General features: G+C 36.7%; 4 protein-coding genes and 1 pseudogene across 4 annotated transcripts; 1 reads left to right on the forward strand and 4 right to left on the reverse strand.

Annotated features, from left to right (window-relative positions):
* Positions 1-1,427: 1,427 nt before the first annotated feature.
* Positions 1,428-2,720, forward strand: LOC125205219 (WD repeat-containing protein RUP2-like). Its single transcript, XM_048104048.1, has one exon. The coding sequence runs from the start codon at positions 1,549-1,551 to the stop codon at positions 2,557-2,559; it is 1,011 nt and encodes a 336-aa protein (XP_047960005.1). The 5' UTR covers positions 1,428-1,548; the 3' UTR covers positions 2,560-2,720.
* Positions 2,721-21,595: 18,875 nt separating this feature from the next.
* On the reverse strand, positions 21,596-22,893 carry LOC125202392 (lignin-forming anionic peroxidase-like). Its single transcript, XM_048100782.1, has 3 exons — positions 22,644-22,893; positions 22,209-22,560; positions 21,596-22,145 (listed from the first exon to the last, which is right to left on the reverse strand). Exons 1-3 carry the CDS (start codon positions 22,857-22,859, stop codon positions 21,757-21,759), a joined length of 957 nt encoding a protein of 318 aa, XP_047956739.1. The 5' UTR covers positions 22,860-22,893; the 3' UTR covers positions 21,596-21,756.
* A 7,950-nt stretch (positions 22,894-30,843) lies between these two features.
* LOC125197987 lies at positions 30,844-31,542 on the reverse strand (annotated as a pseudogene).
* A 3,942-nt stretch (positions 31,543-35,484) lies between these two features.
* On the reverse strand, positions 35,485-36,818 carry LOC125202024 (lignin-forming anionic peroxidase-like). The gene is made up of 3 exons (XM_048100335.1): positions 36,575-36,818; positions 36,143-36,494; positions 35,485-36,081 (listed from the first exon to the last, which is right to left on the reverse strand). Exons 1-3 carry the CDS (start codon positions 36,785-36,787, stop codon positions 35,690-35,692), a joined length of 957 nt encoding a protein of 318 aa, XP_047956292.1. The 5' UTR covers positions 36,788-36,818; the 3' UTR covers positions 35,485-35,689.
* An 18,028-nt stretch (positions 36,819-54,846) lies between these two features.
* LOC125211466 (lignin-forming anionic peroxidase-like) lies at positions 54,847-57,039 on the reverse strand. The gene is made up of 3 exons (XM_048111276.1): positions 56,804-57,039; positions 55,867-56,218; positions 54,847-55,384 (listed from the first exon to the last, which is right to left on the reverse strand). Exons 1-3 carry the CDS (start codon positions 57,011-57,013, stop codon positions 54,993-54,995), a joined length of 954 nt encoding a protein of 317 aa, XP_047967233.1. The 5' UTR covers positions 57,014-57,039; the 3' UTR covers positions 54,847-54,992.
* Between the last annotated feature and the right edge of the window lie 11,476 nt (positions 57,040-68,515).

Here is a 68,515-nt window from a genome sequence, read left to right on the forward strand (position 1 = left end):
TATTTTTAGTCCGATAATTTGTAGATTGAATTAAAAAATACAACAAGAAAAATAAAGTGAAAGTTGTCCACCAAAAAGTGTCCACTATTGCTGCGGACACTTTTTTTTGGGGCTGTGGACAAATAAAATGGGGCTGGACAAAAAAAAAAAGTTGTCCACCAAAACTTGTCCACCTATAATGGATGCTCTTATGCGATGCACTAAATATCAATATTAATATCTCACAAACTAGCTAGCGCCACGTCTCACACAAGATCTCTGAACATATTTTTTAAAAATGGCATAATGTGTTCAATTCACAATCCATACTTTAATGACATTAATAACACCACTTTTATGAAAGTAAAAGAAAATTATTAAATAACGACATATTGTAGTGAAGATTAGGATTGACATAAGGTTTGTCTTGAGCCACGTCGGACTGGGGCTGTCCACAATACTGAATTGAGGTACAAAAGCAACCACACCCTTTCAGTTGCCCATCCGCCACTTATATAAACCCCAAATTAATAAATACCGATACATAACTACTTTCACCTGCAGGCCCAAAGATCTAATCTACCCTCTTGCTCCACTTGTGTTAATTAAAAGTAAGAGATTATGTTAAATCTCGGCCGTGACAGTGCAAGTTTCATCAAATTGTAGTGATTTTTTGTGCACATTAAGAATGAGATTGCTTCCTTGAGAAATTGACTCAGATTTATCGTGATTTATTCTTCGGCTATACCAGGCCGGGGATGATGAATTCGCCTCAACTCTTATTAATTAAATGTAAGAGATTTTGTGTACCAACAAATGAAATCATAATACAAAAAGATATTGATTGGTTGCAAAATCAAATAATTTGATTGCAAAACTAGAACAATTAATAGTTTGGTGATTATAAATGGATTTTAAAGTTAATATGCAAAACTAAAACTTGGTGAAAATCAAGGAATTTACAAGCAAATTAGAAGTAACTACACTTGTATTAGAAAAATAAGCCGGATAAATAACCTTTTAGGGAATATTATCCTCCATTTTTATTTCTAAAAAAAGAAATTGAAGCAAAATAGCTATTCAACAATGACTTTAGAGACGTTGGCAAGTTGTTATATATGTAAAAAAATCCAAATGCTCGAAATGGAATAAAGTGGCTCTCGCTATGTGTCTGTATGTGTTTCGTCGTGGCCATTTAATCGTCACTTTCTCTAATTTTCATTGTATTCCTGGGACCAGACGACTATATATAGTAGTACATATGATGATAAGCTGTATTTATGTTCAATTATTTTATATACAAATACACATACGTAGAGTTCATTTTAGATAAATTATTTCAACATTCAAGTCGAATGTCAATGTACTACTATTACTGAAAAAACTGTTGATATAAATGATGCCACATACAGACGACCTCATCAACCCATTTTTAAAAAGCATATAAATAGGTGAAGTAATCTAAGTACGATAAGCGTAGTTATAATTTTCAAAGCATGGATAACGCTTCTGATTGGCTGAAAACCCTCCACCTCCACCTCCACCGCCGCATAAAAATATGAATGGGAAATGAAAAACTCCTCCGCTGATACACCCCGCTGCGACTGGGATTTCAAACTCTCCGCCGTCATCTCCTCCTCCTCCCCCTCCTCCGACGCCATCGGCGTCCTCGAGTTCGACCCCACCAACTCCCTCCTCGCCACCGGCGGAATCGCCCGCAAAATCAGAATCTACACCGCCGCAAACCTAAAAGAGGGATGCGACTACTGCATTTACACACCGGCCAAACTCAGCAGCCTCAAGTGGAAGCCGGGCTCCGGATCCCGCCTCCTCGGATCCGGAGACTACGACGGCGTCGTCATGGAGTACGACCTCGAGAGGCGCCTCCCCGTCTTCGAGCGCGACGAGCACGGCGGGAGGCGCGTCTGGAGCATCGACTACTCCGCCGCGGACCCCGCCCTCGGCGCGTCCGCCTCAGACGACGGGACCATGCAAATGTGGGACACGCGCTGCGATGCGGGGACATCCGTGGCCACGGTCCGGCCCGACCGGGCGGGTTTCAGCCCGGTCTGCTGCGTGGAGTTCGACCCGCTCGGCGGTCCGACCGTGGCCCTGGGATGCGCGGACAGGAGAATATACGGGTACGATGCGCGGAGGGCGGCCGAGCCGGTTTTCGTATTGGAGGGGCACGAGAAGGCCGTGAGCTACGCGAGGTTTATGGATTCGGAGACGATAGTTTCTTCTTCCATCGACGGGAGCTTGATGACGTGGCATGTGGAGGATCGTCGGCTTATTCGGAGGTATAGAGGACACGTCAACAGCCGGAGGTTTGTGGGATTATCGGTGTGGAGAGGAGGCGGTGGGTTGCTGAGCTGTGGCTCGGAGAATAACCGTGTTTTTGTCTACGATAGCAGGTGGGGAGACCCGATCTGGGCATGCGGGTTTGACACGGCGCCGCAGCAGAATGAGGGTTTCGTCAGCAGCGTGTGCTGGCGGCAGACGGCTGGGGACTGCTGCACGCTGGTGGCGGGTGGATCCGATGGGGTGTTGAAGGTGTTTGAAGGTCGACCAAGGGATTGATTGATTGATTAACTGCAACTTTTATTTTTTGAGGGGATTGAGTTATGGCTTAATCTTGCCTTTTCTTAGCAAATTAAAGCGTATATTCAAATAGAGTTGATTTCAATCCATATGATATGAGTGACAATATATCAATGCAACCTTGCTCTGTTCATTCTTAATTGTTGATTTTGTTTTCCGATCATTCACAAATAAAAGTGTATTAACAAGCAATATAGATTACTAGTAGTGTCATTTTATGATTAAAATGACATATACCAAATTATAGTTAGTTATGTTCGCTGGCTGGAGCAGCTAACCACATGAACTTTCACATCCCCTCATAAGACCAAAAAACATGTGTATGTATAATAAATTCGTTTCATATGTTTTGAACCATCACATGTCTTCTTCCACATTTCATTCAGACATAAATAGTCGATTTGCTGAATCTATCCTACATGCAGTTTCTTTTCTTAACCATGTAAAGTAGCAGTATGGAATTAAAAATGTAAAGGCTTCATATTCCAAATTCAAAGATAAAGGGGTCAAGGGTCATATACATGCATATATAATTATCTAGTCAATAGTTGAATGTGTTTTGCGATCCGAAGAACTTAATAGTAAATCATTCGGTCGACTATATATGTAGTAAGAAGTTTTCAGGAGTATATATATCCATTGTAACGTAATTCCTTTAGGTGAAGAAAAGATTAATTGATGATGAGATCCAGGTCCTGCAGCAGCAGTTAAGACATGCAGAGGTGAAGCTTTCTGTGTCTCATACACTATGTATTGGACATGAATGCGTACAACGATCTTATTAATTATATTACCTTATCCTACTGCTCTCACTATCTTATCCATATACTATTATCTCCTTCTCTCACTCTCTCTAGATTCCAATTCTTTCTCAGAAAAAGTATCTTGGGTCAGTCATTTGGATAAGGTACAGACACTAAATCTTCACCAAAAACGAATATTACTCCTACTACATAGTAGTACTATTATTTTACAATTATAGACTACCTATTAAAACATTGATTATGGTTAGAGTAAATATGTGTGGAAAATGAGAGAGAAAGTGATGAGGTGCCTAGCTAAAGTCGAAGTGATGGCGGTACGGCACATAATACCCACCAATGGGTGGTGAAATGTCTACCTCTGTATATAGTAGTAGTACACTTTTTAAAACATACTGTATTCATTGATATAGATTCATAGAGATCCCACTTTATCATGTGGAGTATATATGTGGTGTATCGATTCTACGTGTATTGATTCAAGGCCTCACACACTCTAAGGTTGTTATTGCTTAAAATATATACTCCCTCCGTCCCACAAAGATTGTCCCAATTTGACCGAACACGGGTTTTAAGAAATGTAATGGAAAGTGAGGTGAAAAAGTTAATAAAATGTGGGTCCTATTTTTATATATTAGTTTTATAATAAAATGTGAGTAGGAATGAGTTAGTGGAATATGAGGTCAACTATAAAAAATGGTAAAAAGTGAAATGGGACAAACTTTGTAGGACAGATCGAAATGGAAAAATAGGACAATCTTTGTGGGATGGAGGGAGTAACTGACGATGAAGATCTTTACTCTTTACACACAACTGTCGTCTAATTTATAGCAAGCCCCACTTCTTCATCAACTTCTAAAAACAAATTAATACTCCTCCAAATAATAAAAATTCAACTCAATTGAAATTCATCATGAAACACGCGAGGGCTTCATTTCGGTCCTCCATTTTATACCCCAACTATACGTCAACTTCTCTCAATTTTTGCCTCAAACCCACCACTCCTACAACCTCATATTTTTCCTCATCATATCTCCATAAAAATTATACTCCGTATTAATGAAAATTCTTAAAAATTAAATTAGAATCGAACTATGATATTGTAAGTTGTTTGAATCGGGATGGTAATATGTAACGACCCGCCCTCCTAGGGTACAATAAATTCGGCGGTCGCTATCTAGACCACATAAATGCAACAAGAACAAGGTTAGAGTTTCATTTAAAGATATTTGACCTAGGCATTTAACGAGCTATTGAAGCAATAAGACATCAGTTTAATCAAGAAAATCACTGAAGAGTGGATAACATAAATGACGATCAAAGTCAAGGGTTCAACAAGAAAGTCAAAGGAGAAAAGATATCATAAACTACGATCCAAAAACAAGGGTTTGACATAAGCTCAACAAAATCCACGACATGTCTCAATCGTCTAAGCCAAAGGAGAAAATTAGTTCAAAATGACTAAGTGATAATAATGAGTTTCGAAATTTAGCGGAAGCATCCAAGAGAAAGTGAAGCCATGTATGAAGACACGACTACACTCGAGATTCAAAATATCCATCATATTAATTAAGTTTGCTCAACACCCGCCAACGCTCGTCGCCATTCAACCTGCACATAAGGAAAACACATGCAGGGCTGAGTATTTTGAAATACCCAGTGAACTCGTTGCCAAAACATTTTATTTAATAAGTTATGCCACCCTTACCATAGTGAACTCGAGTTTTAAGCAGTTATAAAAGAATATCACGAGTATCACAAAAATAATTTCTTAGACTGGCCAGTCAAACAACTCCCCCACTTTTCTCATCAATTATCACAATCACAATCACAATCTTTCCATGGTGCGACGAAAGTGTGGCCACACTTTTCGCCCACGAGACCGGCCGACTAGCAAGGACGGCTCCCGATCCCACCGTGTACACAGCCTGGTAGGGTTTGCGGCCCGTACTCAGACCCGAATTCATTTATACATATCCATAGCCACTGTAGCCTAATGGAGCGTACTCACAAACTAGGCATCAGGCACAAAATATCATCAAAACAATCACAGGCATGGCATAAGGTTTCAAACGACCCTTATAACACCAATCAATATTTTTGCAAGAAATAAGAGAGTTTAAGAATAAAGCCCACCTCGACTGCTTAGATTTCAAGTATGTTCTTTCTCTTTGTTATCCTGCTTTGCAACCGAGGTTTCACCTTTTTACCACACATGTACATACCATGTATTAGTCCTAACATAAATTCCTAAATCATGCATGCCTCACGTTTTTCCCTTTTCCCATCGGTTTATCTTAATATCACCAATCAAGATCAAGTCATGTTCATCATATAAATTTCATTTGCATCTTAAATTCTAGATCTATTATCAACACATGTCACACAAGAGTATTTTTCCAACATACACACAACACACACACGCAACGCACACACACATGCACACATACATTCCATATCCCCTTTATCCCACTTTCACTCGTTCAAGAATACCGATTAATCGGTTAGATGAAGAAGAATTAATATAAGAATACCTTTTTGAAGAAAAACGAACGGTAGAAACAAAGTAGAGATTTGGTTCTTCAAAGTCTTGAGGGTCAAACTCTAATTCTTCTCAAAGGATGAAGGATTATTGGAGAAAAGTAGAAGAAACTTGAGAGTGAGGGAAAAAGAGGGAGGGGGCGTGTATAATGGGTAGGGGGCGAAAATAATGAGGGTTAGGGTTAGGTTTTGCTCTTATTTATAGGGTTCAATAAAATCTTTAGGTAATTAAATAGAATATTTGGAAAGATTTTATTCTCCACAATTAAATAAAACAAATATTGTAGAGTAGGGAAGAAGAAATTAACAAAAATAAGCTCTAGGGCTCAAGCATGAAATTTTTGAAAAATGGTGGCTTTTAATTAGCCAAGATTTTGTTTTGTATATTTTACGGAGTAGAATAAAATATCACGGAGAAAAATAAAAATAAAAATCTCCCATTGGAGAAAGGAATTGAGCGTGTAATAGGCCTTTTAAATAAGGAATGGATTTTTACTATTAAGTAAAATAAGATATGGCAAGATCTCCTTGAGGTATGGTAAGATTTGCTAGAATATTTAATTTGAGGTATGGAAGGAAATCAATAAGGGATCAATTAAAAATAACATAAATCCTTTCCTTCCCAAATATAGGTGATTTTCGAAAATCACCTAGAACAAGTGGGGGCCGATTTTTCTCATTAAAAATAGGGAATAGTTGGGTTTTGGATTTAATTTGGATAAATATCCCAAGAATTAAATTAAATCCGGAAAAATAGGATTTTCTCCAATAACATGAGGGGTTTTCGAAAATTCAAGAAAATTAGGTTATGGAAAAATATCCTAATAATCTCACTCACCCATAAACAAATAATTCATCACATAATTCCTCAAATTCAAATATTCGCATGCCACGTCATATAATCAACAAGTTTGACTTTTCAAACTTCCAACGCAACCCTAAACTTGACTCGGTCAAAATTTCGTTCCTCAATTAATTCTCGTCTCCTAAGTCATAAATTAGGGAATTAAATTTTTGGCTCTAAAATTAGGGTTCGAAAAAGTGGGGTGTTACATTCTACCACTCTTAACAGAAATTTCGTCCCGAAATTTGGTACCTTCAAGGGATGAGTTCGGGGTATAGTTCCATCATCTTGTCCTTAAGCTTCCACGTGGCTTCCTCGTGTCCATGATTTCTCCAAAGTATTTTCACTAAGGCGACAGATTTGTTCCTTAGGGTTTGAATCTTTCGGTCCAGGATCATCTGGAGTCTCTCCTCGTAGCTCAAGTCCAGATTCAACGCAACTTCCTTGAAGTGAATCACGTGCTTCGGGTCGAACATGTACTTCCGCAGCTGTGACACATGGAAAACGTTGTGCACGTTCCCAAGGCTTGGGGGTAGCGCCAATCGATACGCAACGGGTCCTATTCTTTCTAAGATTTCGTAGGGTCCGATAAATCGCGGCTTCAACTTTCCTTTAACACCGAAACGTATTATCCCTTTCGACTGGGACACCTTGAGAAAAACTTTATCACCCGTTTCAAACTGTAAGTCGGACCGTCGGACGTCAGCGTAAGACTTTTGCCTGTCTTGGGCTTCCTTCATTCTCGCGCGGATTTGTCGAACGGTTCGACCATCTCTTCAACGGCATCGGGTCCGAGTACCCTCCGTTCTCCAACCTCATCCCAGTATAGCAGTGATCTATACTTTCTGCCATATAGTGCTTCGTACGGCGCCATGTTGATCGTTGCTTGGAAGCTGTTGTTGTAAACGAATTCGATCAGGGGTAGTGCGGTTTCCCAACTTCCGCCTCGGTCGAGTACCACGGCCCTTAGCATGTCTTCGAGAGTCTAAATCGTCCTTTTGGATTGTCCGTCGGACTGCGGGTGGAATGCCGTACTAAAGTTTAATCGGGTTCCAAGCTCGTGTTGTAGGCTAATCCAAAATTTCGAGGTGAACTTCGGGTCACGATCAGATGTAATTATCACTGGGACTCCATGTAGTCGCACGATTTCTTGTATGTAAATCCTAGCTAACTTGTCTGATCCATGGGTTATAGGAATCGGTATGACTTGGTAAGTCGATCTATGATCACCCAGATCGCGGTGTTTCCTTTTTGAGTCCTTGGCAATGCCGTCACGAAATCCATGGCGATGTGCTCCCATTTCCACTCGGGTATCTCTAGTGGCTGTAACTTCCCATGCGGTCGTTGATGTAAGGCCTTCACCTGTTGGCAGGCTAAACAGCGCTCCACGAATGTTGCGATGTCCCTCTTCATGCTGTTCCACCAAAAGGACTCTTTCAAGTCTCGGTACATCTTCGTGCCTCCGGGGTGTGCAGTGTATGGGGTCTTATGAGCTTCACTCATGATCTCGTTCTTGAGCTCCTCGTTGTCGGGCACACATAGCCTTCCTTCAAAGGTGAGGGCGTTGTCAGACTCCTCACTAAAACTTCCGGATTCGCCGGTTCTTACTTCAACTCGGATTTCTTCTAGCTTCGCATCCAACCATTGTGCTGCAACAATTCTCGTTTTTAGATCGGGTTCTATCACTAGGGCGGCGATTCGACTTCCCACCGTTTCGGGCGACACTACCACTTCCAATCACAACTTACTAAACTCTCGCACCAAGCTTTCCTCTTATGTCAGGAAAGTAGCCAGTTGCGAATGGTCTCTTCGGCTCAAGGCATCTGCCACGACATTTGCTTTGCCAGGGTGGTAGTTGATTCCACAGTCGTAGTCCTTCACTAGCTCCAACCATCTTCTTTGTCGCATGTTCAAGTCCTTCTGCTCGAAGAAGTATTTCAAGCTCTTGTGGTCCGTAAAGATTTCGCATCGGACTCCGTAGAGGTGATGCCTCCAAATCTTTAGGGCATGTACCACGGCTGCTAACTCTAAATCGTGGGTTGGGTAGTTCAGCTCGTGTGGTCTTAATTGTCGTGACGCGTAGGCGATCACTTTTTTGTTCTGCATCAACACGCATCCTAATCCAACCTTCGAAGCGTCGGTGTATACTACGTAGTTCACTCCAGGCTCCGGCACGGCTAACACTGGTGCGGTGGTCAACTTCTCCTTCAAGAGTTGGAAGTTCGCTTCACACTCCGGCGTCCAGTTCACTTTGACTCCTTTCTTGAGCTGTTGGGTCATCGGTCTCGCGATCTTGGAGAATCCTTCTATGAACCTTCGGTAGTATCCTGCCAAGCCCAGGAAACTCCGAATCTCGTTCGGTGTCGATGGCGACTTCCATTGTTGCACCGCTTCCACCTTGGCGGGGTCCACTCTGCTTCCTTCTGCTGACACAATGTGTCCTAAAAAGTTCACTTCCTTCAGGCAGAATTCACACTTGCTGAGTTTGGCATACAACTTCTCCGTCCTCAGCGTCTCCAGCGCGATTCGTAGATGTTCTGCGTGCTCCCTTTCGTCCTTCGAGTAGACTAGAATGTCATCTATGAACACTAGGACAAACTTATCTAATTATGGGTGAAATACTCGGTTCATCAGATCCATAAATACTGTTGGGGCATTGGTTAGACCGAACGGCATCAGGACGAACTCATAGTGACCATATCTCGTGCGTAAAGCAGTCTTTGGTACATCCACCTTGCGAACCTTCAGCTGGTGGTATCCGGATTTTAAGTCCATCTTTGAAAACACGCCGGCTCCTCGGAGTTGATCGAACAGGTCATCTATCCATGGCAGTGGGTACTTGTTCTTGAGGGTCAATTTGTTCAACTCTCTATATTCGATACACATTCTCATTGACCCGTCCTTCTTCTTGACAAAGAGCACCGGTGCGCCCCATGGCGAAACACTGGGCCTAACGAATCCTAAATCCATGAGCTCTTGCAGCTGTATCTTGAGTTCTTCCAATTCCTTAGGCGCCATTCGGTACGGTGCCTTGGATACAGGTGCGGCTCCAGGTTCAAGGTCGATCGTGAATTCTAACTGTCGATTTGGCGGCGATCCCGGTAACGCTTCGGGGAAAACGTCTGGAAATTTTCTCGCGCCAGCGACGTCCTCTACATTATTTTCCTCCTTCTCTTCTCCATTAAGATAGACGAGGTAGGCAGGTCGTCCTTTCCTTATCATCGTGGCGGCTTGTAGTGCCGAGACTATGGCGGTTCACCGGTTCATCGAGATTCTATGATACACGATGGGTTCTTTTCCCGGGAAATCTGTCTCTCCTTACAATGAATTGTCGCAAAGTTCGCAGTCAACCAGTCCATTCCTAGGATTATATCGACGTCTCCCATTGCCATAACTTGCGGTCGTGAGCAACTAACTTAAGTTCTCCTAAGGGAAACTCTAAGTTCGAGCAAGTTCGGGAAATCTCTACTATTCCTCCTACTGGTGAGAACACCATCATCCTATGTTCAGATTTGCTAGCAGGCAAGTTTAAGGTATGCACACATAGTTCAGATATAAAAGAATGCGATGCGCCCATGTCAAACAATATAACGATGGGGGTATCGAGGATCTCACCTATACCTGCCAAGTTTTCGTTCTCGTGCTTCCCTTGCTCATTTCTGGGCTGCGTCCGATTCACGGAGTATGCTCTAGCTTGGGCAGGAGGCCTTGGGCGGAAAGGTTGTTGCTGCCGCTGAGGTTGATCCCGGTTCGCTCCCGGTCCCATTGGTGGCGCTCTCGGCGGCTGACGGAATCCTTGATGGTTTTGCCTTCCCCCGTTCCCCACGTTCCTACTCGGACACTCCCTAGAGGCGCCGTTTCCCCCACAGCTAAAATACCTAATCGGGTTCGGCACCCTACATTCCCCAAAATGATACTTAGCGCAAACGTTGCATTGGGGCGGTCTGGCCCGGGGGTCACTCCTCTGGTTGAATGAAGTCTGCCCTCCTCCGTTCGGCAGTCGGCTCGGGGTGGGACGGTATCGCTTGTTGTCGTATTGGGTTCTGCCCTCATCCCATCTCCTTTTATCCCGGGAGTACTGTGGCGGAGGTAGTGCTGGGGCGATGTTCCCCGTGTTCCTCTCCTTAGGCATTGCCGCTTCAACGTCCAGTGCAAGGGCCAGCGCCTCGGCGTATGTAAGTCTCCCACGGACGGCCAATGTCATCTTGATCTCGTGTCTTAGGCCCTCACGAAACTTATCGGTCAGCTTCTCGTCAGTATCGGCCTGTTCAGGTGCATAGCGGGTCATGTCACAGAGCGCGCGGTCGTACTCGGTCACGGTCAGACACCCTTGGGTTAGGTTGTAGAATTCGGCTGCCTTCGCCTTGCGGTAGCTTTTAGGGATGTACTTGTCGTACACCACGGCCTTAAAATCTTCCCACGTCATTCCATCCACTTGATCTCGTGGCATGGTCTTCAGCTTGGTGTCCCACCAAAAGTTGGCGGACCCAGTCAGTTGGTGCGCCACGCAAAGCATCTTCTCCGCATCGTTACACACTAATGTCTTGAAGATGCGCTCCAAAGCGCGTATCCAGGTTTCAGCCTTTGCTGGTTCTCCCATTCCGTCGAAAAGAGGGGGCTTTTGATCCAAAAACAACTTCACAACCTCCATATCCACCCGTGGTGGTGGGGGGGGGCGGTATCGGTTGGGTCACACTGTCTTCTTCCGAAGCTGTGGAAGTGGATTCCGGATTCCCCCGCCTTACGTTGCGTCTAGGTGGCATTCTGATTCATTTTCACTGGAGTCGTTAGCGTACTTATTCAAATAAATAAAAAGATAGTGATGTGATTTACTTGCAAAAGTAGGGTTCAAGGAATTATCATGTAGTAACATTGTAAGAAGGTAGTTGTGCAAGAAAAGACATAAACAATTGCACAACAAGATGGAAGACACTTTGAAGGAAGTAAAACGGTCAAGTATATTTACAATAAAGGCAGAAAAGAGTAGAGAGATTGCTTGTTGCAAGATAAGGTAATAGAAGATGCGAATTCCTCATAAAAATCTCAAAGTGTGGCTTCAAAATGGTCTTACTACAACGAACGGAAAAGAGAAATGCAATACGAAAGGAAAGTTAAAATGACTAAAGATTCCAAAATTCTCAAAAAAAACATAGGGAATGGAAAACAAAAATCGCTACTCGATCACTACTCATCTCCGCCCTCATCCTCTTCGGGTTCTTCCGACTCTCCGACACTTTCCGCGTTTGAGCTCTCTCCTTTCTCGGATGGTCCCATCTCCTCGTCTTTCTTCTTGTCGCTTAGGGGCGAAGGAATTGAGGTGAGCATCTCTTCGACCTCCCTTCTGATCCTTAGAGGGGCCGAAGTGCCCATTCTAAGTGTCCTCCTGCGGGGAACGCGAGCAACGTGCGGCTCCTCGTCATCGCGATACTTCATTCGGCGTGCTGCTCCTGGCGAATACTTTTGCGTTGGTGGATGGAGAGGAGGTCCTTCGGCTGCAGCTGACATGGCCGGAAGTAGGACTCTTATTAAGCCGACGAAGTCTCCTCGAGGCGTATACATGGGCGGGCTGAACCAAGTGTACGATACTGCGGCTTGGGCGTCCACTCGCTCCAAGGGGAAGGTAGCATATGGATAAGTCGCATGATCCCCGCGTGATGGGTGGTTCCATACGCGTAAGCATCCAGCCAGTGGTCGTAGAAATCGGTGACGTAGTTCAGGAGGAATTGTTTTCCGTCCCATTCCAGCTCCTCGTAGCGCTGCACCGGAAAGTTCGTATTTTTGGCGTAACGACGACGCATCAGGGCATGATAGGGTTGAACCATCTACAAAAGAAGGAAGAAAAGAGAAGTCAGCACCGTCACAAAGGGGTAGAAAGGAATAACAAGTGTGTGTGGGTTCAAATGGTGCTGTGAAAAGATAGACGTGTGAAAAATATCAAAAGATGGTGGTACGAAGATAGTAACGTCGAGATTTTTCGTTCCTAAGCCGACTATTCGCGCGTTTCCTTTCACGTTTCGTCGAGTCCTTATACACACTAATTGTTCATACTAGTCATTCCGCATTTTCTATTGTTGATATAGCGCTGTGATCGTATAGCTAAGTCATGCTAGGTATCAAGTAGTCCAGGTCTAAGTGTTGCAACATTGTAACTAAATTCTCACATAATCACGTTTCGCATTCCACAATTTCGCAAGTTCACAAACAGTATTCAACGAATCATCATTCAAGAAGCATCGCTTCACAAGTACATAGTATTTCCAAACTTCTAAGAGTCATCCTAAGGCATGCTTTCTAGGTTCACAACAAATGACATTTTCCACCAAAAGTTTCAAGAACAAAAAGTTTCAATCATAAGTCACAGTAATATTTTGTACCTCTTTCTTCGTGGTTGAACGGGATATGTCTCAATCTTCTAATCCTAAGAGAAATAAGTTTGGAATGACTGAGTAATAAAAATGAGTTCCAAAATTTAGCGGAAGCATCCAAGAGAAAGTGAAGCCATGTATGGAGACACGACTACACTCGAAGTTCAAAATATCCATCTTATTAATTAAGTTTGCTCAACACCCGCCAACGCTCGTCGCCATTCAACCTGCACATAAGGAAAACACATGCAGGGCTGAGTATTTTGAAATACCCAGTGAACTCGTTGCCAAAACATTTTATTTAATAAGTTATGCCACCCTTACCATAGTGAACTCGAGTTTTAAGCAGTTATAAAAGAATATCACGAGTATCACAAAAATAATTTCTTAGACTGGCCAGTCAAACAACTCCACCACTTTTCTCATCAATTATCACAATCACAATCACAATCTTTCCATGGTGCGACGAAAGCGTGGCCACACTTTTCGCCCACGAGACCGGCCGACTAGCAAGGACGGCTCCCGATCCCACCGTGTACACAGCCTGGTAGGGTTTGCGGCCCGTACACAGACCCGAATTCGTTTATACATATCCATAGCCACTGTAGCCTAATGGAGCGTACTCACAAACTAGGCATCAGGCACACAATATCATCAAAACAATCACAGGCATGGCATAACGTTTCAAACCACCCTTATAACACCAATCAATATTTTTGCAAGAAATAAGAGAGTTTAAGAATAAAGCACACCTCGACTATTAACTAAAATAAGATATAGCAAGATCTCCTTGAGGTATGGTAAGATTTGTTAGAATATTTAATTTGAGGTATGGAAGGAAATCAATAAGGGATCAATTAAAAATAAAATAAATCCTTTCCTTCCCAAATATAGGTGATTTTCGAAAATCACCTAGAACAAGTGGGGGCTGATTTTTCTCATTAAAAATAGGGAATAATTGGGTTTTGAATTTAATTTGGATAAATATCCCAAGAATTAAATTAAATCCGGAAAAATAGGATTTTCTCCAATAACATGAGGGGTTTTCGAAAATTCAAGAAAATAAGGTTAAGGAAAAATATCCTAATAATCTCACTCACCCATAAACACATAATTCATCACATAATTCCTTAAATTCAAATATTCGCATGCCACGTCATATAATCAACAAGTTTGACTTTTCAAACTTCCAACGCAACCCTAAACTTGACTCGGTCAAAATTTCGTTCCTCAATTAATTCTCGTCTCCTAAGTCATAAATTAGAGAATTAAATTTTTGGCTCTAAAATTAGAGTTCGAAAAAGTGGGGTGTTACATTAAGAGTCAACATTTTCTTATTCTTAGGTATTCTAGAATCTGTTCAAATAAATTCTTCTCAATTTTCTTCCATTACAATATTTTATAACAATGTGTATATATATACATAGTTTGGAATTAAAAAAAAAACTACTCCATCTGACCCATCTAAGATGATACAGTTCTTAGCTGGCACGAAGTTTTATGAGTTATTAGTTAATGTGTTTAATTGGAGATTGAAAAGGTGGGTGTGAGAATTAAAATAGAGAGAGAAAGAAAGACTAATATTTTAATGAGAGTGAGAAAAAATGGTTGCGTGTAATAGCTGGAGAGAGAAAATTTCTAATAAAGGAAATATGTCATCTTATTGAGACAAACTAAAAAGAAAAACGTGTCATGTTAAGTGTGACGGAGGAAGTATATCTTATATCAAAACTAAGACCAACTTATAGCCCTTAGATTAATTAGGGTGACAACCACTTAGATAACGTCACATTACTAATATTTAAGATACTTTGCACTTTGTCTAGTTGCCCATTTCAAATCGTGCGCATATACACGTTTAACTTTCAGTTACCCGCATTTTGAATGGGTATGGAGCCGACCCAGTCCATTGCAACCTGTCGTCGAAAAATGATTTTTAGTATACATGCGCCAACACAAATTACTAATAGATAAGGGCCCAGTTATCGATATTACGATGTTTAGTCATAAAAAAGAGTATTATTAATAACAGTTATGCGTTATCCTACTTTCCTAACAGTGTCGACGCTACTTTTGACGACAAACACAATATGTATTTTTATTCTCCATCGACATGCTATTTTGTCTGACAATCAATGTGTTGGTGTGAAGTGCTCATGTGATCATGGCTTGGTGAAGCCGTGGACTGAAGTGCAACTGGGATGAAGTCATCGGCTCAGGACCGTTGAAGAAAACTAGCCGTTGCTCATTTTAGTTAGTTTGTTAGGATCTTTATTGTTGTATTGAGCTGCTCATATAAAGCTCAAAGGGAAGAAAAAAGGCAATTAGATCATCATTGTAACATCCCGGAATTTAGAACCCTAAATTTTGAGCCCTAGAATTAATTATTTATGACGTGGAAGGAGTGAATTATTCGATAAATGAATTTATGGCATTAGTTTGTTTGATTGAGAAGTTTGAAAAGTTAAATTTGTTGACTAGTATGATGTGGCATATGTGATTAATTAAATTATGAGATGAATTATTTGTTAAAGGGTGAGTGAGAATAATAGAGAAAATTTCCATAAATATTAGCCACCTAATACTAGTGATTTTCGAAAATCACACATATTGGGGAGGAAAGAATTATTTTATTTTAGTTAATCCCTTGTTTGATTTCTTTCCATACCTAGAATTTAAATATTCTACCAAATCTTTACATACTTCAAGAGATCTTGCCATATCTTATTTTAGTTAATATTAAAAAGATCCCTATCTTTTTGAATAGCCAAATACACGCCTATTTCTTTTTCCATGGGAGGATTCTTTATTTTATTTTATTTTGCTCCGTGATATTTTATTCTACTCCGTAAAATATACCAAAACAAAACCATGGCTAATTAGAAGGCCAAATTTTCGAAAATTTGGTGTTTATGCCTTAGAATCTATTTTGGTATTTCTTCTTCCCTACTCCATAATATTTATTTATTTATTGTGGAGAATAAAATCTTACCAAATATTCTATTTATTTACCTAAAGATCTTGTTGAGCACTATAAATAAGAGAACCCCTAAACCTAGCCCCCTAATTTTCGTTCCCCATCATTCCCCACTCTCTCATATTTTTCGTCTTCTACTCTCCAATATTTTGCTATCTTTTGGAGAAGAATTGAAGTTTAATCCAAGAATTCATGAAGAACCAAGTCTCTACTTTGTTTCTACCGATTGTTTTTCTCTAAAAAGGTACTTTGTTTATATATAAGTTTTCTTCATCTTCTTCTTCTTTCTAACCGATGAATCGGTATTCTTGAACCCTCATGCATCTTCTTTGAGTGAAATTTGGGATAAAAGGGAAAGGGAATATGGAACATGTGAGTGTGTGTGGTGTGTGCGTGATGTGTGTGCGTGTGTGAGTATGTGTCGTGTGTGTGTGGTATGTGTGGTGTGCTTGATGGCTAAATGCTCTTGTGTAACACATGCTGATGATAGATCTAGAGTTGAAACACTAAGGAAAATATATATATGATAAGCATGACTTGAATTTAATGATTTATGATGATTAAGACAAGTCGATGGGAAAGAGGGAAGTATTGAGACATGCATGAGTTAAGAGTCGTGATTGAATCCGATTTGTGAATATGTGCCTATGTGAATAAAAAGGTGAAACCTCGGTTGCGAAGCCAGATAACGGAAAAAGCAAAACTACTTGAAACTTAAGCAGTCGAGGTGGGCTTTACTCTAAAAACTCTCTTTTATTTTATCAAAATGTTGTTAGGCGTTATAAGGGTGGTTTAACTGTTATGTCATGCCTATGTTTGTTTTAATGTGATACTTGATATGCTTATACGAATTCGGGTCTGAGTATGGGCCGCAAGCCCTACCAGGTTGTGTACACGATGGGATCGGGAGCCGTCCTTGCTAGTCGGCCGGTCTCGTGGGCGAAAAGTGTGGCCACACTTTCGTCGCACCATGAAATGTTATGATTGTTATTTTGATGAGAAAATGGGAGGTTATTTTGACTGGCCAGTCTATGGAAAATATTTTGTGATACTCGTGATATTTTTCTTAACTGCTTAAAACTCGAGTTCACTTGGTAAGGGTGGCATAACTTATTGAATAAAGTGTTTTGGCAACGAGTCCACTGAGTATTTCAAAATACTCAGCCTTGCATGTGTTTTCCTTATGTGCAGGTTGAACGGCGACGAGCGGTGGCGGGTGTTGAGCATGTTAATTAATTAAGATGGATGTTTTTGAACTGCAAGCGTAGTTGTGTCTTCATACATAGCTGCTCTTTTTCTCTTGGTCGTTTTCCGCTAAGTTTTGATACACTCTGATATTGATTCGGTTATTTGGCACTCTTCTTCGTTTTTGAGGCCTTATACTTTTCTTGTGACTTTATCTTGAAACCTATGTCATACTCTTAAGTTTTGATCGTCATTTATGAAACTCCCTTTTCGTTTACCTATTTAAGTTTCTAGGTTAAGTTGATGTCTTTATTGCTTTGACAATTCCTTTAATTACTTTGGTCTAACCTCCTTGAATGAAACCCTAGCCTATGTTCCGATTGCTTTTAAGTCAGTTTTGGATAACAGCCGCCGCATTTATTGTACCCTAGGAGGGCGGACTGTTACAATCATAACAACAAAACATTGATAGGTAGCTCATCTTGAGAGTATCTTGAGCATATCGAGTGTGTGTATTCTGTAACCTCCATTACTCCTTCATTTCTTGCTAGTAAAAAACATTTCATCTCTTCTGTGGACGTAGATCTAAGGATCGAACCACATAAATCAGTGTGTTGATATCTCGTTGATTATTCTTGAATCCACAATTGTAATTCTAACACAATGTTCATCTATTTTTTTATTTTTTTTTTCAACTCCTTGCCACCCACCCCATACCTTTCAGTCACGCAAATATAAAAAAAATACTCCCTCCGTCCCAACAAATATGAAACATTTATTTTTTAACACGAGATTTTATGTTGTGTGAGTTAATGAACAAATAGTAAAGTAAGAGAGATGAAAAATAGAGATGAAGTTGTTTTTATTTTACAAATTAAAAAGTTTCATTTTTAATGAAACAAATAAAAAAGAAAATATTTTATTTTTAATAGGACAGATGAATCTTATAATTGTATATAATAATTTAGACTCTCCAGGGTTGAAATCCTGAGTCCGCCGCTGATAGCAAGTGCTCGGTACACTTGGCAGCAATGTGGTTCGCCGTTGCATACATCTGTTTAGTGTCATTCTCAAAAGGCGTTAGTGTCTTGATGTTTATATTAGTGAGTCTGAAAATTGATGTTGTTCGGACTTAGAAAGCAATTCAACTTAGTTTTGCTACATTTGTACATCATTTGCAATTAATTCTGGTACGTACATTTATTGAAATATGTTTATTGGTGTAACTTTTATTTGAGTTCGAAGGATATATAAATTTAGATTTACAGTTATTAATGATGGTGAAAATCTCTTTCAACATCACTTCGGTGGGTATTAATGATGGTGAAAATCTCTTTCAACAGCTGGGTTCACGTACTTTCAAATAATAGTGACCCATTTTTTTTATAATTTATACTACAAAATAAATGTAACATTATAAAATATTAATCAATTTAAATATTTTTATATTTATATTAGTATATAAAATAAAAAAAAAAATTATTACTTATTAACACATGTAAAGAGTCAGGTATTTTGGTACCCGATACGTCGGGTATGGATATTCGGGGCGGGAATTAGAGTACCCAAAAATATATTGGGTCGGATTTTGGATAGACATTTAGAAGATTTTTGGGTTTGGATACCCGGTTTTTTCGGGTCGGGTATCCACGGATACCCGTATTCCCACCCCTAAAGATGATCCATTGCTAAAAATGGAAACACTTTATCTCTATTTTATTCTCTTGACTTGAGGTCCATTTCCCTAAAAAAAAAGTTACTATTAAAAGGAAAATGTTTTGGAGACATAATGTCTCCAAGCCATAATTCTTAAAATGGTAAGTATATATTATATTATATTTTTAATTAAATTTATATTTTATATATGTACTTTATTAACCCTACATTAATTTGTTTACTAAATACACCTATTTAAGGATATAAATTTTGATTATGCATAGATGATGCATGCATTTAATAACATGTTGCAATCATCTAATCGTTTAAAACATGATTGGATAACTTTTTTTATATATGCCCATTTTAATGCATTTACTTAAAGATATTTCTTTAAAATTTTAAATATTAATTTTATTAGCTTTATATATTTAGTGTACATTTTGTCTACAAATAAAATAAGATTTATCAGCAAACAAATAATTTCAGACTTCTTAATGAATTAGTCTTTATAAATGTGAATTTAAATAATTTTTAACAAATAATTAGAGTAATAAAATATAAATAATTAGTTATCTAATATTTTTGAACTGTAAATACTTAGAGTTACTATAACATGTGACAAAAAATAATTACTTTGTAATTATAATACTATAATCTTCAATATTGATAAACTTATTCTTTTAATCACTTTTTATTCACAATAATCTTTAAAAATAATAAAGTTTTTAGCTCACTTTAATATAACACCCAACACATTAAAATTTGATAATACTATATTATATATTAATACTACTAATTAAGCGAGTATATGGTTTTGATTTTAAGAATTCTCTAGTTCTAATTTTTTATTTTTTTATTTTGATTTTTTTAAATTCTTAAATCTTGGACCATTACAGTTGAACCTCGATAAAATCATATGTTCTTATATCATTTATTTCATATTTTACATATGTTAAAATATTTAATTATAACATGCAATAAATTAAATTTGATACATGGTGTACGAATGCTAATTGAGTCTAGTGTTTATGATTTTAAGTTTAATTCTTTATTTTACAAAATTATAATTTCTTTAATTTATAATTTTTGAAAGATTATGTTTAACAGTGATCAATAAATAATCTCATACTAATAAGTCATAGCTCATCTAATTAATATTTTTAAAATATGTAATTAATATTAAAAATATGTCTGTATGGACCATTATCTTAGCTCAAATAACTATAGCATGCTATAAACTAAAATTTAATATAGGATATAGTATTCATTAAGTTTACAGTTCTGATTTTAAGATATTCATAATTTTAATTTTAATTTTTTATCCAAAATTTCAGTTTCTTAATTCTTAATTTTTGGAACGTTACGCATAATCTCAATTAAAAAAATTATATGTATGTTCTTAACTCAACTATATTTAATAAAATATATATAATTAATATTTTCTTTTTTATAGCTCGTTGCACAATTCTTTAATATTTTAATGTTATAGTTCATATTTTCTCTTTTTTTTAATAAAATATTAAAGTTTTTAACTAAATTCACTATATCATGAAACAAAGTAAAATTTTATCGTGTTAATACTAATTGAGTATGTGGTTTTGATTTTAAAATTTTCATAAGTTTGATAGTATTAATTTTTTACGTTCCAAAATTTTATTTTTTTAAAAAAATATTACAATTCGATTAAAAATATAAACACATGTTCTTAACTTATATATTTAACATTTTAAAGCTACATATTTAATATTCCCTCTCTCTTTTTTTTGCAAATATTAGAATTCCTAACTCTAAACAAATAATACTCCGCACTATCTTATAATATTAGCAGAGTTTATGATTCTTATTACTTTTAATTATTAATCAATTAGTAGTAGTTGACATGTGGTATATTAAAATAATCTAAAATGAGAAAAGTAGATTCATCCAATTATTTTTGTATTAAATTAATAATTTCTTTGATTTTTAACATTTAAAACGATAGATTTGAATCTGAATAAAAATTAATTGTATTTTCTTAACTCATCTATTTAATATTTTAAAACTATATAGTTATATTAAAATATTAGACGCCCTAGCTTAATTAAATAAAAAATATTAAATTTAGTTAAAAGCAAAGAAAAATAACAAAAAAATTGAAAAGATAATGAAAAAATAGTATATTATTTTATTATATAAACCAATCTGAATAAGATAAATGTTTAATTTTTTACATATTTTTTCATATACTATTAAATGAATGATTTCATTGTTACTACATTGACAAAATGTTTCAGAAAATTTAAGGAAAAAAAATAAGTTATGAAAGAATAGCACAACGTAAAATATATTTGAAAAAGCATATGATGCTATTTAAGTAATCAAATTATTTTACAATTAAATATAATAATTTAGTTATATAGTGTGTTAATTAATAATGGTAATCTAAATTACTGATTTTTTAATTATTTGTTTTAAAAATTTACACGACAAAAATGGTTTTGATTGAAAAAATTTTAAATTCATTACCCTCGTTGCATGATTAAGTTTATCTCCAATTAACATATATGCATTTAGATAAGAATAATTAATTTGGTTAAATTTTCCTTAATTAGGTATATATCTATTTAATACTTTAATGTTAGGGTAAATTAGTCACAATGTTATTATGGCTTGGAGACATTATGTCTCTAAATCACTACTCCTATTAAAAATAGAAGTGTTATTTTTATAAGATATTACAAATATGAAAGTAAAAGACAACATATATATCATTGAAAAACTGATAATGCACTTTAATTTGACAAAACAAACATGAGGATGAAAATGATGATAGCACACGGTGTATAACACTGAATTTTGAATGTGTCAATTATTGGAAGAAGCACACGTCGATCTAATTAACCCATTTGCACCCGTTAATGGTTGGATATCGCCCATTCTGATCATGGCTGCGGCGAAATCCAATTTGAATCTGTCAGCACTGTTGATGTATTCCTGCGCAATGCTGTTGGTGAGTTGTTGGCTGAAAAGAACTTGATCCGATTCCAGCAGACCTCTCCCACGCTGCAGATTCCTAAAGTAATTGTTGTCGAAATCGGTCGGTGTCACCTCATCCAACGGCGCCAGATTGTCGTCGCCGCCGGTTTGAGGGCAGTCGCTCTGCCGCATCCTCACAAATTCCGGGTCGAGGCCCTGGGTGTTGTAGATCCGGTCCCGGAATGTCACACATCGCGCTTGCCCAATAGTTTTAGCCCCTGCAAGAATTTCCATAAATTAAATGTTGAAATTGAAAAATATGAAAAACCCTAGTTTTTTACCTGACAAAGCAACCATATGCGTTTGGTTTAGGTTTTTGTTTGCAAATTTGGTGATTAGGGTTTGCAGAGGATCATTGCCCCTAGGAAGATCGTTTTCAGCAACATCAATGGTGGCGGCCAAGGGGGAATCCCTCCTCCCTAGATTCACTATCCACGAAGGCCCTCCAGCCGCCACCGTTGCATCACGCGCAGCCACTGCCAGCACGTCCGCGCACGACACCACACCGGGGCATATCGCCTCCACTGCTTGCTTCGCGGCTTCCACCACTTCGAACCCTCTAACAGAATTGGCATTCTGCACTGCAGCTCTTTCTCCGCTCTCATCTTCCAATAGGATTGATGCGTCACACCCCTAATTATTTACCAAAATACTCTATAATTAATTATAATAAATGTAAATTACTTATAAGAAAGAATATTAGATGAATGAGATACCTGAACGAAGCAATCGAGGAAGTGGAGGCGAATAAGGGAGGCCGCCATCCTCTGCTCGTTGGCCACGGCCCTCGTGATGTTCAAACGGATTGTACTCAGCGCATCGGCGCATGTAATGTCGTAGAACGTCGAAGATAATTGTGCGTCGGATGGCACGATCAAGAGTACTATAGTAAGTGTTGCAAAATAGTAATAATGGTTGGATGAGATCGTCATCGTGTTACGTATGTGTATAATATGATGTTGAGTGTTACCAACAAGTTAGGAAGAATACTTGTGATTTTGATGATTGAAGAGATTGTTAATTGGCTCAATTTATAGAGGAAAATAATTTGAATGATGGAAATGCCGTAAAACGAGACTTGTTCTTGCATGGCCGACTCATTTTTTCTACATACTCCCTCCGTCTCAAGATAGTTGGGATATTTCATTTGTACAGGATTTAATAAATTGATAAATCGATGTGTTAAAGGTTAAAAGTGGAGAGAGTAAATAAAGAAGATGAATTTTTTAATAATGAAATGACTCAATTACTTTGGAACAATAAATAAACATACGACTCAACTATCTTGAAATGGAGATGCGTTGACAGACACAGTAGAGAGCCTTTCCCAATTCTTTTTTTTTTTTTTTCTATTTTGATTGTTTTTTTTTTCAAAATTTTGGAATACTATTCTTAACCCATCCCAAATTAGTGATGATATACACCAAATAATTAAAAATTGAAAGTTAAAAAGATGCTCAAGTTGGTATTTAAATTTCAAAGAATAGTAAAAATGGCTGCCAACTTATTTGGGGAAGAAGATGATTAACTAAAAGACAAAAAAAAAAACTAAAATAATAATATAATACTTCATTATATTGAAAACGTGTGTGGAGATTCGTTCCACTCTTATATTTATTATATATATTGGCCTATGATTATATTCTATAATTTCTCAAATCATGAGGCTATGGGAAGTGATCAACCACTCCGTTAGGTAGAACTTTTTTTAAAAAATTAGTAGCAAAATATAACGAGAATCTTGGTAACTAATTATATACTCCAGGTGATTATAGCAAAAAATTGTTTTTTACTAATCATACTTGTTTTATTATGAGAAATTAAGATATAAAATATATACATTGATATATTTTGGTAAGATACGTGTACTCTCCTTGAAATAAAAGTCTATAAAATCTAGTATCTTCCCAAGAAGAGGAGTACAGTATATAGTAGAAACCCTACTAGAAAAATTTTCGGTGTCCGCTGGATGTAGTATTGCAATATTTTCAAATGCCAACTTTTCCTTAAACTGTTTTTCTTTGCTTTAAAAATTCTAATTAATCCCACCACGAGTTGCGACGTTCTATAAATTAGAAGATTAATAATAAAAGCATATATGATATTTCAAATAAATTGTACATGGTCTAAATTGTACATGGTCTCCACTCATTAAGTGTATTATTGGAGTTGAAAATTCTCTAGAACACTTATTCAGAATCAGCTTTTTTGTTATAGATACTCCCTTCATCCCACAAAAGATATCACACTTATGGGACAGTACAAGATTTTAAAAGGTTTTGTTTTGCGTATTAAATAGAAAGAGCAAATATAATTTTAATATTTATATAAGAGAAAACTTTTTTCAAAAATGGAAATGTGACATTTTGGACAAACTAAAAAAATGTGACATATATTATGAGACTGAGACTGGGGAGTATATTACTTTGTATGCATATGTAGACTAATCCATGTCAATTAAAATATATAATTACAAGTGGACTTTCATTTTATTATACGACTTTGTTATATATAAAAGAAAGCTTACAGCAAATGATATGGATCTTGATACAGATATTTGTTCTACTTCATTTGATTTCCTTCATAGAATATCTTTTATATTATTTTTATTATTGATTTTTATAAGTTGTTAGGATTATATTTGATTTAGTTTATAAGGATTTGATTTAGTTTTCTTATTTTAGTAGATACTTTTGTACCACAAGTTTTATAAATATGTATGGAATATTTAATTATAATTATAAAGAATGAAGAAATCTAGAATATCTTTTGTACTATTATTTTTATTACTTACGGGATTTCAATAAGTTGTTAAGATTATATTTGGTTTAATTTGTTAGGATTTAATTTAGTTTCCTTATTTTAGGAGATCTTTTTATACCATATATTATAAATATGTGTGAATTATTTAATTATGATTAAAAAGAATTAAGAAATAAAATATTATTCTCTTTCAACGGTTAAAAACTGATTCCTCACCTATTTATAATATGTGTGGAATATTTCTATATGAAAAATGAAGAATTAAAATTTTGATCTCCTTCTCACTCAACGGAAGGGAGAATAAGATTAATATTTTCATTTTTCTTTTTTCATTTTTCATTTTTCTAAATCATAAAGAAATGCTCCATACATATTCTTAATAGATGTATTATGTGTTTTACAAAATGATTTCCTAAAAATTAAAGAAACTAAATCAAATCCTAAAAAATTAAATTAAATATAATCCTAACAATTTCTAGAAATAAAATATAAAAATAGTACAAAAGATATTCTAAATTCATGCATGAAATTAGATGAAGTAGAATAAATATTTGTATATTTGTATCAAGATCGAGAGAATCGATCCCCTGCTGTAGGAGAATAACATTGCACTAAATATTGTGCCTCAAACGACGTAGTTTTACATCAGTTTCTTTTCCTATTCACGACAACATCTTACTTAATGCAATTTTGTACTCCTTTTATCTTTTTTCCTTTCCTTCCTTTCCTCATATCTTTTACGTCATCTTTGTCATTGCTTATTATACTACTAATATTGGAAATTTGGGCTTCCACGTAACTAATTTAATGTGTATGGCTTTCTTTCAGTTGCCCAATTAAAATGATATATTAAAGATTAAAATTTGGACTAAAGTGTATTTATTTATTATGGAAATAAGTGTAGATACCAATTTGTGATTTTCTATTTGATAAGGGACCGAATAAAAAATAAAGGGTCTTATATTTATGAAAATATAATATTAGAGTTATGGTCTCCAGACGTCAGAAGAATATTCGATATTTTTGTATTCTCTCGTCAGCCTATTGCGAAGAATGTCTTTGATCGTTTGGAAGATCCATAGCCGCTGCAAAGCAATTCCACCGTTTAATTCTAGATGGATCAAGGTACGCTTCCGCTTTATGGTTTATGCTCCTTCTTCATCGTTCTTGATCAAATCATCATAGAAAACTTTATGTAATTGTTCATTCAATTATTCTAATAACCAACTCTTTGCTTATTCCGCCAAATTTACTTTCTCTAACATAAGCTAATTTAGAAAATCGAACTTCAAAAATAATAATACCCAATTAATTGTTGACATTATAGTAGTATATAATAGAAGTATAGAACGATACTTCAATGAACCTAAATAGAAAATACAATTGAAGCACACATGAGGTGTTAATTTTTTTTTTTATCATGCGGTGTTGCTATTAGACGCGTCTCCATCCATTAACAGAATATAAGATTTAAATACATAAAAAAACATATATAACAATTATTCCCAATTAAATACGTATTTAATTTTTCTTTAAGAAATTAAATTTCTTAAATGCCTCAATATGATTTGATAAATTAGTTTTTCTTTAAATAATAAATTTGGTGGAAGAAGGTAGTAAAAGTTGAAAAAATAAATGTTCCATAATGCAAAGAAAAAAGAGGAAAGTAAGGGATTAAAAATAATAGTATCATTATTAGTGAAAGAAACTAATGTAAAACTATGCGTTTGAGGCGCAACATTTGGTGCTTTGTTATTCCCCCACAATCAGGGGGATCCTCCCCACCAAATATATGTGCAAATTATCTGTTGACAGTTTAGATGATGAGAATGATTATGAGTACATTATAGGAGGGATGAAACAAAATAATCGAATCAATAAAGTGAAAAATATGAATCTTTGTGTGCAACTTTTGTTATTCAAACATGCTAGTATACCAAAAAAAATCAAGAAATATTAAAAAAAAAAAAATCCACGAAGTTTGGTCAAATTCGGATCCATCCTATAACTTTCAAAAATGGCCGATAAAATCATGACTTTGATGAATTTTTTATTTGTCCCATGGATTTGAATTTGGGAAGAAATAATATGACGTGGCCACCAGAAACTTACAACGTGGACTCAATATCAATATTACTTTGTGAGGGTGGCGATATAGATTAAAGTTTTAGAGAGTTTTCAAAAATTCGTTTACACTGCGAGCATTTAAAGCTCACCTCCCTTCTTCTCTCTTTTGCGAATCATGTAGCGAGGTATTTCGCCCGTTGGGCAGCTGCGCATGTCAAGTTACCATTAAAGTTAGAGTGGTATAAGTGGCATTTTTAGAGTTGAGGATTTTTTATATGTATAATTGAAAGGTTTTCGTTAGAGGAGGTTTGCTAATTATGTAATAATGATGTGTCAGTTGTTATGGTTCAAGGAAAAAAAATACTAGTAATACATTGGTAGATAGACAAGTTCTTAATAAGAGATTAAGCGCATCAAAGTGTGACTCCATTTATTTGATTTAATTAATCGAGTAAGGGGTGTTATATATGTAAATTAGAGAATTAACTTTTTGAAAGCGCGCGATAGCAAATTAATGCTATTACTACTGTATTAAAATAGTGTGCAAATTGCAGAATATACAGGAAACTAAGGGCGCATCTCACTCGACTCGGTCATTTGCATTTTGTCTCGTTGTTCATTTCAAATCATGTGCATATACACGTTCAACTGTTAGTGACCCACATTTTGAATGGGTATGGAGCCGATCAGTGGTGTATCTAGAGTTTTTGATTTGGGGTACGAATTATACGACAAATAATTACTCCCTCCATCCCGGATAATTCGTCCCAGTTTTCCATTTCGGCATGTCCCACATAATTTGTCTCATTTCACTTTTACCATTTTTAGTAGTGGACCTCATATTCCACTAACTCATTCATACTCACATTTTATTATAAAACTAATATATAAAGGTAGGACCCACATTCCACTAATTTTTTCAACCCATTTTTCATTACAATTCTTAAAACCCGTGCCCGGTCAAAGTGACCCGAATTATCCGGGACGGAGGGAGTATTATAAATAAAATTATATTGATTATAAAAATAATTTATATCGTAAGAATTTTTTATATGAATTACGAGTTATACTAAAAATAATACTTCATCCTCCCACTTTAGGAGTCCCGGTTTACCATTTTAGTATGTCCCACATTAGGAGTTTCGGTTAAAATATTTCATAAAAGCCAATAGGCCCCACATTCCACTAACCTTATTTCATTCATACTTTATTTTAAGATTAATATATAAAAAGGGACTTACATTCCACTATCCTTTTTCACAAACTTTTCTTTACATTTTTTAAAACGCGTATCGAATTAGGACTTCTAAAATTGGACAGGGGAATATTACCTAAAATGTTAAAAATAAGAATTTCATATTAAAAAATAAATGCAATAAAAAAAGAAGATTTTTTTTTATTTGAAGTACAAGTTACATTGCTTAAAATGATAAAAAAATAGAGTATCAATATAATAAATAAAGCAATTAAAATAAATGAAATAACAAACATAATAGGGAAAATCAAAATAATTAAAGTATAGTAAACAATCCTAATATCTATAGGAGTGCAAATTTTACCTAACTAAAAAATTAATTACTGGAGTACTACATTACAAAAACGAAAAATGTTAGTAGGGGTGCAAATAATTAACTAACTAAAAAAAACTAATTACCACATACTGTAACAAAAATGAAAATGTAGTACAGAAATAAAAAAAAGTATTCAAACAAAAACATAATTAAAACAATGAAAAGGAGAATGCATAACAAAAATGAAAATGTTGAGTATAGAAATGAAAAAGTAGTTTTCATAAATCAAAAAGTAAAAGAAAAGGAAAATAAAAGTTAAAAGGTCCAGCGGGGAATAGAACTCGGAGCAGTTGAGAGACATAGAGCAGTTGAGAGACATTATGAGCGTCGGACCACTGGAACACCAAGGTTCAGTACAAAGTACCAATAAATGTAGGGGTAACTGCTTTTAAAGAACCAATTTCCATGAATTTCGGTTTTTTTCCACGAACTTTAAAAAGTTCGTGTAATGTCACGAACTTTATTGTCGGTTGTCATTTTCCCATGTCAGGTTTTCCGTCTGATTCAAACTGTTCGTTGCCTATTAAGACAATGTCCAAATTCTTTTATATCTTACTATCGTTATCTTCGTCTTTGAAATAGCTTTGCGTGGGTACCTTGTACGCCTCAATCAGAACTCGAATGAAGAAGTTATGGCTATTTGATGAAGGCTGCGACCTTGTACTATCATAATGGCCATAACTTCTTCATCCGAGTTCCGATTGAGGCGTACAAGGTACCCACGCGAAGCTATTTTAAAGACGAAGATAAAGATAGTAAGATAAAAGAATTTGGACATTGTCTTAATAGGAAACGAACAGTTTGAATCAGACCGGAAAACCTGACATTGGAAAATGGCAACCGACAATAAAGTTCGTGACATAAAAAGTTCGTGGGAAAAACCGAAATTCATGGAAAGTTGGTGACTTTAAAAGCAGTTACCTCATAAATATATTATTAATATCACAAATTTTGGGGTATAGTTATCACAAATTTTGGGGGTATAGTTGTACCCCCTTGTTCCCACTTGCATACGCCACGGAAACTGACACGGTCCATTGTAATTTGTCGTCGATTTTAATACTTGTATTAGTATGAGTCATTTTAATTATGCTGTACATTAGTGGAATATAATATATTTCCATACTAAAGATATATTGATTTTAAGAACATCAAGTTTTACGGAGCGGATCACCTCATTCAAATAATACACCATTTCATACTACACTAATAAAATAATGACATGTGGATATTTTTTAAATTAATAAAATAAAAGACTAAAAGATTAATCATCATACACCAACATTTTAATTAATCAAACCAATAAATAAACGTACTTCCAATAAATAAACCAAGTCATCAATGCAAATTTTCGAGCTGCTCATTTTCTGATCATTCTTGAAACACCATTATTGTTCTTGAAATTCCACTTTCACTTTGTTATTTATCATTCTTTTATTTTTCCCCCTTTTTCTTCAGAACCAAGTAACTTTAACCCCAATAGAAATTCCACTCTGATGTTTTTTAATTGTGATTGTTCATCCTGTCTATGATAAATTTGTATTCAGAAATACAGAAAGGAATCAATATAAACTAAAGTTATAATTACAAGAAATTAATAATATAATCCGTATTAATTGAGGAAGAATTTGAAAAAAAATAAAATCAAAGCCCTAATCACCAAAAAAACATTCATTTCAAAATTATGAATCCCTCTAATTAAAATAAAACCCCATTCTTCCATCTCTGATTTCATCCATCCCATCCATGCCATAAATTTAGATTTTGTCGAGCTACTGAAAATTGAAAAACTAGCAGCAGCAGCAGAAGGCAGCGAGTGAAGAGAAAGAAAATAATTCAGTTGTTTTTCAGCTTAATATTCACTGAAATGGCGCTGATTAAAAAATATCCATATGTCATTATTTTATTAGTGTAGTATGAAATGGTGTATTATTTGAATGAGGTGATCCGCTCCGCAAATCTTAATCTGAATATTGAGCTCCATGACTTAAACAAAATTTTGCTTTATTTCTATTGCAAAATCACTAATTAGTGTTACAGATATTTCATCAAAAATATCTTATATTTTATAATAGTGCAAATCTCATATTGTAGCTTAATTTTCTAGAGTTTGAATTTATTAAAAAATATATTCTTTTATTCGAAGACTGACCTTAGATACTGGTTATCTAATACTTACACCACTAGCGATAAAGTGCAACTTGTTTCTAAATTTAATTTTGTTTAGTGAGATATTCCCATTAAATATATCATATTGCTATTTTAGATTATCACTCGTTAAATATTTTATTTCATATATGCAAATCCTTCTACTTTAATTGTTTATTTCAATAGATCCTTATATAATTTTTTCGTTTTAGTAAATCCTTGTACTTTTATATTCGATATATTTCAATCCTTATTTAACAGACTGTTAACTTTGTTATAACATCATATGTTAATTATTTAAATATATTCCATCTAATATCCTACTCGAAAAATATGAAGATAACATAAATTAAAAAAAAAAGATAAAAACAAAAAACAGAAAAACTAAAGAATCCAATTTGACGAGGCGTTGCCGGGGCAGAAGACGGTCAATCCGCCCTCCACATTGTCCTCGAATGTCTTCTCAGCTGGATTCGCGAGCAGCGTCTCGGCGAAGATTTTGCAGCCGTGCTTCGACATGAGCGCGGTGATGTTGATCTGGCTGGGGCGGGGGGCGAGGGCCTCGGTCTCGGGGGATGAATCGACGAGATCTGGATAACGGAGATGTTGTAGGGAATTGCGTCGATTGATTTGACGAAAGTGGCGGAGATATCGCCGCCGTTGTCCTGGGGGAGAAGCCGACTTTGCTGGCCTTGAGGTCGGTGATGTTGACGAAGCCGGCGGATCCGGTGGCGGAGCCGGTAGCCTGGAACATGGTGGCGGCGAGGGCGGTGCCATCGGTGATCTGGTGGAGCTTCCTGGCGTCAAGTAGTCAAGGAGTACGTGGAGGGAGAGGACGTTTTTTATGGCGCCAAGGGAGAGGTGCTTGGAGGGACATGGCGGCGTTGTCGACGGCGCAAACGTTGATGGTCTTGTGGCGGTTGATCTCGGGGGCGAGCTGGGTGACGGTGAGGTAGTGGTTGAAGGTGGAGAAGTCGGAGTCTTTTTCGAGAATGCGGGTGATGTTGTGGGCGGCGGTGGGGGAGGCGAGGGAGAGGACCGCCGCCGCGGCGAGGAGGAGCTGCATTGTCGGCGGAGATTGCGAAGCGGAGAAAGAAGAAAGGTGAGCGAGTGAGTGAGTGTGTGTGTTTTGTTATTTTAAGTTTTTTTGTTTTTTATTTTTATTTATGTAGTCTTCGTATTTTCGAACTAGGATATTAGATAGAATATATTTAAATAATTAACATATGACGTGTTATTTTATAACGGAAAAGTTAACGATTCCGTTAAATAAGGATTGGAATATATCGAATATAAAAGAACAAGGATCTTACTAAAACGAAAAAATTGTATAAAGACCTATTGAAATAAACAATTAAACTACGGGGACTTAGGGTGTCTCCACCGGCGGCCGTCCCGTTCTCCCGTCGGCGACGTCCGACCGGACGTCCGCCATAGTGAGCGGGACGTCCGCCCACGCCCGTCCCGAGTGCCCCTGCGATGGGCTCGCCCCTCGCGTTGATGTCCGACCGGACGTTCGCCACTGTGGCGAAGGTCGGACGTCCGACATTTTTAATTTTTTTTTTAATAAACTCTAGAAATAGGGTCCCCCCAACTTCATTTCATTCACACCACTTGTGTTACAAGTTTCTCTCTCTAAATATACAAATTTCATTTCTACTACAATGGAGTACAAATTATGTAATTTTATTTTTAAACTATGTTTTTTTTTAAATTATGTAATTTTTTTTAATTATGTAATTTTTTTTAATGTAATTTTTTTAAATGAAGTTTTCGAATTTCCCGTATTTCGTTTCGACGTATTAATAATTGCGTAAATTTTTAGTCCGTAAATTGAATAATTGTGGGAAGGGCTAGTGGAAGTCCTAGTGGGAAGTCCTAGTACAGTGGGAAGAGCTAGTGATGTAGCAGTGGAATGGGAAGAGCTAGTGCTGACGTGGCATGCAGTTTTTATGGGAAGGGCTAGTGGAGGTCCTAGTGGGAGGGGTGCCACCGGAGACACCCTTAGGGATGTGTTTTGCCTTTCATTTATAATATTTTAGTGTGAAACACATTTTTATTATAAATTAATATAAATACATAAATAGAATTTCATTAATCTTTTTCATATATTTTTATATAATATTTTTTGAATAATTTATGATGAACTTAAATTAGATATTTATTTATAGACGAAAGGAATATATCAATTAGGTTTTATTTTAAAAAACTTTTTGGCCCCGTTTGTTTGTCAGGATTCTTACAGGGAAAGTAATCTGATTCCTTGAATTTTAAAATACTGTGTTTGTTTCAATTAATAAGAAAACAAGGAAAGTAAAGTGATTCCTAAAATTAGGGAAAGTTAGTGGAATTTTGGGATTATGATTCCTCAGTCCAAAGCTGTTATTCTTTTTCCCTGATTTGAGGATTTTGAACAATACGGAAAAAAAGATATCTTCTTTTTAATTCTATCGATTTCTCTTCTCCATTATTTATCTCTACTGAATTTTTTTCCTCCTCCTTCATATCTCTGCCGATTTTTTTCTCTCGGTCACCGATTTCTCCTCCGTATCTCACCTCTATTGAGTTTTGTTCTCCCTTTCGATCTTTCAATTTCATGGTTATCTACTAAAATTCTTGATTAACATCAACAAATTTATGGTTTGCTATATATGTAGTTTTATATAGTCAAAAACGAGAACAGGGGTAGCAAAATTAAAACAGTAGCCGACCACAGAAATTCTTGGAGTCGGCCGTCTGAGGTTGAAACAACTTATATGTGATTTCCCAATTAAATTAGGAAGAATGATAAAGAATATATGTGGGGAGTAAATTGTAATTAGCCATCACAATGTTGATTGTCTGATCTTCATTTTGGAGAAGCATGTTTAGGCTTTGCAAACGAATTTGCTTTCAACTTTAACTTATAATCAGATTCTTTGGTCTCCCAAGATAATTTTTGATATCTTTCACACTACTTGAATCAACTGCACTAGTTTGTATAGTTGAGCTCCTTTTCAAGCTCATGCTTTGCTAGATAAATATTCACGTTGTATAAAATGATGAAAACTAAAACCCAATTAATAATACATTGTATAAAGTTATATTAGTAAAATATATTGAAGTATAATATTGATAATATATATTTAGCATGTATTTATAATAAATTAATTATTATATATTTTAATTTAATGTTTAAATTAAGTATAAAAAAATCCTGACATGTTTCAAACATATGAAAGTAAAGTGACCAGGAATTATATTCCTATTAATTTTACTTTCTTGACAAACAAACGAGGCCTTTATGATTCTTCTTTCTCTTCTAGTTAATTGTACTCGTTATCTTTACCTTGAGTCCGTACATAAAAGGAGAAAAAAAATTAGATTTACTTCTTTTTATTTGACAATATACTATTTGGATGGCACATATTTTCTACTCCTTTCGTTTATGAAAATTTGTCACATTGATTTTCTGCATTCGTTATAAAAATGGGTCAGATTTTTACTTATTTGATAATAAGTAATTAAAGTGGAGAAAAAGTAAAATAAGAGAGACAATAATATAGAAAAAACTCTTATTTATATTATTCTTTCTTATTTTACCCTCTTTACACTTTAACTATCTATTACTCCCTCCGTCCCATAAAATTATATGAACTTTCCATTTTCATCCATCCCACAAAATATGTGCATTCCGTTTTTGAAAAGTTATTATCAATTTAATAATGTAGGTCTCACTATCCACTAACACTACTTTAACTATCATTCTCCTCTTCTCTCTTACTTTACCATATCATTCTCATCTTCTCTCTTACTTTACTAATTTTGTCTTAATTCTCGTGTCATACCTAATGCCCATATTTTTATGGGACGGAGGGAGTATTATTTTTCTAAAATGAGTGCAGAAAATGAAAAGTGACAAATTTTCAGGGACGGATGGAGTAATATATAATTAGGAAAATACTTCCCCCCGTCCCATAAGAATATGGACAATTGATATGGTACAATAATTAAGACAAAATTGGTAAAGTAAGATAGATGAGGAGAGTAACAGTTAAAGTAGTATTAGTGGATAGTGTAACTCACATTATTAGTAGTGTTTAATGGTGATATAAGTTGTAAATAAGTTGATGTATAAGGGTAATGAATTGGGATAAATTTCCGAATATGGAATGCACACATATTTGTGGGACAGACGAAAATAGAAAGTACACATTTATATTTTTATGAGACAAAGGAAGTATAAGAAAAATAGAGATAAAAAGTGATTAAAATAGTACTCCCTCCATTCCACTGAAGATGACTCACTTTTCTTTTTGGTTTGTCCCAACCAAGATGACTCATTACTAAAATTAAAAACACCTTATCTCTGCTTCTCTACTTAACACTCAAAACAGATGTGCATAGAATCTCGTGCCGCCCAAGGAAGGGGCCATCTTCTTTGGGACGGAGTGAGTATTAGCTTGAAAAATAAAAGTGATTAAAATAATACTATTAATCCCTCCGTCTTACTGAAGATGACCCACTTTCCTTTTTTATTTTTCACAACCAAGTTGACTCATTACTAAAAATGGAAACATCAGTATTCTCTACTTTATTCTCTCTCTTACTTTACTCTCTCTACTTCACACACAAAATAAAGTTGTATAAATCTCGTATCGCCTAAGAAGGGGTCATCTTTTTTGGGACAGGGGAGTAGTATAGAATGAGGTCCATTTCACAAAAAAGAAAAATATTACTACTAAAAATAGAAAGTGTACTATTTTAATAATAATAATAATAATAATAATAATAATAATAATAAATACTATTCCCTCCGCTCCGCAGTAGTGGAGGTGTTTCTTTTCGGTACGCGATTTAAGAATAATTATGTTAAGTGAGGTGTTTCTTTTTGGCACGCGATTTAAGAATAATTATGTTAAGTGAGTTAAGTAAAAGAAGAATAGAGTAGGGAATTAAAAAGGTAGAAAGATGAAAAGAAATAAATTAAGAGAGTTAAATAAGTGAGAAGAAATATGTTCACTTTTATTAAAAAGAAAAATGACTCAATTACTATAGAACAACCAAAATGGCGAAATGACTATAGTATTATGAAACGGAGACAGTATAATTCTACGAAAGTAAAGACAACGTATGATTGAAAAACTGATAATACACTTTGACAAAACAAACAAGATTTACAGCACACGGTGTATAACAAGAAATTATTCGAAAACAGTGAATTTTGAAATGTGTTAATTATTGGAAGCACATGTCCTTCTAATTAACCCAGCTCCACCAGTTAATGGTTCGATATCTCCCATTTTGATCATGGCTGCGGCGAAATCCGAATAGAATCTGTCAGGATTGTCGATGTATTCCAGCACAATGCTGTCGGTCAATACTCTGCTGAATAGAACTTGATCCGATTCCAGCAGACCTCTCATATTATACAGATTCCTAAAGTAATTGTTGTCAAATCCGTTCGGGGTCACCTCATCCAACGGCACCAGATTTTCGTCGCCGCCGCTTTCTGGGCAGTTGCGCCGCCGCGCCATCGCAAATTCCGGGTCGATGCGCTCGTTGCCTTTGCCGTAGATCCGATCCCGGAATGTCACACATCGCGCCTGCCCAATCGTACGAGACCCTGCCAAAATTTCCATAAATTAAATGTTGAAATTAAAGATATCAAAACTCTAGTTCTTTACCTGACAAAGCAAGCATATCGCTTTCGTTTAAGTTTTTTTTCGCAAATTTGGCAATGAGGGTTTGGAGACGATCGGTGACGCAAGGAAGATCGTTTTCAGCAAGCGCTCTGGTGGCGGCAGCGGGGGAATCCCTCCTCCCTAGCTTCACTGTCCACGACGGCCCTCCAACCGCCACCGTTGCATCACGCGCAGCCATTGCCAGCACGTCCGCGCACGACACTACACCGGGGCATATCGCCTCCACTGCCTGCTTCGCGGCTTCCACCACTTCGAAACCTCTAATAGAATTGGCATTCAGCGATGCAGCTCTTTCTCCGCTGCCATTTTCCAATAGGATTGATGCGTCACACCCCTAATTATTTACCAAAATACTATATAATTAAGCATAACAAAATAAATTAATTACTAAAAGAAAGAATATTAGATGAATACCTGAACGAAGCAATCGTGGAAGTGGAGGCGAATAAGGGAGGCCGCCATCCTCTGCTCGTTGTTCACGGCCTGCCTGATGGAGGCCCGGATTGTACTCAGAGCATTGGGGCATGTATCGTCGTAGAAAGTCGAAGATAGTTGTGCATCGGATGGCACGATCAAGAGTATAGCAAGTGTTGCAAAATAGTAATAATGGTTGGATGAAATCTTCATCGTGTTTACGACTGTGTATATGATGTTGAGTGTTAACAAGAAGTTAGGAATGATGACAAGAGATTGTTAATTAGCTCAATTTGTAGGGACTTTTCTTTTGGTGGAATTTAAAAAATTGATGTATTATTGATTAAAGTTGAGAGAATAAAGTAAGCTGATAAATAAGAAGAGAAATAAAGTTTTTTCCAATAAAAATGAAATGACTCAAATTTGGAACAGTCCAAAAAGAAATAGACTCTATAACGGAATTGATTTGTCAAATGCCAACTTTTCCTTAAACCGTTTTTCGTTGCTTTAAAAATTCTAATTGGTCTCACACGAGTTGTCACGTTCTTTTAAATTAGAAGATTAATACGTGGTTCTCCACTCATTAAGTATATTATTGGAGTTGAAAATTCTCTAATAATCTTATTCTGAATCAGTTTTTGTGTTACTAGGCATATTACTTTGTAGTTAATTTGTACGCATAAAATCTGACTTCGACTAATCCATGTATAATGTCAATTAAAATATGTAATTACAAGTGGAATTTCATTTTATCATATTATTGTAAAGAAAGCTAACAGCAAATCATAGGGATCTTGATACAGATATTTATTCAACTTCATTTAATTTCCTCTATAATCTGAATATCTTTTATGCTATTCCATCCGTCCCATAAGAATATGCACTATTTCCTTTTTAGTCCGTCCCGCAACACTACAAAAAAAAACGTTGTTTTACTAGCACCAAAGTACTTGCTACTAAGCATATATGCTCGCAAAACGTCATTTTGCAAGCACTTTGTGAGTACAAGGGTGCTACCCATTTGACTCGTCACAAAAATTGAGAGAATTTTAGCAAGCACGTGCTGAAAATTTGCAAGCACATTGACTCGTGTTCGCAAAATGGCTTGCAAAAAATTGTGGTCGATTTAGTACATTGCAAGCATTTTTTGCTCGCAATACTTTCTCAATGTTGTCGCCAAATTCAACTTCAGCAAGCATTCTATTGTGCTGGCAAATAATTCCATTTTCTGACTTCATTTTGCGAGTTCTGCTGTGCTCCCTGTTAAGCATTTATTCGAAAATATTTTTCTATTAAATTTTTAAAAATTAATATTAAGATTTATTTTTCCAAATCATAGTATGAAATAACTCAATTGAATGCATAGATACAAAATATTATTTTACACTTAATTCAATTAGATCATAAATTTAGTTCAAATACTACTAGCTCCCACAGCTTAGTTCAAATACTACTAGCTCCCAAAATTTAGTTCAAATACTACTAGCCACTTCTTCTAGACTCTTGAACTTGCTGACTGAAGACCTTAACTAGTTCCTGCAATTCTTCGATCTCTTGATGCAATGGCTGTACTCGTCGCTCAAGAAGCTCATCAACCTGGTCAGTGCTAAGGCCAAACGAGTCGGAAGATGCATAGTCAGTAGCTCAGCTGGTAGCAAATGAAAAATACAAGCTTGTGCTTGCCCAAGGAATCTGTTTCCTTTTCTTTACCCTCCCAAAAAACTCGAGAAATATTGCATCGTAATCTGGATCTTCCTCTTCAGCCCTTGCCAAAACTCTCTCCTTCAAACAAACAAACAAACGTACAATAGCAAGCAATTAGCAAAAAGATAATTAATAAGCTAAACAGGTTTTATAATGTCAATAAAATTCACTGAAACAACCATAGCTTAATAAATCAGTAATCTACACTTTCGTGGCATTCAATACAAATGACGAAATAAATCTCATGAGATCTCGTTAACTGAGAGTATAACACCAATTCACCTAAATTGAAACAGGAAAGAAGTAAAACTCAAGAAGCAATTTCTATAGATCGAGCTACTCTTAACTAAAAAAAAAACATCTAGAAGCAGAGATTTTGAGGGTCTAAAGTTGCATCTCATTTATCAACTGAATCATCAGGCATCCAATTCAAAATTTCAAAGACTCCAAATTTTTCTTTCCAATCGACAATCTCAAATTCTCAATCATATATGCTGAGGGATAGTCGAATAAATGGAATATAGAAGCATGCTAATTTGAATTACCTCTTAAACTCTCGCTTAGGAAACTCATCAATCAATGTGTAGTTAGTAACTTTGTAAAAATTATAAAAATTCTGTTAACATACTCATCCACTTAAGTTCCATCCCTTAGATGTATGATTTTTCTTCTGTATCGATCGGGGAGATCAGGTTGATTATGTGATATTGGTGAATGTACTCCAACTGTTACTTCTTCCCCTTCTTCCCCTTCTTCTTACCCTTCTTCTTCCGGTGACACTTCTACGTCAAAAAGTCTCAAGACATTCTCTAGATCAGGAGGAACTCCTCTAGTTCCTCAAGCTGAGTACCACGGGATGAGGCTCTTCTAAGTTGTCCAGTAAGTCCTCCTCTAGGCATTTCAACTAAAAGTTCAAACATAATCAGACCCTAGCAAGTAAAATAATCCATATAGCATGTATATAAGCAGACAACAGTTATTGCACAATAAATAACCAACACTATTCAAGAGACAATATCCAGGAGAAAAAAAAAGAGAAAACACATACACACTCAATCACCTTAGTGTGTTCTAAGTTATGCAGATTTCCAGAGCTGAGCAAATGTTAATATTTTTTCTTACATGGGATGGGGGTGAATAATACCATTGAACTACAACAATAACGTAGTTGGACAAATATTACTTGAACATTGAGAATATTTGAAGACCTCGTTCCTCAAAGAACATGATGATACGGTGTGGAAGGTGTACCAGCATAGGCCTCGGAAGAGAGTTAGGCCCAACAACTCGACGGTGGAATAGTTGGCGGAACAGACGCATGGGAATCGGCATTAGTTTTTGAAGATTTATTGTTGCAGATTTTATTGTTCCAGATTTATTGTTGCTTAATTTCTCATTGTTGGTTTAGCATTAGTCTAATTATATTGAGACGCCCAAAGGAGAGAAATCATCTTTGGGAGAATCAGTTGTGGGCGAATTTATTACGTAGGCCACTGCGGAGGAGTTCTTTCCTTTGTTCCTTTTGTTTATCATCAAATAAAAGCCGAGTTCCTTTCATTTCAACATAACTTAATCTTCAGAAAAAGAAAGCTATCAGTAGAGGAACTTTTACAAGCTAAAGCACCTAAGTTTTTTTCACTGTGTCAACAATTCATGTCAAGCTTCCATATAAGATTAGCATACACTATGAATGATTGTGCACAACAGAAGTTTAAAAAAAAAAAAAAAACACAGTGACATTATATCCGATTCTCCACTATAATGTGCTTGACAAATTTCAATAGTGAATAGGGAAATAAAGAAGAAATGAAGAATTGATAAAAGAAAATTCCTCAAATCATAAACTAAATCCGAACCATCACCAGCATGAGGAAAATCAAACAACTAGAGAGGTGGAGCAGAAGCTTTCGTAGCCGCGTTAGTTCCTCCGGTTGAATCTTGCGTCCTCCGGTCGATTCTCGCCGCCGAGAGTGTGGTGAAACCTCCGCGAGTTTAGGGTTTTTCTTGAGAGAGAGAGAGAGAGGCGGTGAGAATTGAGCTGAATTTTGAGAAGGAGTGAGATTTTAGCAGACGATGTTTTCTACAAATATCCCCAAATTAAATACCGCCAATTTTGAAAAGAGGCAGCGAAATTTTAGCACTCGGTTTTCTTAAACTATTGCAATTTCACAAATTTAATGCCTAATTAATAAAAGTAAAATGACTATTTATAAAGTTGGCAATATTATTAAATTTAATAAAATTAATAAAGAAAATCACTAAAATGAAGCCAACCTAGATGGAAAACACCAATTTGCCTTATCTCTTTTCTTGGTCGGAAAAGGTATAAAGTAAACTTGAGATGCTTGCTGGGCTAAGACAAAGGAATCATATTTCGGGTACTCCTTCAGTATATTCACTTCTACAATTTTGTACTTCGGATGAACAATTGTACCACCGCGTGGATGCTGAGTCTCAATGACGGACCAGAAAATAGAATTCGTGGGGTCGAAACTATTAAATAAAAAATATATAAAATATAAAATAATAAATAACTATTAGTTTAAAAAAATATAATATTAAAATTATTTTAAAATATGAAATTACAATGTAAGTAACATTACATTTTGTTATGCACTATAGTTAATTCTTATTTTCAAATATTTTATTTTAATTTGTGAGACATTATAAGTATAAATCTTTGTATCATTACTTTTTTTAGTAGTATAATTTTATTTGCTATTCTACAAATATTATTCTTATTATTTGTATTTTAAATAAAAATAAAACTCAATAAAATAAATCAATGAAACATAATACTAACAACAAGTACACATTGATTAGTTTAATAAAATTAAATTAAAAGCATAAATTAAATAACTTGGGGTTTTTTGCGGTCAAACGAGAAATTATGATCTATGCATAAAACTAAAATATATAATAAAATAATCAAAACAAAGAAACCTAAAATCATTTTACTAGCCGCCGCCTATGTAACAACTGCTTTCAACGTCGCTCTTCTTCTTCAAGAAAGCTCTCCTCCCTCGTTCATTCTTCATCTAATTACCTTCTCCTTTTTTATCCAAGATGTCATTTTTTCAATTTTGTTCACTATTACTTTGTTTCTTCTCTTCCATGGAAACACTATGGTGGGGTCGGAGGCGGTGCTATAGTGGTATCGGCCGGCCGATTAATAGAGATTCCGATGGCTCTCACAGACCCGCGGTGGGTCGGCCGACCCCACCCGACCCCACCTGAGTCCGTCCTTGCCGAGTCTCATCAAACCATACAACAGTTGAACAAAACAACTTTCTTTATCGGTCTTGCGCGTTATTCCACCTCCACAACTTCTTTCAAAATTCCATAGAAGTCATCCGCGTCATATTATTTAATCTCATGCATCTGTATAATACAGAGAGTTCAAGACTTTTGCAATTATTTAATTACACATTTTATTAGTTATTTTATTTGGAAGCAATATTTTTGTTTGGAGGCAAAAAGGGCCAAGTAGATGAAGTTTGTTAGCTAATTAAACACTAAGGGCATGTTTGATAATATAGATATGCCAAGAAAAGGATAAAATTGAATTTTTATCTGCACATTTCCTTCTGTTTGGTACATAAGAAATGCTTAACTGAGAGCCTGAGAATTGTACTAGGCCCGTCCAGGCCCGAGCAAATTTTCCTTTTTCAACTCAGTTACGTAACTCACCAAATTGGTGGGTTATAACACTGTTTCATCGTGTTTTCCACCAATACCCCTACCATGTTCACTCTCTTCTCCCTTTCCCCATCAATTGCCTCTCTTTCTCTCTCTCTCTCACATTCTCAATTTCTGGTTGGGTTTGCAAGTTCCAGCCCGACGGAAGTGTTTCCATGGTCGGTGGTAGTATTGCGAAGACCGGAAGCTCTTTAATTTACCATCGTTTCACCCTAATTCTTCCGGCGATTCCTTCACTGGACGAGAGCTTCAATATAGTCGCCGCATCGATCTTCAAATGCTGAAGATATGGTTTTATTGGTATTTCTGTTTGCTTTAAACCTCATTTCGTGGCTTTGACCACCGGATTCTCCCTCGCGATTTCGCTTCCTGTCCGGTCGATTTGTAAGCATAGCTGCTGTAATGCGATCTTTGTATCGATGATCGATGCAGAAAAGGCCTCCCATCGGAATCTGGACAGACCTACCTTCCTTCGATTTTATCGTTGATGAATCTGGGTTCAATTCCCTTTGTTTTCATTTCGGTTTTTGAATATACAAAATAGTTTTCATCTTTGATAATTACAGTATGTGTTTTAAATTTTTTGAGTTTCATTGGAATTTGCAATTTGTGAAGATAATGACCTGATAATAATTACTACCTCCGTCCCCCAAAATTTGCTACACTTTGACTCGACACGGGTTTTAAGAAATGTAATGGAAAGTGAGTTGAAAAAGTTGGTGGGATGTGGGTCATACTTTTAAAGTATTAGATTTATAATAAAATGTGAGTAGGAATGAGTTAGTGGAATATGAGGTCCACTACCAAAAATGGTAAAAGTGAAGTGTATCAAATTTTCAGGGACGGACCGAAATGGTAATATGTATCAAATTTTCAGGGACAGAGGTAGTAATAATTTGATGAAAGTTACAGAATGTGAAAATGGAAGTGGGAGAAGAGTAGGGGTGGCAAAATGGGTAGCGGGTAGTGGGTAATTCCCATCTCGACCCGCTACCCGCCGGGTATTGGGTACCCGTTATCCGACGATAACGGGAAACGAGGCGGGATCGGGTAGAGTATTTTAGAGTTTTGCGGGTAGCGGGTATATCCACTACCCGCGCGGGTATACCCGTTAGTCCCGATATTACCCGTTAGTATTAGTATTAGTATTAGTCATATTTCATCTTTTAATACTTCCTCCGTTCCATATTAATAGAGGTGTTTCAAATAGTTAAAATGGATAAAAAAAAGTAAATAGTTGAATAATAATAGCCATATATGCACTTATTTTGAAAAATAAAAAATAAATAATTAGAACGGAGAAAAAAAAAAGTAAGGGGGATAATAATGTAGAGAAGAGTATTTATATTATTATTTTTCTAAAATGAGTGAAGAAAGTGAAATTAAGGTGGAACGGTGGGAGTACTTTATATAATCTAAGAGTTCTTTTAATATATTTTTATATTCCAACGAACATACAATTGAAAATTCACCGGAACTAGCTATAGAGCGTCCTCTCACTTTTATTCTCAATCTATCCAACATTTACCATCGATATTAATAAAGTAAATTAGGGAACATTGACGGTTATTAAGGTTTTCAATTTTTTTAATAGGATTTCGGGTCGGGTACGGGTACCCGCAATGTCGGGTGCGGGATACCCGACACGGGTATCGGGTAATCCCGGTATATCGCGGGGCGGGTATTGGGACAACTAATTTGGCTAAAATCGGGTACGGGTACCCGACTTGTCGGGTGCGGGTACCAGTGGGTAACCCGTATTTCGTATCTTGATGTGCATACATATCCTACCTTTCTTATCAAACGGACCCTAATTGTTGAGCCCGAGATTAAGTTATCACTATGATAGCATAAAATAATGCAATGATTTAAGTCTCTGATTGTATTATTAATAGCCTTCTATCAAGGGATTGTATCAATCCTTGATTTATCTCCTTCCTAGTTTAGTTTAGAAATCCTTGTATATATTGTGAAGTGTGTGATGAATATTCTCAATGCAAATACAATATTTACATTCACATGGTATCAGCCTAGGATACTGAAATCCAAATCTCTTCTTGCTCTACCTTCTCTGTTGCTCTCCCTCAGTTCATAGGCCTTAAGCCATGGCTGCTTCTTCAAACCCCTCTTCTGATACATTGCCATATCGTACTTTGATCCATATGCTCACTATTAAATTATCATCAACAAACTACTTGTTGTGGAGAAGCCAAATCTACCCACTTCTCATTGGTCAAGGGCTTATTAGCCTTATTGATGGATCACGTCCAGCACCACCGACTGACGTGGTCGCTGACGGAAACTCAACACCAAATCCAACATACCAATCTTGGCGTGTTGATGATCAGAGACTTGTCAGTCTCATATTCTCTTCCTTGTCTGAGGAAGCAATGTCCGTGGTGATCGGCTGCACCACCGCTCGCGCTGTTTGGCTCGCACTAGAGCACACTTTTAGTCATCAATCTAAGGCTCGAGAACTCCGTCTAAAAGGACAACTTCAGTCCATCAAGAAAGGAGGTCGCTCGGTCTCTGAATTTGGATGAGATTTCAAACTCGTTTGCGATCAATTATCTGCAATTGGGTTATCCGTTGATGAAACAGACAAAATCCATCTATTTATGATAGGACTTGGCTCTGACTTCTCTAGCTTCTCAGCAACTCAAATGGCTATGTCCCCATTACCATCATTTTCTGATCTTCTCAACAATGCTGAAGCTTGGGACATGTTTCAACAAACACTTGAACCAAACATATCGTCCCCAGCTGCTTTCACCGCACACACATACTCTCGGTCTTCTAATAACCAAATGTCTCGTGATCGCGGTTCAGGTCCGAAAAAGAGTGGTCGTGGTGGTTTTAGCCAAAAGCGCCAGCCTCACTGTCAAATATGCAGGACAACCGGCCATTATGCCAACGTTTGTCCCGATCGATACAATCGTGAGATTGCTATTGCCACACATGTGGCCAACATTGCTGAGGCTTTCTCCGCATCGAGTATTGCCTCTGATCCTCCTATCTCTGATTGGTACTTAGACACGGGTGCATCAGCGCACATGACTCCTACTCCGGCACAACTCCACTCATCTACATCATACACAGGTTCAGATTCAGTTGTAGTCGGTAATGGTGCCTTATTACCTATCTCTCATATTGGCACTTGTTATTTGAATAATTTTATTCATCTGTCTGAGGTGTTAGTTGTTCCCGGACTCACCAAAAACTTGCTTTCAGTGAGCAAATTAACTACAGATTTACCTATTGATGTGGTTTTTACTGATAATTGCTTCAAAATTCAGCATCGGGAAAATCAACACATTCTGGCTCAAGGCAGTCGTAGGGATGGTTTGTACGTGTTGGATGACACAAAGTCAGCTCTGGTTGCAGCTCGTACGCCTAAAGCATCTTTTGAACTGTGGCACTCTCGGCTTGGTCATGTTGCATTTGATGTAATTTCTTTTTTACATAAAATTGGGAGCATATCTGTTAGTGCTTTGTTACCCAACCCAATGATTTGCGACGCTTGTGAGAAAGCTAAAAGTCATCGATTACCTTTTGTTCGTGATGAAAAACGATCGTCTTCTATTTTAGACATTGTGCATTGTGATTTATGGGGCCCTGCGCCGGTTAACTCTGAATCTGGTTTTCGCTATTATGTTATTTTTGTGGATGATTATTCCAGATTTACATGGCTATATCCATCGAGACAAAAATCTGATTTCTATGACGTGCTGCTTAAGTTTAAGATTTTTGTTGAAAATCAGTTGTCTAGTCATATTAAAACTTTTCACAGTGATGGGGGCACAGAGTTTACCAATAAAAAGGTGCAGATGTTATTCCAGGAGTCGGGCATACACCATATATTTTCATCTCCATATACGCCTGCACAGAATGGACGAGTGGAACGTAAACATAGGCACGTTACTGAAACAGGTCTTACAATGTTATTTCATTCCTTTACTCCTATGAAATTTTGGATGGAAGCCTTTAGTACTGCTGTATATGTTATAAATCGTTTGCCCTCCAAGGTGTTAGATGGAAAATCACCTTTTGAGTTATTATTCTCTACTGTTCCAAACTTTGCACACTTTCATCCGTTTGGCTGTAGGGTTTATCCGTGTCTGAGGGAGTACACTACAAACAAATTTGAGCCACGGAGTAGAGCTTGTATTTTTTTGGGTTACAGTAGCTCGCACAAAGGGTTTCGGTGCTACGATCCTTCTACTTTCCGCATCTATATATCTCGTCATGCTAAATTTGATGAGTCATCTTTTCCATTCTCTAAGTCCCCTGACAAGTACAACTCTCACTCTCTTCTTATCTCAGAATTTACTGAACCAATGCGATTGGATGGTCCATTGAAATTGCAGCTCCCAAATGTAAATCCTGATTTGGCTCCTCAACCAAGTTCTTGCAATCTATGTGATGAGCCGACTCTACTTTCTAGATTACAGTCACACACCAACCAAGAAGAGCCTACTATCAACACTCATGAGTTGCCTGTTATTCCACACGAGACACAGTCACAGCCCAACCAAGAAGAGCCCGATATCAACGATCAACATGTTAATGAGTCAGCTCTCGATCCTATCATTGAGCCCGGTCCTCCAATTGAGATGAATCCACCTGTTCCTCCACCAAGAGTATCTTCTACTCATCCTATGCAAACTCGAGCACGGGCAGGTATCATCAAGCCAAAGTATATACCAAATTATGCATGTACTCGTTTATTTCAGGCTCTCATGACGATGATTACACCTCGTGGAATCAAGTCTGCCTTAAAAAGACAAGAATGGGTTGAAGCTCTAAAGCAGGAACTTTCTGCCATGGCTCTCAAGGACAGTTGGGATCTTATTCCTCGTCCAAAAGATGTAAATGTTGTGGGATCCAAATGGGTTTTTCGAACGAAATTAAAGGCGGATGGCTCACTTGATCGCTATAAAGCTCGTCTTGTTGCACAAGGCTTCACACAACTTCCGGGCTTTGATTATTGTCATACTTTCAGTCCAGTTGTTCGTGCTTCTACAATTCGAGTCGTGTTATCCATTCCTGTTTCCAATAATTGGCCTCTACATCAACTGGATGTCCAAAATGCCTTCCTGAACGACGTTCTATCCAAGCCAGTATATATGGAACAGCCCCCTGGCTTTATAGATCCTCAATTTCCAAATCATGTATGCCGTCTTAAAAAGGCGATATATGGTCTATAGCAAGCTCCTCTTGCGTGGTATCAACGACTCAGTGATTTTCTTGTACATGTTGGATTTTTCTGTAGTCGTTCTGATCCCTCACTGTTCATCTATAATCGTGGCTCATCCACTATATATCTCTTGGTTTATGTTGATGATATAATTCTGACAGGAAATTCTTATGATGACTTGAAATCTTTCATCTCTCGCCTTCATCAAGAATTTTCCATCACTGACCTTGGAAAACTTGGTTATTTTTTTGGTCTTGAAGTCACTTATACTTCTTCTGGTATTTTCTTGAACCAGGCTAAATATGCTCGTGATATCCTTCAACGAGCATCTCTTGAAGAGTCAAAACCTGTCTCTACACCCTTGGTTGCAGATTGCCAACTTTCAACGGACGGCCAGCCATTGAGGATCCTACTTTATATCGGTCATTAGTTGGATCGCTGCAGTACCTGAAAATTACACGTCCTGATTTATCTTTTGCAGTAAATCTTGTTAGTCAACATCTTCAACATCCTACCGTTGCTCATTTTCAAGCGGTAAAACGAATTCTTCGCTATGTAAAACACACTCCAGCCTTTGGCTTAAGTTTTACACGTAGCTCTTCGTTTTCTCTTGTTGCATATTCTGATGCCGATTGGGCTCGTTGTGTTGAAACTAGACGATCTACTTATGGCTATTCTATTTTCCTTGGCGGTAATCTAGTATCATGGAGTGCCAAGAAACAACCCACGGTCTCTCGCTCCAGATGTGAATCCGAGTATCGAGCTCTTGCAAATACGGCTTCTGAAATGGTGTGTGTGCTCCAACTTCTTCGTGAGCTTCAAGTCCAGCTGTCTTCTTGCCCGACTCTTTATTCAGATAATAATAGTGCTATCTTTATCAGTCAGAATCCGAGTTCTCATAAACGTGCTAAGCACATTGATATTGACTTCCACTTTTTTAGGGAGCTTGTTTCCAATGGTCAGCTAGAGACTCAATTGGTATCATCAGACTTACAGGTTGCAGACATTTTCACGAAAGCTCTCCATCGTCCTTTGTTTGAATTTTTCAGAGACAAGCTACGCGTTGGACCTCATCCGACGTCTTGCTTGAGGGGGGATGATAGCATAAAATAATGCAATGATTTAAGTCTCTGATTGTATTATTAATAGCCTTCTATCAAGGGATTGTATCAATCCTTGATTTATCTCCTTCCTAGTTTAGTTTAGAAATCCTTGTATATATTGTGAAGTGTGTGATGAATATTCTCAATGCAAATACAATATTTACATACACACACTATATGGGCCTAATTTTTGTTAATAGTTCTACTTCAAAATTCCAACTTCTGCGATAGCTAGTGATGGAGTATTAATTCAATCATTCCAATATTTTAAAACAAAATTAGCATTTCTCACCATGAACAGAAATAACAAATTATTAACAACCATTAAATTAGAAGAGCAAATAAAAAATAAAAATTGTACCTTGTAATAATTGGAAAATTTGTGCGATCTTCTGATTTGTTCCCTTTAATTCGGAATTGACCTTTGTGTGGGCAAAGCTTTTCAAATCCTAAAAAACTGTAGAAGAATTGAAGACAGAAATCTGGAACCCTAACTTTTAATATGTCGATATTTTACTTTTTCTCTCAAAACGCAGATAATAAAAAATATAATTAATCTTTCATCTGGCTTCTCTTCTTCTCGCTATGATACTAAAGTTAATTAATTTGCTCGAAGTAGTTCTCGCAAAATCATTTTCAACCACCTATTTTGCATTTTACTCGCTTTGTGCACAAAATTCTTCCAAATATTGCAAGCACAACATGTGCTTGAAAACTTGTGCTTGCAATCAAGCATTTTATTTGTAGTGCAAGAATATGCACTTTTCAATTTTAGAAAATCTTTTCTCTCTAATGAGGTGAGACTCATTCTCCACTAACAAAACTTAAATAACTTTTTCTCTCTACCTCTCTCTTACTTTAGCAATTTTGCATTAAAACTCATGGCGAATATAAAATGCATATTTTGTAAGGACAGAAGGAGTATTATTTTTATCATTTATTTTCACAAACTGTTAGGATTATTTTTGATTTAGTTTTTTCGGATTTGATTTACTTTCTTTATTTTATGAGAACATTATATACCACGCATATTATAAATATGTGTAGAGTATTTCATTATGATTAAAAAGAATGAAGAAATCTAGAATATCTTTTGTATTGTTTTTATTATTTATTTTCATATGTTGTTATGATAATGTTTGATTTAGTTTCCTTATTTTAGGAGATTGTTGGAATCATGCTTAGTCAAAGAACTTCCGATAATAAATGTAACAACATATTTAATTTTATGAAATTAAATGCAATAGCATCGATCTACGTTCTGAGAAATAATGTATCAAAGTTGGTCACAATAAAGCTAAAAATGAGTTATGAGAAAAGTCAAGGGATTAATTAAGTGTTAATTATCCCACATCAGGGATATAAACCTCACTGAATAGTTATTTAATAGGATGAATTATTACGTGTAATAATTATCGTGGACTAAGATGAGCAATAGAGGCCGCACGTGTGCGCCGCCGCCCTCCTCGCCGAGGCCGTGAGCCGGGAGCTGTGCATCGGGAACCGTGACCCATGACTCGTGCACCGTGTCCCGTGGACTTGGACCCCGACGCATCGTGTACCAAAAGTTCCACAATGAACCTTGTTGTGTACCGTGTCTAGATGCATCATGCCTTTTTAGCTCCGAGCTTGTAACCCCCGGCGGTCATAGTCAAGTCAAAATGACACACGTAATGGTTGTTGACTCCAGCAGCTCCTAATGTAGTGGACTTGGCCTATAAATAGGTAGTCACTTCATGCATTGCTCACAATATTGCGTACCAAGCATAGCACTGCACCGCATAGCTCTTTCCTTCTCTCTGCATAGTCTTTCGTCGACACTTTACCCTCGCCATCATCCTGTTCGCCGGAGCTTGTTCCGTCTACTGTGCTGCGACAAAAAAGATGAAGTTGTTTTATCTTTAGGGACGACGCGCCAATCCGAGAGCACTAGCGGCCCTATCATCTTTTGGAAAGAGGACTTCTCGACTCAGCTTGCATCTTTACGGCTTACAGTTTCGATTATTGTGTTTTCAATTCAGTTTATTTTCTTGTAATCTCATATTCTTCATTAGGTTGTATTACACACGTTTAGTGTATCTTTGTTTCACAGTAATTTCACCAACAGAAAATGTATTTGGTTGACAGGTAACATAGTATGGAAGCACAATTTGATTTATTTGATTAAGCTTGTTGTATGATTTGATATCAGCTTTAGAAATATAATATGAATAGATGTTGTACACTTGTACTACGTTCCAAGTACTAAAGTTATTATTTTGTGAGGGTGGCGATATAGATTAAAGTTTTAGAAAGTATTCTAGAATTCGTTTACACTACGAGCTTTTAAAGCTCACCCCTTCTTCTCTCTTTCAAAGAGTAATGTAGCGAGGTATCTCGCTTGCTGGGCAGCTGCGCATATCAAGTCACCATTAAAGTTAGAGCGGTATACGTAGCATGTTTAGTTGAGGATCTTTTATATATATAATTGAAAGGTTTTTGTCATAGCAAGTTGCTAATTATGTAATAATTCAGTTGTTATGTTTCAAGGAAAGACGATACTAGTACTACATGGTATATAAACATGTACTCCCTCCGTCCGCGAATAGGAGTCCCGGTTGGCCATTTTCATCCGTCCGCCATTAGGAGTCCCGGTTAGACATTTTATCTTGGGAGTATAAAAAATGACCCCACTTTTCCCTTAATTTAGAAGCTGCAATTAATTTTAATCCACTTTGATTGCAAATAATAATATAAATGGGTCCCACATTCCACTATCACACACTTAAATTATTACACTCAAACTTTTCTTAAAACCCGCACCCAACTCAACTGGGACTCCTATTCGCGGACGGAGGGAGTACTGCGTAGTAAGAGATTAAGCACATTAAAATGGGACGGAGGGAGTATAATACATAAATTAGAAAATCAACATTTTGATAACAAAATGGTGTGCAAATTGCAGAATATACAAATAATATAACTACCAAGGGCGCATCTCACCCAGCCCGATCCTTTGCATTTTGTCTCGTTGTCCATTTCAACATATACACTAGGGCTGGCAATTTTTGACACGACACGAACCGGCACAAAATTAATGGGTTTGGGTCAGAGCTTATTGGGTTCGTGTCCTTATCGGGTTGACCCATTAAGGATACGAAAATTTCGTGTCGTGTTCATGTTATCCGTTAACAAATAATATTTTAATATTATTAATTCTTATTATTTTCATTTTTCAATATTTATTAAATGACTCTTAAATCTCATTTTTCAATACGTGTTGTTATCGTGTCGTGTTGACCCAAAGTGGTTCGTGTCGTTAATGGGTTCATGTCGTGTTCGTGTCTGAGGGTAGCGGGTCGTGTTCGTGTTCGTGTTTGAGGTTTTCTTAACGGGTCGTGTTGGTGTTTGTTGTTATCGTGTTCGGGTCGTTATCGTGTCGACACAATAACGACCCGACACACACGATTTGCTAGCCCTAATATACACGAATAACTGTTAGTTACCCACATTTTGAATGGGTATGGAGCTGACCCGGTCCATTGCAACTTGTCATCAATTTTTAAGGCTAGTATTAGTATGAGTGATACGCTCGGATTTTGCACGGTTTTAAGACCATTATTTGGTCCGTTTTTAAGGTCAAAGTTGCATTACATGTCCATTATTTGCATATTTTATCTATTTTGGTATTTTGACATGTTTTGTGAGAAATGTGCACATTTGAGCCAAAAAATGGAGTTAAAACGCGAAGTAGGGAATCTGGAGCTTCTCCGACGACCGCCGGCACTTAGCGGAGACAAAGACACGTCCGGCAACCGCCGGGAAGTGCGTGGCGACCGCCACAAGGAGTCAGAAGCTACTGGACTGTGCGCGGCGACCGCCGGCCAAGGTGCGGCGGCCCGCCACAGAAACGCGGCGCGTGACAACTATCTTCAAACTCAATTTTCCGGCGATCCTGAAGTCCGATCGGAGATTTCTACACACCATTCTCTTCTTCTTGAAAAGAGTTTCAAGATGGTTCAATAATTAACTCAATCGGAGTTCTATGGAGAGAGTTATGGCCGTTTTGCCAAAGTCGTGCAAAGCTGCCAGCTGCAGTCTATGCGGGAATTTGAAGAAGGAAAGAAGATATTACCTTGTGAAGCCAAATGTTTTCCTTCTACTATGGGGAACGAAAATTACATATTTCCTAATACTTGGAGGACACTTATTACCAAATTTAAATCCTTCTAAAGCCTATATATACCCCATAACCTCATTCATAAAATTGAACCCTTCCTTTGCCCCCAAAAGGGGAGCTTTCATAGCTCCTCCTCCAACCCTAATATTTCATCATCTTTTTGCCAATTACTTCCATATCATAAATTTGAGAGTTTTTCATTGTGCAAGGGGTTGGAGAAAGAAGCAAGAACATCAAGAACGACAAGGATTCAACCTACGGGTTTTATTTGCTTTAGTTTTATGTTCTAATTGTTTTCACTCCAATCTATGTTTTTAGCTTATTGAATTATATCTAACTAAATTCATAGGATTCTTTGGATGTGTTAGTAACTTTTATTGGTTTATACAATTCCGTTTTCTATTTAATATCCGTTTTGTTTTTACTTTGTTTCTTCCCTAAGTTAATCTTTATGCTTCATGATTGAGTGACACAATCGTGTATGATTTAATATAACTTGTTTCATAATTGTGACAGAGTTCTAGCGAGTTAGATCCACTTAGTAGACGCTACAGTTAGCTTCCCTTAAAACGGTACTGTTAATTGAGAGTAAGGACTTTTCAAAGGTCTTAGGAGCTTTATGGAGTTACGTGTTAGGATTGACAACCCTAATTTTGTAATCAACGTTTGCATCGCATGAGCATAAGCTAAGTGACTCGTTCTATCAAAGTAATAACTGTGCTAGGGTATTGTAGTTGGAATTTCTATAACCATAACTGTGAACGCACATCCATGGAATTCTCTTATCTCTCATATTTTATCTTTGTGATTTAATTGCATTTAGTTGTTTGATTGCTTTTAATTGTTTTTACTTTTAAAAATCCAAAACTTCTCTTGTTTCTCTAGATAGTATTTGACGCTTAGTACATAATAGCCAGTTGCAACTATATTCCCCGTGTTCGATATCCAGTACTGATCTTTAGCTATACTAGATCTACCCTGTATACTTGCAGGTATTTTTAGTGCTAATAAAAAGTGCACCAATGAGTTATTTTAATTAAGTTGCACATTAGTGGAGTGTAATATTTTTTTCATACTAAAGATATTGATTTTAAGAATATCAAAATTTAATCTAAAAATATTGAGCTCTATGGTTTAAACAATATATTGCTTTATTTATGTTTGCAAAATCAATAATTAGTGTTACATATACTGATCACATTGCATCCGAAGTATTTTATATTCCACCATTCCTAAAAAAATAGATAACATTTGAAATAATACGGGTTTTAATGCACAATTATTAAAGTAAGTGAGATTGAAAAAAAAAGTGATTGACGAATTGTTAATGGAGAATGAGAATCACTTGATTAGAAAGAATAAAAATTTCCTTAAATAAAATTAATCTGTTTTTAAGGAATATCAAAATTGAAAAATATAATCTATTTTTAATACACAGATAGTATTTTATAATAGTGCATATTTCACAAATTTCCAGTTATATTGGTAGCTTAATTTTCTAGAGTTGCGATATAATGGAAAGAATATTCTTTTATTGAAAGGAAGACTGACTATGATTATCTAATACAATCTACCTCCATCATTAAATATCTCATATTTCTATTAGATTATTACTCATTAAATATTTTATTTCACTTTTAATAATTTAGTACGGCATAAAACATATGTTTTTATTATAAAATTAATAATTCATATAAAAATAAAATAATACTCCCTCCGTCTCACTTTAGGAGTCCCAGTTTACTACTTTAGGGTATCCCATTTTAGGAGTCTCGGTTGAAATATTCTATAATTGGTAATAGGCCCCACACTCCACTCACCTTTTTCCACTCACATTTTATTATAAAACTAATATGTAAAAGTAGGACCCACATTCCAATATCTTTTTTCACCAACTTTCCTTTATATTTCTTAAAACCCGTGTCGAACTCAACCGGAACTCCTAAAGTGGGACGGAGGGAGTAATTCATTAATTTTTTTTCCATCTATTTTCATGTACGTTTTTAATAATCTATGATAAACAAGAATGAGACATTTATTTATAGAATCAGGAACATATTAATAATCAATTTGAGTCGGTATATAAAAGAGGAAAAATTTAGGTTTACTTCTTTTTAGTACTCCCCCCTTCCCCGATTTAGAGTCACACTTTGACCGAGCACGAGTTTTAAGGAAGTGTTTGAATGTAATAAATGAAGCGAGTTAGTGGAATGTGGGACCTTTTTGACTTTTTGTGTGTAATAAATTTGTTAGGTAATGACATTTTGTGTAATAAATAGAGTTAGGTAATGGCATTTTGTGCAAATTTTGCCAAAAATAAAGGTATTTTTGATGTCCAAATATAGTAAGTAGGAAGTGTGACTCTTAATTGGGGATGGACTGAAATGGAAAAGTGTGACTCTTAATCGGGGACGGAGGGAGTATTTGACAATCTATTATTGAAACCATGATAAACACTTGATAGAAGCAACCGCACTGAATTACTACATGATCACATCACATTCTTCGAAAACGACACATTGATTTATTTAAAATCTAGTAGTATCGATCTTTATCTTAATTAGCAGAACCACATGTCCTTCTAATTATCCCATTTCCGCCGGTTAAGGGTTCGATATCTCCCATTTTGATCATGGAGGCGCCGAAATCCGATTGGAAACTCCTCGGATTGCTGATGTATCCCTGCACAATGCTGTCGCTCGATCCGCCGCTGAAGAGAACTTGATCTGATGCCAGCAGCCCTTTCAGCTGAACCAAATTCCTAAAATAATTGTTGTCGAACGAATTCGGCGTCACCAGATCCAGAGGCGCCAGATTGCCGTCGCCGTTTCCGCTGGTCTGAGGGCACTGCCGCTGCCGCGTGCTCGCGAATCCAGCGTCGATGCTGGTGTTGCCGTAGATCCTGGCCCGGAAAGTTACGCATCGAGCTTGTCCAATTGTGTGGGATCCTGCAAAATTGTTTGCATTTTAACACACCTCTATGTATATATATTTATCATGATAATTACTCCCTCCGTCCCAGATAATTCGTCTCAGTTTTCCATTTGGGTCCGTCCCACATAATTTGTCCAACTTCACTTTTACTATATTTGGTAGTGGATCCCATATTCCACTAACTCATTCCTACTCATATTTTATTATAAAATTAATATATAAAGGTAGGACCCACATTCCACTAACTTTTTCAACCCACATTTCATTACAATTCTTAAAATTCGTGCCCGGTCAAAGTGACCCGAATTATCCGGGACGGAGGGAGTATTACTCTGTCTGTCTGATAATATCCCATTTTTCATTTGCTCAGATTTTAGAAAAATATTTGATTTTGTAAAAGAAAATGGACAGAGAAGTTGACGAATGCGAGTCTTATTTAGGTGTATTGGTTACAATAAAATGTAAATGTAATAAGAATATAAATATAATATGTTACCTGACAAAGCAACCATATCTCTTTCATTTAAGTTTTTGTTTGCAAAGTTGGAAATGAGGGTTTGAAGAGAATCGCTGGCCAGGGGAAGGTCGCTTTGAGCTTGTGCTCTGGTGGCGGCGGTGGTGGAATCCCTCCTCCCTAGCTTTACGGTCCACGATTGCCCTCCAACAGCCACCGTTGCATCACGCGCCGCCACTGCCAGCACATCAGCGCACGACACCACCCCGGGACATATCGCCTCCACCGCCTGCTTCGCGGCTTCAACCACTTCGAACCCTCTAACAGAATTAGCATTCTGCAATGCAGCCCTTTCTCCAGCGGTATCATTCAAAAGGATTGATCCATCACATCCCTAAAAAAATGACAGGTTAACAATACATATAACGTCGAGAGCACATATCAATACTCCCTCCGTCCCACAAGAATATGCACTCTTTCTTTTTTAGTCCGTTCATAAGAATATGCAATTTCCAATTTTGGAAAGTCTCTCCTCTTTAATGAGGTGGAACTCATTCTCCACTAACAATATTTTAATTACTTTTTCTCTCTACATCTCTCTTACTTTACTAATTTTACATTAAAACCCGTGCCGTCCCCAAAGTGCATATTCTTTGGGGACGGAGGGAGTATTATTTTCACTACAAAAAACTTAAAGGACACAAAAATTGAAACGCAAAAGAAGTGCTCCTAAGTTATAAGGACAAAGTAACTTAATCTTTTGCTTTTTTAGGACATTTCTATTTGCATCTAATTTTAGATGGAACACTAACAATAAGGACATTTTTTAAATTGTTGGTGGCATATTTAAAAGCACAAATTAACTTCTTTAATTGCATTAGAAAGTGTCCTTAGCGATTTTTTTTAGTGCTTCTGTGTCCATCATTGCACGTAACGATGTACTACTAACAAATGATCATGAAAGTGAGAGAGTGTTAACCTGAACGAAGCAGTCGTGGAAGTGGAGGCGGACGAGGGACGCGGCCATCCTCTGCTCCCTCGACACGGCCTGCCGGATGGAGTTCCGGATTGTACTCAGTGCATTAGGGCATGTACTATCGTAGAACGTTGAAGATAGTTGTGCCTCACATGGTACATTAGCAATCAAGACTATAACAAGTGTAACCAAAAAATAATTGGATGAAATCATCGTGTTAATAGAGTAAACAACTTACTACTATTTGGAGTGATGATTGGGTAGATGATTTGTTAGCTCTATTTATAGAGGAAACAATTTGAAGATTTATTATTATAACTTAAACGTGATTGATTCTTGCATGGCTGAGTCGTTATCGGCGTTTGAAATTTTTGCTACGTGTGGTAATACTTTTCAAAATATTGCCGACTACTTTAACTGTATGTGTTTTTCTTTGGTTTGAATTTTCTCACTCGTCCCACTGTTTTTAGATTGTGATTAGTTTGCAGGATTAGATAAGCATTAATTATGAAATTGATGTGTAGTGATAACTTTATTAGTGGATAAACAGGTTAATGTATTTGTAGTGGTGTTAAAATTGCCACGCCTTTACTATAATTCTGAATTATTCTTTTAGTTTTATATATTAGAGTCAATACTAGATCGGACTTGAAATTTACATAAAAGTTTTTATTTATGGATTATCTCATTTATAAAGTTTCATATTCTTCAACCAAAGATTGTGTAGTTTAGTATACTGCATTTGATAGGGATTTCGAGAATAGGAAAAATCCAACTATCTAAACTTTGGATTCCAAATCAATCAATCAATCTATTATTTGCTAGCTAGCATTGTACTACATCAATTTTCTAAATAATTTATGATATACTACTCTCTATTTCACCTAAAAATATTCTCGTTTTTCCATTTGAAGAAATCTACAAAAATTATTCTTATCCTAAAATTGAAAGTATTTCTCAAATTATTTATAAACTTTTTTTCTTTTTTCCTCTCATATTTTTATCACATTTTATCAATTTTTCATTAAACCCGTGTCGTCCGCCCAAAGGACTATTTTTTCATTAAATGAGGAAATAACATGTACTTTCATTATATATTCAAATACTGTGATGTATAGTGATACATGTATAGTAGTAGAGTTGTGATCAATTGCTAACTTTCTTAAATTGCTAACTTGCTAACTCATCAATGCAATGTATTAAAAATGTCAACATCATGACATTAAAATGTCAATACATGATTTTGTTGAACTTCAATATAATGTGTTGACATTTTAATGTCATTGTGTTGATACTTTTAATACACTGCATTGATGAGTTAACAGAGTTAGCAAGTTAGCAATATAACGTATCCCGTTAGTAGTATATCCAATCATCCATTAGACCTCATCTAATTTTAAGCATTACTTTAATTATAGTATTATAAAGCATTACTTTAATTATAGTATTATTTAAGTTTATCTTTATAATTTATTCCTATAAAATGTTAAAATTTAATTTAAGTTTTTTCCTTTAATATATGATATCTCTTGTAATCTTTATAAATATGGACGTACGTAGTCTTTCATAATCATTCATCCACGAAGAAAGTAATTATCGGTCGCCTTTCCTTTAGGACAATTAAGAGCATCTCCAATGGTACTTCGGCAAGAAATCGGCTAGCAGTTTCTCCCCCTGCCACGTCAACAGCACTAAAAATCCATCTGCCACATCAGATTTAGGCCAGCCATAGGCCAGCCGCAATAAAAATAATTCAAAAATATTACATTTACGGAATTAAAATTACGAATAAATTACGGAATTAAATTTATGAGACATATACGGGAAAATTCATTAATTGCATTTAAAAAAGGTACATAGATAAAAAAAAATTACATTTAAAAAGGTACATAATAAAGAAAAAAACTATCGCCGTGCAATCCTCCGTGCCCACAACTCTTCAATTATATCCTTTTGGGTTGAATATGAGCATCCACTTGGCGCATGTTGGCAAATTCCTTGAGGCGGCCGGCTTCATCGAGAGGTACCCCACGTCGTACACTAGGGGTGGCCGTTCCGTGGCTTGGACCGGCTTCATCATCATTGGCCCAACTAGTCAGTTGTACGCCTTCGTCTTCGACGATCATATTGTGCAGGATAATGCAGGCGTACATTATCTGGGAAACGCATCCGACATCCCACAAACGCGTTGGACCCTTAATTGCCGCCCATCAAGACTGGAGCACACCAAATGCGCGCTCCACGTCCTTGCGCGCCGACTCCTGTCGTTCCGCAAAGTAGGCCTTCCTTTCATCACTTGTTTGCCTGATCGTCTTCACAAAGACCGGCCACCGAGGGTATAACCCATTCGCCAAGTAGTAGTCCATATCATGCCGGTTGCCGTTGGCCACAAATGAGACGGCTGGACCGACGCCCTGGCATTTCTCGTTGAAGAGGAGAGATGAGTTCAGGACGTTGAGGTCGTTGTTCGACCCGGCTACCCCAAAATACGCATGCTAGATCCACAGCCGGTAATCGGCTACGGCCTCGAGGATCAACGTGAGATTCTTTGACTTGTAGCCGGTCGTGTAGGCCCCCTTCCAGGTGCATCTGCATCAAATTCTGATAATCTTCGGGAGTAGGGCTTCGAAGGTACTGCTCACCGAAAACGTTTATCACGCCCCCACAGAAATTTTTCAGACATTCCAGGGCTGTCGACTCACCGATGTGGAGGTACTCATCCCACATGTCCGCCGCGCCTCCGTAGGCCAACTGCCTGATTGCCGTCGTGCACTTTTGAATAGGGGTGTGGCCGGGTCTGCCAGCCGCATCGTGCCTAAAGCGGAAACACAGATATTGACGGTCTAATGCGCTAACGATGCGCATAAACAACTCCCTGCGCATTCTAAAACGCCGCCGGAACATGTTGGCGGGAAACCGCGGGTTCTCTGAAAAGTAGTCGTCGTACAGCCGCTGATGTGTAGCGGCGTGATCCCGATGAATCACTGCTCGGCGGTGGATAACCCGTGGAGGGCGAGGTATCGCCTGCTGTTCCACCCTACGCATGTACCGCTCCATCTCGCGGTTCATGTAGGCATTCATAGCCTCGTTCATCCTCCGTTAGATCCCCACCACTACCACCACTACCACCACCGCTACCACCCGCGTTACTCATCGCTCGATGATGCTCTTGTACAGAAAGTTAGAGAGAGAGAAAACTCGTTAAAAAACAAGTGGTGCAAATGAAAATGAAACTAAAATCGCGCCACATATAGGTTTTTTTTTTTTTTTTAGAAAAGAATATTCAGCGCTGGCCGATCGGGCCGCCACAATGGCCCGGCCAATCGGCCAGCGCCCACCAATCGGCCAGCCCACGCCGATCGGCTCGCCTGTTAGCCGCTCGCCGCCTCCAATGGTTCGGCTAGCCAATTGGCCAGCGCGAAGAATCGGCTAGCCGGTCGCTAGCCGACCATTGGAGATGCTCTAACCTTGAAGTAACTCAAGTTGAAAAATCTGATGTTCGAAATAAAGAAATTGATTATCGCCTTTTTCTTTACTCTCAAGTGTAAAAAGAAAGAATAAACTGCAGTCAGAAAATTGATCATTGACTGATCAAACATAGTATGCCTATTGACATTAAATGTGAAATAAAATATTGATACTAAGATCAAATGTAAACCGTAATATTGAGATACAGTTGAATGATGTTGAAATCAAATGTATAACTAATATGAATCCCTACATTGAAAATATGTTAAATCATGTCTTTTTATGTTTTGCCCTTTTTAAATGGATTGTACTAAAAACTCAACAAACTGATCATCAACATTTCAAATTATAATAATTAACTCAAATACTTGTATAAAACTTCTAAACCAAATAGATGTCTAAATTTTAGGCTTTGATGTACCGACCAGATTATAATTATAATTAAATAACTCAAATCGACAAGATTTCAAAAGATTAGGCTTTGATGTACCGACGCGTTTGAATTTCTCATTTCTGATATAGGAGTAAGTTAGATGTCTACTGCATCTTTTGATCGAAAAAAAAATTGCCAAAATTTTCAATAACATAAAAATCAAAAACCTTTTCATATCTATTATACTAAAATAAGGGAAAATGAATGGAACATAATTGAATTCAGTTTCAATAACATAAAAATCAAAAACCTTTTCATATCTATTATACTAAAATAAGGGAAAATGAATGGAGCATAATTGAATTCAGTTTCATGGCAGCTTTTTCAAGGAACAAGGTTTTGGATGCGGAAAGCTGTGATTGCATGAGAGGCAGAAATGGGATAGGAAGTCCACTTTCTTCTACTAATATAGACTAAATACTAATTTTAAAATAATTTTAATCAGTATTTAACTTTTAGTTATCCTATCGGGTAACCTAATATACGTGTACTCGAACCTTATTCCGATACCTATAATTTCGGATATCGGATACCAAATATCCAATGATTTTTGGATTAAATTGGTTAATACCCGATATTCGATTGGACAGCCTTACTAAAATGGAACAAACCATTCAAGTTAGGTAACACACTATCTAATGGATAAAGGATATGTAATGGGAGGATTAAAAACTTACAATATACAGTAAAAAGGTAAGAAGCTAGTACGTGTACTCATTTTCTTTGACTTTTACTATTTTATTTTAGTTGAAAATATTCTCCATCTCGAAGATAAAAAACATCTTTTCTATTGATATCTAATTACCATAACTAACGCGAGGTATGATATGATGTGAAATTATTTAGTTTTTTCTTGTTGAGGACAAGTCGTCAATCAATATGTGTTGTGAAATTTGTTTATTTTTTTCTTATGGTAGAGAAGTCGTTGATTGATAACTTCAGTCTATGCATATCTTCTTTTAGTAAAAGAAAAGCATATCCTTTAGAAAAACAACCAATCGTATCATAAGATAATTCTGTCTGACTAGTTCTGAGTGTTACATTAGGTAGTTAATTAGTATAACTTGATTTTTTGCATTATTTAACTCAAGACATCTTATCAAGTAAGTAGTAGGGTATACTATTAGAAAAGGACCGATTAAATTATTGACTTTTCTTTGAATATTAATCGAATTTATGCATTATTGGAATGAAGACACTAGCAAGTAGTATCAATTTTAAGAAAATGACGGATTATATTATTCACCTTTATTTGGATATTATAGTCTTCGATTACATTTAAAAGGTAGGTGATGACTATCAAAATGTCTAATATAGCAGCCTAAAACTGAAACATCCCATAAATAAATATCATGTGCCTATATAGATCAAATATGAATAGTCAAGTTGTAATTGCCTATTGTAGTACTCCCTCCGTTCCATAGTATTAGGGGCGTTTTTCCATTTCCATCCGTTCCATAAAAATAGAGTCATTTCTTTTTTTTAGTAAAAATCAACACATTTTTCCACACCTACTTTACTCTCTCTTACTTTTTTCTCTCTTCATCTATCTACCTTTTTCATTTTCCACTTTATTCTCTCTTTACTTAACTCACCTAACACAATTTTTCTTAATCTCCGTGCCGAAAAGTTTTGCCTCCATTACTATGGAACAGAGGGATTACTTGTTAAAAAAAGCACATAGCATAACTTGCCCAACTCCTATTGGAATTGTTAATTTCTAGTACCTATAGTTTATTGAGTAATGAGTAGTATATGATTTATATTGACAATTTAGTTTCTATAAATTCCAGATGTTAATAAATAAGAGAGAGTAAAATATTCTGATATTTGAAAAAATTATTGTAGGAACTCCAACGTGAAATGTGAATAATCAAATTTAAACACAATTTTAGGAATGTGTGAAACACGTTTAATCATTTAAGAAATAAGTTTGTGATAATAGTAAAAGTAATGATTAGCACTACTCAATTTTGTATGTAATAGGATTATAAATAGTAAAATAAGACACGACCCTTTAGTCAATTTGTAAGGATTAATTGGTTGTATATCCATTAACGAAGTGAATTTTGAGTCTTAGCATAATTTATAAGTTTGATGTATAAATAAATTTTTGTGTATAATGGAAGTTCTGCCCACTCCAAATTGCAACAAAAATTCACTTGGCATCGAAATTAGATAACATGTAAAGTTCAATTTCAAAAAATATCGTTTTAATGTTTAAAATTTAAACTAAAATAACTACTATTATTTTAAACTTGGGACATCATCATCATTGTCTATTTTTAAGAAGAAGAAAAAATCAATGCAACATGATTTGATATTGAATTTGGCATATCTCTAGGACAAATTTCAAAGTACACTAAAGTACATACAGTGCTTTAATATCACTTTTATTATTAGGAAAAACCCTGAGTTCACTGAATAGTTTGCGGATTTACAATCCATTAATCCGATTTGTAATTTAGAGTACAATAATTCAAACACAATTTATGTGTATTGTGTGCAATATGTGTATTGTTGGTAGTGCATGTGTTTGTGCAGTATATGTTTTAGGTGTGTTAGTATTTGTTTGTGTTGTGTGTAATCTGTAATGTGTGTTGCATATATATATATAGGGATGTATTCATATACTTTTTCCATCTTTTGTGCTTTTTCCTTTTTAATCTTTCCCATCCATTATTAAGATCTAAAGGCTGAAATTAGTTTCTGATTTAATTATTTTTATTCATTAAAAAATTATAGAAGGGCGTTTAGGGGATATGCATTGACGTCCGTTATGGTAAGTCCATGATTCTCTCCCTCACAATATCTTGCAGCGGTTTTTTTCATTCATAGTACAAAATTGTCTCTTCTCTTTCATCGTTCTCCATTCTCCATTCTCTTTCATCTTGCAGCGATTAATCTTTCATCGTTCTTCATTCTCGAAAATTCTGGTCTTAACAAATAGTGCGATCGTGCGAAACTTGTAGAATTATTTTTTGGAGAGTTCCGGGAAGATTATCTTTACTACAATGGAAGAAGGTGGTTCTTCAACAATGGACGAAGCTTATGATTCAACTATGGAAGAAGGTAAATTTGTCGAAAAGTATTTGATTATTGTATCAACGTTTCATTAATTTCCATATCACACATATTAACGCAACCCTTTTTGATTTTCTGTATCTGTTAATTGGTGGATGTGGTTTAGGGTTTAGTGTTTATTTTGTTTTCTCGGCTGTTGTGTTATGATGTACGAATAGTAGTCTTTTCTGGATTGGAGCAGCCCCGTATCGTGCCATATTATCGAATTCGTGTTGTTCAACAATGGAAGAAGTTAGTCCAGTAGGCTTTAGCAGTAATTGGTGGATGTGGTTTAGTATTTTGCTTAGGCGACAAGTCTCATGTATTAGGGTTTAGTGTTTATTTTTTTTTCTCGCCTCTGCTGTGTTGTAATTTTGGATTTATATAATGTACGAATAACAGTGTATAATGCATTCTTTCTTATATGTAATGTATGGTTGATATCATATAATGAAAATAAAGACCAAGGGTCATGCTAGCAGCTCCGCGAGCCAACTGATTTTAAAGAGAGAAAAGGCTGTAAAGGAGGCTAGTAGGCCTCTTAGACGTTGTAAGGCGTGCGATGAGTTGGGACATCACGACTGATATGGATCCATGTATTTTGTGATCCATTTCCCAAGGATTTACCCAATTTGTAGGTGATTGATCTAATATTTTTGTGAAGTAGATTTTCTATTGTATCAATAATGGCAACCCAACAAGAATTTAGGAAACTAAGATGATCAAAACAAGAAGTAACATTGGATAGAGTGGAAATTGTGATACATAGTCATTGATGAGGCAAGCTAAGACACTTACAACATACTAACATGCATCCATGGCTAGATCTTCAAGGGAACCACAAACCTCAAAGCATACCTCTACTTGATCCATGCTTGAACTAGCAATTGATGGAAATCCCATGCTTGAACTAGCAATTGATGGATTCAAGCAACCTAAATCTAGGAATTGGATAGAAACCCTCTCCAAGAGGAAACAAAGCTCTCAAGCATATAATTCAGCAAAAACCTAAAGAAAAGAAATGACATCAAGAGGTATTTATACTATGGGTCCAAAAATAGAAAGTTGGCCCACAAAATCTAAAAAAGCGGCATAATCGCCCGGTCGGGCGTTTTTCACATGCCAAAATGCCCGGCCCGGGCGTTTTCCCTGTCCCCGGGCGTTTTGCACAGTAAAAAATGCCCGGCCGGACGTTTTTCCCGAAGCTCCCGGCCTTCTCTGCGCGACTTCCGTAAAACCGCCATAACTCCCTCATTCGGACTCCGATTGGGATGTGCAAGATACCCACGCTAAGCTGTTTCCAAGACGAAGACAATGGTGGCAGTTTCATAGCTTTCGGATATCATCTCGATAGGACGGATTTCGGTTGAATCCAGCTGTAGCTGAAATCCTTGACGCACGGCCTCCATGATCGTATCATCCTCCCCTTCTTGGAAAGGATTTGTCCTCAAATCCGAGCCTTCTCTATTCCTCGCATCCTCGGGAGGCCCTCTAGCTTTATTGGATCCTTGGAATTTCTTCTCTTTCATCCTTGGGCCCCAATCAACCCATGGTTCACGCCGAAGGGAGGACCCTTGACGTCGAGCACCCGTGGTCATATCATCCTCCCCTTCTTGGAAAGGATTTGCCCTCAAATCCGGGTTCCGTACACCTATAAAATAGCACGAGATCAAATCAAATATCCATGTAGGATGATAGAGATTAAGACCACTAACGACTCTAATAGAAATCACCATACCACGACGGTGGACACACTCTAACAAGCTCAAAACTAATACATAAGCTATGTTGAAACAAATACCCAGGCAATCTTTTACATTGAAGTCCCAAACAAAACCATGTGATGCATAGTCTTTGACAAAATGACAATAAAAGATACCAACCCCACTAAACGGCTTGATTGTCATGCAATGAAAACAAGTATTATGCCAGACACAAGCTTCACACAATTTGACTCTTTTTGCCTCAAACATTTCCACATTATCTATACCCATGTCTTTCAACATCTTCACAAAAGATTTGGCATTCTCATCAAGACAAGGCATATACAAGAAAGGGTCCTCATATGGTGCAAAATGGAAAGTTATCAAGAGAGGCCTAAGCACAAAAATCTTATTCCCACGCTCATGCAACGAACAATCATTTTCAATCATTAACACACCATTCTTGCTCAAATAAGAAGTTCTCTTCCATAAATTGACAAACTCTAGGTCAGGATATAGAGGAGGTTTATGATAATTCACATTAAGTTTGCAAGAAAGTGTCTCAACCAACAAACCAAGTTTATTACAAGGGATCTCACTCAATTGTCCCAACAATTTCAAGAAATGATCAAAAATATATGAGCAATGCATCCATATACCTTCATGCACAACATGTAGAGTAAGAACAACATCATGCATGGGGAACTTATGAGAAGCAACATCAAGTATCAAGAGAAATGTTTCCAAATTACCCCCACACAAATGCTCCAACAATTTTAAAATAATACCACAAACATGAGAACGATGCAATTTTATGTCATTAATCACAACACCATCAACAAGAGACATATGAGTGGAAAAATCCTTCACAAAACGACCATAGAACACTCCAATCCCATTGAAGGGTTTAACCACTTTGCAATGAAGACATAGCAAACACCAAGTTCTAAAGTCATTATCCACGTTACTCTTCTTGGTCTTACTATCCTCACCCACATACACATGAAGCTCAAAATTACCAACAAATGAAAGCTTAGGCATCTTAGCATACAAGGAAGTCACTCCAACATTCAAGGTAGAAGCCACAAGAGAAATGTCATGTCTCTCAATGCTTGATTTTACCAAGAAAGGATCAATATATGGTGCAAAGGTAGATTTAGCATTCAAAGTTTCAAGCTCATGAGACCACTTTTTACACAAGACATCAATAACAAATTTATCAACACAAAGGGGCTTCTCTAATATAATCTCATTCAATGAAACATCACAAGGAGATAAGGATAGTGCACTTGAACCTTGGGCAAGGAGTTCATCCACTTGCCCTCGTTCCTCTTGTTCCTTCTCCGGGTGAGTAGTTTCCAAGCCATGTACAACATGATGCCTCACTTCCATGCCTTCAATTAAATTTCCTACAAATTCATGAACACAAAAAGACATAGAAGAAGTGTTAGTGGGTAAGGGTTTAGTTTCCTCACCAAGGGCAAGAGGCAAAGGATCATTTGGTGCCCACCCAAGGTTGACCTTAGAATCTAACAAGCACCCTTTACTCACTTGTGCTTGTGGTTTTTCTCTCATTTGATATTTTTCTTTTCTCTCACCCCCACCACTCTCTCTTGACTTTTGCACCTCACACTCTTGTCTTTTGTCACGCTCTCTTGGCTTTTTAGACTCACATTCAATCTCAAGCCTTTTCTCTCTCTCTCGTTCTTTTTCTCTACTAATTTGGATTAAGCTCATCGAAGAGGAGATATTTCCATATACATCAAGAGACTTATGTGAGATATGGAAAGAAGAGGATGTAGTCAAATTACTTGATGAGTTACCTCTTTGGTTTGTGTCAACACCACCATGTGGGTAGGTAGGCCTCAACCGAGCTTTATATGAGACTTCTTCTTCAATTGGCCTCTCAAACCCATTATGGCTAACATGATCTCTCACCCTCTTAGAATGCCACTCTCCATGAGACTTGGGAGCTCGTTTCCCACTATATCCTCTATCAAGCCCATCTCCATGGTACCTTGATTCATAGTCACCTTTAAAATGGCCATGAGCACCATTTCTTCCCCCAAACCGATCATTCTCCATGTGATTGACTCTATTTCTATCATTCCCCCGTTGCCATCCCTCATACACCACTTCTTCCATCATCTCCTCCGGGGCAACATTAGGTAGATGGTTACCCCTAGAAGTAGGAGTCCTAGATGTGCGGCCTCCCTTCAAGGTGTTGAACTCCTCAAATAATGTGTTTTGGGCGGCAAGCATGCGGGCTTCGGATTCTTTTGATCGAGCAATGGAGTCTTTTGCTCGCACATCCATTTGGATCATCATCTCTTGTTTGAATTCCTTCATCATACGGGCCATCATGCTCACAAGGTCCCCATCGGGTATAGGGTGAGTCATGCTTGTTTCCTCCCCCTCCGCACTTGTCCCCGCCATTTTGTTGGACCGGGTGCGAGGAGGCATAGAGTAAGTACCTACAAATCAAACAAACACTAGGAACTAGTCCTAGAGGTTAGTAATAAAAGAAAGTAGAATTTAAGAAGATGAACTCAACCTTGATGTCCCAAACCCCCCTCAAATCACTCCCCATAACTCTCGACAAAGGCTTAGAGTATTGTGAGAAAGGTGGATTCACTCACACTCACAACTCCAATTCCAAGATTTAAGTGCTTGAGGTGGATCAATCAAGGTATACTCCTTGGTCAACAAAATCAAGAAGACAAAGCCATAAACACATATTAGCAAGATGCAAGTCAAAGAAAAACAAACAAGGGGTGACACTTTTGCTGAAATTTGGCTGATCTTTATGATTTTTTTTGGTATTGATTCCCGCGCCCAATTTGGATGAATTTTGGTGGATAGATTCCCAAACAAGTCTAGATCAAGGGAAAAATAGCCATATATAGTCAGATTTGATAATTGGATATGTTTTGTATGGTTTTCCCCAACTATGCCAAAACAGGGCAATGATGTTAATCTCCACGGTTAACTAGGCAAACGAACGAATTTTTTGATGAAATTTTGCAGGTACGTAGGTCACATAACATA

The sequence above is a fragment of the Salvia hispanica genome, chromosome 1, assembly GCF_023119035.1.
Source record: "Salvia hispanica cultivar TCC Black 2014 chromosome 1, UniMelb_Shisp_WGS_1.0, whole genome shotgun sequence".
NCBI classification, from domain to species: Eukaryota; Viridiplantae; Streptophyta; class Magnoliopsida; order Lamiales; family Lamiaceae; genus Salvia; species Salvia hispanica.

Coding starts and splice junctions, on each gene's coding strand:
- LOC125205219 (XM_048104048.1), top strand. CDS start 1,549: ATGAAAAACTCCTCCGCTGATACACCCCGCTGCGACTGGGATTTCAAA.
- LOC125202392 (XM_048100782.1), bottom strand. CDS start 22,859: ATGACGATCTCATCCAACCATTATTACTATTTTGCAACACTTACTATA. Junction 22,561..22,643: donor TCCTCGATTGCTTCGTTCAG/GTATCTCATTCA, acceptor GTAAATAATTAG/GGGTGTGACGCATCAATCCT. Junction 22,146..22,208: donor GCATATGGTTGCTTTGTCAG/GTAAAAAACTAG, acceptor AAATTCTTGCAG/GGGCTAAAACTATTGGGCAA.
- LOC125202024 (XM_048100335.1), bottom strand. CDS start 36,787: ATGAAGATTTCATCCAACCATTATTACTATTTTGCAACACTTGCTATA. Junction 36,495..36,574: donor TCCACGATTGCTTCGTTCAG/GTATTCATCTAA, acceptor GTAAATAATTAG/GGGTGTGACGCATCAATCCT. Junction 36,082..36,142: donor CGATATGCTTGCTTTGTCAG/GTAAAGAACTAG, acceptor AAATTTTGGCAG/GGTCTCGTACGATTGGGCAG.
- LOC125211466 (XM_048111276.1), bottom strand. CDS start 57,013: ATGATTTCATCCAATTATTTTTTGGTTACACTTGTTATAGTCTTGATT. Junction 56,219..56,803: donor TCCACGACTGCTTCGTTCAG/GTTAACACTCTC, acceptor TCATTTTTTTAG/GGATGTGATGGATCAATCCT. Junction 55,385..55,866: donor AGATATGGTTGCTTTGTCAG/GTAACATATTAT, acceptor ACAATTTTGCAG/GATCCCACACAATTGGACAA.